Source organism: Cucumis melo, chromosome 8 (assembly GCF_025177605.1).
Source record: "Cucumis melo cultivar AY chromosome 8, USDA_Cmelo_AY_1.0, whole genome shotgun sequence".
Taxonomy (NCBI): domain Eukaryota; kingdom Viridiplantae; phylum Streptophyta; class Magnoliopsida; order Cucurbitales; family Cucurbitaceae; genus Cucumis; species Cucumis melo.
The window spans coordinates 31,297,905-31,359,134 of NC_066864.1; the positions used below are offsets into that span (position 1 = coordinate 31,297,905).

The 61,230-nt window shown below is 31.7% G+C and overlaps 4 protein-coding genes across 4 annotated transcripts; 1 reads left to right on the top strand and 3 right to left on the bottom strand.

Annotated features, from left to right (window-relative positions):
* Positions 1 to 11,429: 11,429 nt before the first annotated feature.
* On the bottom strand, positions 11,430 to 14,463 carry LOC103490432 (L-type lectin-domain containing receptor kinase IV.1-like). Its single transcript, XM_008449927.3, has 2 exons — positions 12,652 to 14,463; positions 11,430 to 12,086 (listed from the first exon to the last, which is right to left on the bottom strand). Exons 1-2 carry the CDS (start codon positions 14,181 to 14,183, stop codon positions 11,579 to 11,581), a joined length of 2,040 nt encoding a protein of 679 aa, XP_008448149.2. The 5' UTR covers positions 14,184 to 14,463; the 3' UTR covers positions 11,430 to 11,578.
* A 22,702-nt stretch (positions 14,464 to 37,165) lies between these two features.
* Positions 37,166 to 39,646, top strand: LOC103490441 (L-type lectin-domain containing receptor kinase S.4-like). Its single transcript, XM_008449938.3, has one exon. The coding sequence runs from the start codon at positions 37,436 to 37,438 to the stop codon at positions 39,416 to 39,418; it is 1,983 nt and encodes a 660-aa protein (XP_008448160.2). The 5' UTR covers positions 37,166 to 37,435; the 3' UTR covers positions 39,419 to 39,646.
* Positions 39,647 to 45,804: 6,158 nt separating this feature from the next.
* LOC103491711 (uncharacterized) lies at positions 45,805 to 47,752 on the bottom strand. Its single transcript, XM_008451775.2, has one exon. It carries the CDS (start codon positions 47,431 to 47,433, stop codon positions 45,931 to 45,933), a length of 1,503 nt encoding a protein of 500 aa, XP_008449997.2. The 5' UTR covers positions 47,434 to 47,752; the 3' UTR covers positions 45,805 to 45,930.
* Positions 47,753 to 56,154: 8,402 nt separating this feature from the next.
* Positions 56,155 to 57,725, bottom strand: LOC127150738 (uncharacterized). The gene is made up of 5 exons (XM_051089281.1): positions 57,594 to 57,725; positions 57,248 to 57,504; positions 56,942 to 57,157; positions 56,675 to 56,866; positions 56,155 to 56,593 (listed from the first exon to the last, which is right to left on the bottom strand). The coding sequence occupies exons 1-5, from the start codon at positions 57,718 to 57,720 to the stop codon at positions 56,516 to 56,518; spliced, it is 870 nt and encodes a 289-aa protein (XP_050945238.1). The 5' UTR covers positions 57,721 to 57,725; the 3' UTR covers positions 56,155 to 56,515.
* Between the last annotated feature and the right edge of the window lie 3,505 nt (positions 57,726 to 61,230).

A 61,230-nucleotide genomic window follows, 5' to 3' on the forward strand; every position in this document is an offset into this window, starting at 1 on the left:
TCTTCATGGAGATGACATAGTCATCCTTACAAATAGACTTTTTGATGCTTGATTGAATAGCAATTAGCAGCTTCACCTGGAGTGCACTCTGATTTCGGTCGATCGAAAAAGGGAAATTGGAGCGAACAAACGGTCTTCTTATCCTTTCCCACCACTACTTCTACTTCTATTCTTATATCACAATCTCTCTCCCTTCTTGCTAGCTTATTCATCTATCTCACTTATTTTCTCACGAGCTAGGATGGAATAAAAGAAAGCTAGCCCGACTAAGACTGAGAGGAGTAGCTTTTAAAGGATCGAATAGAGAGAAGATACTTGGGTACTAAAGGGATTGAATTGAACCTTTAGCTTTAGCAGAGCCCACATAACGGGATCCCCAATAAGCAGATAGTGGAGTTCGAAGGGAAAGAAACGAAAGTAATTTCTTAATTTTGACTCCATAGTTAGGGGCAAAGAATATGCGAGCCAAAGGACCTCTTCAATTTCAATCTACCATATTGACTTGTTCACATTGAATTATCCCGGGATTTGAGGATGGAAAGAGGCTGAAAATGAGAGGTTTACTCGTCGGAGAAAACTCATACATCAGTCCAGTTTCATGAAATAGTTCTTGGGGATAAGTGGAAGAGGGTCGGTCAGAAGGAGGAATAGAAACCCAGTTTCTGAAGCAAGCAAAAAAAAAAAAAGCAAATCTGATGCCTAATCGGCTTTATCCCTAGATCCCCATATAAATCTCAGATCTTGCCCTCGGGGAAGGACAGGGGATGTGGACAGGTTAAAGACAGGGATCGAAGAGCCTAAGCCATCTGCATGAGGTTCAAACGAGCCTTGTAGTGGCCTAGCTGCACGAAGGATGGGTGGAGGATAAGGCTTCAAGCTTAGACGTTAGCTCTGACTTATGTAGTTGAATCATACAAGATAGAAAATTTTGTTGGGTCGACTCACTCCGCGGTAGGGTATGAAATATGCAAGAGCTAATCGAATACACTAGCTTTCGAGTAAAGTGACGAATGAAAGAAAATCAACCACAGATGAAGAATGAAATTAGGCTCCATAGAAGTTGAGCGTCCAAAGGGAAGAACTCAACTCCCACAGGGCGGTTTGAAGAAACTCGACTAAGAAGGAGAGAAGAGGGGCGAAGCGACTGAAAAGGTTCTTAAAAGGAGCCTTGTCTTTTTAGAAATAACTTGACTCAAAACAATAGGGTTTGAAGAAATTTGACTAAGAAGGAGAGGAGAGGGGCGAAGCGATTGAAAAGGTTCTTAGAATGAACCCTTAGATTAACCAAAACTCATTGATAAAGGCATAAAGAATTTGACACTCCAAAAACAAAGGTCCAAATGCGCGAAGCAAAGCGACTGTGAAAGAGCCCTTAAGATTAGAAATAACTCGACTCAAAACAAAAGGATCAAAGAATTTAAGAAGAATGTGAAAGCAAAAGTCATTATCCTTTAAAGGAGTGCAACGGAAAAAATTCCATATTAACCTAGGCAAAGGGCAAAGAATCTGCAAAGGACTCGTTTTCTCTTCTTAGATAAATGCGTTTCTCAAATTCTTCTCAACCGTTGTTCATTGATTCAGCTTGAATCTTGAACTTTTTTCAGTCGATCCTTCACCTTTAAACTCCTAAAGGAGGGGTTAGAATGACCTCTTTGATCATAACTACGAGAAAAAAAATTGGAGAAAAATAAGAGAAAAAACCGCTATGTGAGGACAATCTTGAACTCTTTTTAAGAACCTTTTCAGGCGCTTCTCCCCTCTCCTCTTCTTCTTGGTCGAGCTTCTTCGAACTACCCCGTAGGAGTTGAGTTATTTTAAAACCTCCTTTTGAGTCTTCTGGCTTCTTATTGAAGTTAGGAGCAAAGAATTTGTAAAGCAGATTTTCCACTCAAAAAAATCCTGAAAAGATGGAACTAGGACCTACTTCCCTGTTTGCCTATTCCTATTCCTCCTCTCCTTCCCCTCTTGGAATAGTTGCTCCTAATCATTAACTTGTCCATTAATCATTCCTACTCTTATGGAGATTGCAAAAGAGATAGAGAATTCCTCTTCTAAAGTCGTAATCTTGCTTTGAGTTCAAACTCTCGATCGGGTATCGATCCTGAGTTAATAGAGTCAAGTTCAAAGCCTTTTTCCTTGGGAAAGTGAAGGAACAAGGCCAATCAATCGAACTAAACTTCTGCAAGAACAAAAGCTACTTTCGAAGCAACTGAAGAAAGTGAACTTTCCCTTGAAACAGCAACTGAGAATGAAAGATCTCATTCAAGAGCATCTCGAGAAACTAGCCTATCTGACCCTACCACTTCTACTACTAAAGAAGGTTAATCGGGTTTATCAACTTCTCCAGAAAATCTTCCACAGAAAGATCCCATTCCCCTGTCGATTTCATAACTACAACAACTCGTTATTCCTTTGGGCAAGCTATTGCTTCCTCCCCAACTGAAAAGAGTTCTTGATCTTAAACTTCTGCTTCCACTAAAACGAGGACTGAGAGCTCGAAATTAAAGATGTTCGAACGATCAAAGAATTATCTCATGCAATTATAAGGGGTCCAGATGTTATGAAATAGCTCGACTGAATCAATGAACAAGGTCTCAACTGAAAGGAGAGAAAAAGAAAGTCACTAGACTTGAAGATGAGGACTAGCCTTATTAGATAAGGACACACTCATTTGGAGCTCGATTTTAGCCTTCCACTCATTCAATGCCTGAGGACGGACATAAGACCACTTAAACTTTTGTACGACTATCCACTAAAAGCCTAGAAAGAAGTTCGAGGTAGAAAACTCCAACGAGCAATATTCTGAAACCTACTATTTCTCATCATAAACATTTTTTTAAACTTGTTCATTGAGGTAGTTTTGACCTATAAAAGTTTGAACCACTCTGTGGGATCTAAAAGTCGTACCTCATCAAATACAAAAAAGAGGGGCTTTGTGCAACGGCGAGTCGCATGCCTTCTTGATTTTCCCTTAGGAGAGTTTGTCCTGAGCCGAAGAGATCAAGCTTAAACTACCTGAATGAATGATGAACAAGATTTCTAATAACTGAGATTGAGTTCCACTCTTCTTGGTTGGTTAGTGGAAAAACAAGGTCTAGGTGATGGGTTGAACCATAGCATCTTTCTTCATCAACACGAGATGGTCTCATCTCCCATCTAAGATTGGGACATGAGGATTTGAACCTCCTTCTAGTGGCCTTACCACTGCGCCTCTTGAGCCAATCCTTTGAGTATCCTTTAGTTATTCTGCTAATAAGAAGATCTAACTACTCTGGTATAGGAACTAAAATGGATGAAACTTCTCGGATCCGCTACCTCTAGATGTGAGATAGCCCTAAGATCCAATGAGCTTACACTAAAGAAAAAGCCTATCTATCATTGTTCGCGCTTTGATCGGGTCCTTTCGTGGAATGAAGGTCAAATGTATTAAAAGGAGTTGGGAATAGAGAGAAAAGAGTTTTTAGCCTCGTTATTTCATAACCTCTGATCGAACTACTAAGGCTACAACCTCTGCAAGAAGAACTAGGACAATGGATCCCTTTTCAACTTCAACAAAAAAGAGAAGAAGAAGAAAGAAAGAGAAGACAAAAGACGGTCAATCCACTAGTCGATACCCATAGATCTAACCTCTATCGAAAGACTAAGAGTGGGCTCCTTCCCTTAGCAAGAGAAATATTTGATGCTTACTCAACTGATCACGGGCTCAGACTCTTCCTAAACATCGAACCCTTAATAGAGATCCAGCCGAAGGCTGATTATTGTAGACTTTTGAGCATGATTTGGATATCTTATCAGGCCTTGATTCTTCTCTTCCCTAGCTTCTGAGTTCTAGCTTGACTCAGCTCCTTCCCTTCTCTCTTTTGCCCTTGTATTCGCCCCGCACCTTCTTATACATCAGCTTCCTTTTCCCTTATCCCTAGCTTCGGATCCTGAGACAATAAAGATGAAAGGGATGAGTAATAGCTCTAGTCCAACTGATCTAGCTTCAGTCTTTCTCCCTTCTCTCCTTTGCCTTATGGGCAACTTCTACAAAACATCACTCCTATACCTCGGTAACTCCTTTCCTAAGTGATTGAGCCTAGGCTTTCTTTCTCTTGATCTACTTTTTAGTTCTTTTTTAGTGATTTTTTCTATTTCCACTCTTGGTCTAGCTCCTAACCCATACGTGGGGTTGCTCGGGTCCTTTAAATCAGCCCACTACGTGGTGATTTTTATATCTCGACCTAGAATAGAAAGAGTAGTTGCCCACTATGTGGGAGAGGTTCCTTTTCGCTATATGGATTGTTCTAAAATTTTGACTCGTTTTCTATTTTTGGTAATTTGATGTGCGATGTCTTTTTATAATTCATTTTTAATTTAGATTTATTCTTTTAGTTTGCATTTTCTATTAGGGATAGATTGTTTCAAAATTTGGAGTTTATTTTGATATTTTTAGTTTACTTTTGGTATTCTCTGTTAAAATTTATTTTCTTTCTTTTATTTTTGTTAGATGGTGATATTTTTATAATGACATTTTGGGTATGTAGTTTCATCAAATTAATAGTGGTCATCCTCTTGGATTCAAACTCACTAGCTTTCGATCGTAGGTTTTTCTTTTTTTTTAATATTTTTGAAATTTCTCCGATTTAATTTCTAGAAATATTATAACTTTTTGCCTTTAGCATTTATTATGGAGAGTGTTTTTTTTTTTTTAATTTGAGGCGATTTAAGAAAAATTGATTGTTTGGAAATCAATTTTTCTATATTACCTCAACTTGTGATCATCGGTCGTTTGGAATCAGTCTTTTGACAAAATCGACCTTTTTTTTCTTTTTGCCCTTAGTAAGGGTTGGCTGGTTTTTGTCGATTAGACAGTCAATCATGTCGATTTACTTAATATCTTTTGGAAATTCTCGATTTGAAACTTTAATTTACAACTTATAAGTCTAGATTGGGAATCACTTCACAAATATAGATTGATAAATTTCATATATCTAACAACAATAGATTTTAGTTGAACAAAAAATTTATAGATCTAATGTAATTAAACCAATAAGCCAATAAATATGCCCATAAATCGTAGACCCCTAACAAAAAAGTTTAAAATGATACTACCAAGCCTGACTTAGATGCAAATCAAATGATGGCCTTTCTAGAGATGAATTCTCTTTCTCTTTGTTTGATAGACCTATTTTTCCTCTTACAACATCTATCCATATTCTTGTTGACACTAGCTTAACCTCTCTATACTTTTATCATTTGATCTCTTCATTCGTTGTTCTCTATCTTCTACCATCTTTACCAATTCTTCCTTTGTTGTGTTCAACTAAACAAAAAAAGGAAGTCCATTAATAGGATAACAAGTTATAACTTACATATGAAGTATCGGATATGCTTATGTGTTTTAGAATAACCCTCATTGCTGCATTATTTTCATCAATATTTAAAAGTCTGCCCTCACTTGGCATCTTCCCTTTAATTTATAAGTTGTTGGCAAACAAGAGTTTAACTGTACCATTTTCGAAATCGTGGACCCAGATTCATATTAAGTATATTATTACCTTGGTCATCTATGGTCTATCTTTAATTCTGTCAAATGCTGGTTGCACATTCTTCAACATTCTTAGAGTTGAATTCAATGAACATTGACTCGATGCATAATTTAGTATTTCTTAGGTATTAGTAAATAGTATTTTAAGAAAATATGTCATTCATATACAACTATTCACATCCTTATAAGGAATAGATAGTCAAACCACAAATCCAACGAGCGAAATTTCAAATACCCTATAGTTGTGATCCACACTTATAGCCATCAATTATGACAATCACGCACAATAACAAACAGACCCAATTGGTAAAGAACAAAAAAAAATACATGTCACAACTGACCACAGCAACCCATTTTGACTTAGCCAGAGTTATAAATACCCTACAATCGAGATATACACTTCTTAAAACTAATAGTCATTCCATATAATAAACATATGTCAATCATTCAGTCTCTAGAATTCAATTAGCAACTTCTCTGAAGTTACAAACCATTCATGATAACAAACAGACTCAATCTGTAAAGAACAAAAAAATACACTAACCATTTATGATAATAGCAACCTATCTCACGTAGCCAAAGTTCAAATACCCTGTAATTGTGATTCAAACTTCTTAAAAGTAATAGTCATCCATTCATTTAGTATTATACTAATCAGATCTCACGCATCAATTCATACAATATTGTACTAATCCATTCATTTAGTAATATTAATAATGATAAATGAATCACAGCAACACATCTCACGCAGCCAGTGTTTCAAATACTCTGTAATTGTGATCCAAACTTCTTGAAACTAATAATCATTCATTACAACAAGCATATGTCATTCATTTATAATTATTATACTCATCATTTATCATTATTATACTCATCATTTATCATTATTATACTCATTATGAGAATTCAAAACATACAGTGTAATTCACAAATGAGTTACATTCACAATATACAAATACAGAACATGAGTTACATTCACAATACCATACTCCACATTCAGAACATGAGTTACATTCACAATACACGAATACAGTGTAATTAAATGCATCATATACAAGAGAATTCAAACCATACAGTGTAATTCACAAATGAGTTACATTCACAATACACAATACACAAATACAAAACATGAGTTACAATCACAATACCATACTCCACATTCAGAACATGAGTTGCATTCAGAATACACAAGTACAGTTTAATTCGCAAATGAGTTATATTCACAATACACAAATATAGAATATTAGTTACATTCAAAACAGAACACGAGTTTCATTTAAAATAGAACATGAGCTACTTTCACAATATCATACTTCACATTCAGAACATTTAGAACATGAGTTACATTCAGAACATGAGTTGCATTGAGGAATACACAAATACAGTGTAATTCACAAATGAGTTACATTCACAATACACTAATACAGAACATGAGTTACATTTAAAACAAAACATGAGTTCCATTCAAAACAGAACATGAGTTACATTCATAATACCATACTCCACATTAAGAACATTCAGAACATGAGTTACATTTAAAATACACAAATACAATGTAATTAAATAAATCACATACAACATAAATCACAAATACTATGTAATTATCATACTTCACATAGACAGCAGTACCATACAACACATACTTCAAAATTTTTCGATTTCATTGGTGGTTTTCCCTTCCTTCTTTGATCTTCTCTTGCCTTTTGTTCCTTTTTAATAGCCTTCATCTATGTTATAAAAGGAAAATTTATAGCCAAATACAAAAAATAATCAACACTTTATCAAATTAACATATGCTTACTTTCTTTCCTTTTTCCATAGTATTTTTTCTCTTCTTATTATCCGTTAGTCTTTCATCTTGTTCACTCGTTCATGAACTTGAATCTTCATCTATTGTTGTCTCACCCTCTCCTTCTTCATCATTATCTTCTTCTACTTTTTTACCTTCTTCTTATTGTTCATATTCTTCTCCTTGTTCCTCTTCTTCACTTTCGCTTTCAGTATTTTCTTGCTTGTCAAAGTTATAATCCATTTATATAATACATAATTGAAGTATAACAAAGTGTAAAGCACATACATTTTCTTCAACCTCTTTTTGTTTTTTTTTTTCAAGTTTCCTTTTGTAAACTCGACTTTTTGAAACTTACACAGACCACAATAAGCTACTTTTTGAAACCTATACAGACCACAACTCATTAGAAAATAAATTTGTAGTTTACCAAGCTTTTTATCCTTTGTTTCTTTTGTATAGTGATGTCTTGTTTTGGTGGTTTAATCCTCCCCCTATTTTTCGAAGTTATTAGATTATCTGGCTTGCTTCCCGCCTCTCCACCATTAGATTGTCTGGCATAGAAAAAGCTATAAACATCTACAACTTCTGTGTAATTCTTAAAAACATGCATTAGTACCTCGTCCGAAGAACTCGATAGAGTTTGAATTCCCATTGGCAATCGTTTTTTCGAACCAGTGATCCCTGCCGCTCTTAACCGATCACTTGTTCTCGTTCTAACTTCTCCCTTCTCCTTTTTCATCTTTATATTGTCTACAATTTATAAAAACAATATACATTTATAGATAGACAACAAATCCCGCTAATTCTTCTTAAAATAAAGGACACATCGGTTCCTATATTGTTCATATAATCTAAAAAGATAATTAAATAAAAAAATAAAATATAAAATATTCGTTCAACTGTATCTATAAATAAAACATATAAGTTCAAAAAAATTGGTACTCTATTTTCAAAATACAAGAATGTCAGACATCACAACAATGGAAGAAATATAATGCAAAGAACAAATCCAAAAAAGAAAATACGTTGAAAATTTTGAATAACTCACCAATTTGAAGAACTCAATGAAGATTTTGCAGCAAACGAAAGTATGCAAACAAACTGAAAAAACTTGATGATTTCTAGAAAACTTGATGATTTTGAACTTAACAAATTGAAAAACTTGATGATTTTGCAGCAGACAAAGGCAAAGTGTGACGAACGGACTTTGAAAATTTAAAGATTTGAAGGGAAGATTTGAAGAAACGTTGAAGATTTGAAGATTTAAAGCGAATCCAAACGGGCAAACAGAAGAAACGAAGGAAAAAGTGAAGTGAATTCGAATGTGAAGTGAAGATTTGAAGAAACTTTGACAAACAAAAGAAACAGAGCAAAAAAGTGAAGCAAACAAACACCGAATACGAACAAACTTTGACATTGAATACGAACGAAGAAGTGAAGTGAACAGAATACGAACGGAGACCACAACTCACCGCATACGAATGAAGAAGTAAAGATTTAAAGCGAATGGAAACGCGAACGAAGAAGAGAGATGCCAAACGTGAACGGAGAAGGAGATACGTATCGAGATTTCATGGGATGAAGATGCGAACGGAGATGGAGATACTAATTTTTGGGAGGAGATGTGAAAGGAAGGAGATGCATATCTTTTTAAGGAGATGCCAAACATGAAGAAGGAGATTTAGGGTTTTCAAATGCAAAAAAAGGGAAGACCCTTTGTTTCCAAAATCAAAATAATAGACAATCTGAAATGGTAGCCTACACAAATTGAATCAGATGTGATCACTAACAGAGCTTTGAGTGTGATTTGATAGGTTTTTTTCTATTTTGGGGGGAAAGTAGAATATTCTATTGTGGGTGCAAAGTAATATTTAATTATAAAGTATTTGGGGATTAGTAAACAACTGTATTTATGAATCACATTTGTCACTTATGTAGGGGCATTTAAGGCATTGCTCCCCCAATTTTTTCTTTAAATTTTTCTATTTTGCTATTTTGTCAAGTTAAAAATAAATTTGCCATTTATCAAAAGCAAACCTCCTATTTTGTCATTCTTCTTGTCAGCTCTTAAATTTACCCAATAAGGAAATAAAGGAAGTTGGGCCCTTTCTTGCCTCGACCTTAGAGGCTGAGGCCTTCGTAACGTCCCACTTCCTGTGGTCTCAAGGTCGATCCAAATCAACATTCCTAAATCCCATTCATATTTGTTATAGGTCCATTTCTATAAAACAAGAGATCATTGGCATCACCCAAGGTAAGCAATTCTTCCTACTTTTTCTTGTGGAGCGAGGGTTTGATCATTGTTAGTGAAAAAGTTGTAGTGTTTAACATCCATTTTGGTTTACTTGAAGTTAACAATGTATTTTACTTTCATGTGATTATAGGTTTGGACTTGTTCGAAGATGACATCCGATGATGAGAAGATGATATATTTTTCTGTTTTATGTATTTGTTTCAAATGAACCTTGCAAGAATTTTTTTTTTTTATGAAATATGTTCTAATTTTGTAAATATTTTGTTTAAAATTTTTATTGAATTTAAATCGAATCGGAAATCAAAAAACATATTACACAAAAAATAAAGATTAATTGGGAAAAAATAAATAAAAACTACAACTCTCAATGCACATAGTCGTGGAGATACGGAACGCGTGTTTATAGCAGTATCGAGAAGTAAGGAATTCTTGATGTCGTACTGGACTAAACTCCTCTGATGCGCTTCATTTCCTACCTCGAGAAATCTTCTTTCGACGCATTTATCCGAGTCATTGCCCGACGGACCTTTATCCCGATAATTTGCTGCGTCGGAAGATTCTCGTTTCTGGTAGGTTACTTTAACCATTTACTAGATATTAACTTTAAGCGTGATTATATAAAAATCTACCATTGAAGGCATGTAAAGATCATATGTGTTAGATTTTTCCGTCAACATCAAAATGACATTCTTCATGGTCAGTATTGTTTATATAACAAAATTTCCTACTCTTATTGTCAATTTAAAAATAGAAAATCATGATCACATAAATTATCGATTAACCTCTTCCATAATTACTGAACCAAAAATACTAACCGATACCCATAAAAAATAACCCAAGTCTTAGAAGAAGCAAATTCGAGGATTTTTTATTTTAAATAATGTCTTTTTGAAAGTAATATCAAAAATAGGGTTATTCGACCAAAGTTGTGTTCGAGGTGTACGACTTTAATAAATTGACATGTGAACCCCACACCTTCTTCTTTTTTTCATTATTTAATATATATATATATATATATATATATATATTAAATATTTAAATATTTAAATATCTAAATTCCAATTTTCAAAAATATCTTTTCTTATTAAATATATTTTCAATCTTCAAAAATATCTTTCCAAATTCCAAAAGAATATTTTTTCAAATTCCAAATTCTAGTGTTCAATTATTTTAAAAGATATATATATTAACAAAATATGTTATTATAAAATATATTAAACAAATATTTGCAATCCACCGATATTAACAAAATATCTATTTTTTTTAGAATCAAAATGAAAAATGTATGACAAAAATAATTTTGTTGTATGGAAATTAGAATATCTAATTTTTTTAGAATATCAATCAAAATATGTATGACAAGAATATCTAATTTTATTTTAGAATCAAAATGAAGATAATTATGGTAACAAATTATTTTATTAATATCAGTAAATTGCAAATATTTGTTTAATATATTTTTTTAATAACATATTTTGTTAACATATATCTTCTTAAAAAAATTGGATATTGAAATTTAAAATTTGAGAAGATCCTTGTTAAGGAAATGTATTTTTGAAAATTAGAATTTGGAATCTAGAAAGATTAATAAAAGATATTTTTAAAAATTAAAATTTAGAGATTTGAATATTTAATACTTCTACCTTCGATAATTTTCCTTACCTATTTTTTATCTTAGTTTTTAAAAAAACACATTATTAAAAAAAAAATCAAATTCGGATAAAAAAAAGTTGAGCTACACGAAAACTTTGTAATTTGATTAAAAAATTCCCATAATTTTTAAATTGCAATAATACCCTCGAGATTTTAAAATATTTCCAAAACTTCTCTAAATGTAAACTGAGGCCTACAACTATGTCAACATATGGAACTTATTTTCAACAATTTAAAACAAAATCTTGAAATTGTTTAATATTTTCTTAAAAAATCATAGGTAAGAATTAAGATTCAATTAATAATTAATTATTCACAAAATTAGAGGTCGTCGTCATCATCTTCAAAATCAGCGGCCTTCGGACAGAATAGACTCCGCAACCGAAGAAGAACTCGTCACATTCCTTTCCGTAGATAACGGATAAGACACCGTAAAATCATCCAACCCATCGCCCTCGCCATCGCGAGGCCTCAAATTGAAAAACCCACTTCCGGAAAGGCGCCATCGGAGGGAGGCAAGGTCCGGCAGCGGCGCATCGGCCTGCAAATACTGCAGAACCTGGTACATGGTGGGACGAACGGCAGGGGAGGAGTGGGAACAGAGCAACCCGAGTTTGAGAACCAATTCGAGCTGTGAAGGTTCGAAATTGCCACCCAATTTGGGATCGACAGTCCGGAGAATGTTGCCGTTGGACCAAGAAGATAGAACCCAATCCATTAAAATGAAATCGTCGGAGTCTTCTTGAGGATGAATAGGCCTTCTTCCGCAGGCTACTTCAAGAAGAAAAGCCCCGAATGCGTAAACGTCTGTTCTTGTTGTGGCCCTCCCTGTTCTTATGTGCTCTGGCGCTAGATACCTGCGTTCCACAATCATCTCTCATTAACGGAAGGTTCAACATTTAGAAAAGTAATAAGCCAAACCACAATGGTGTAAATGATTGAGACGTCCAAAAATGATTTCAAAAGTTTGACAACAAAAATATTTACTTCTTTAAATGTCAAACTCCAAATCTTTTACCTTTTAAATATTCAAATATGAAATGAAGAAAATTTGAAAGTTTTATATCATTATTCATTTCATAATAAATTTACTTTGCAACTTTTCCTACAAGTTTCATAAAAAAAAAAAAACAGGACAAATTACAAAGTAATGAAACTTAAAAACTAAGTAAATACTCTCAAAACAATAGAAATCCGACAAATCAAACTAAAAATGAATTTTAGCATAGGATTGAAAAATGTACCATTTAAAACCAATACACTAGGTAAAAATTAAATTTAGAACTTAAAATTATTACATGTTGAAGTCCGATGACAAAATTTTATATTTTCTAAATTAATTTAATTGATACCTAAATGTCAATTTAAATGTCAACCTTGTAATAAAAAAGAAGAAAGTAAAATGGGAATTGAAGAACAAACCCAAGAGTTCCAACGACATGAGTGGTTCGAGGATCAGCACCACGATCATACATTTTAGCCAAACCAAAATCCCCCAATCTTCCATTGAACTCATCATCAAGCAACACATTACTCGCTTTCACATCTCTATGAATCACCACTTTCTCACACTGTTCATGAAGATAAAACAATCCCGACGCCACTCCTTTTATTATCTCAAACCTCTGTTCCCAATTTATCGTTATCTCCGGCCACTCATGTAAATACGCATCCAAGCTTCCATTTCTCATATAATCATACACCAAAAACAGCTCACCTTTCCTCCGGCAATACCCCAACAGCGCCACCAGGTTCCGGTGCCGGAGTCTCCCTACACTCACTATCTCCGCCACGAATTCCTTCATTCCCTGTCTTGATTCGTGAGAGATTCTCTTCACTGCTACTTCGATTTTCGAATTTGGTAATACCCCTTTGTATACTCTACCGAATCCACCGAATCCCAGAAATTCTTTTTCTCTGAATCCCTTTGTTGCTCTGTATAAATCCTTGTATTTGAATCTTTGTGGTCCGTATTCCAGCTCCCAATCCTCTAGAATCTCAGCGAATTTCCGTCTCCGGTATATGAAATAAATCACCCCCAAAACTGTCATTAAAGCTAATGAAACGCAAATCAACGGTAAACCGATTGTTAAGAATTTGGATCGCCTCTGTTTTTTTCTTGGACGTGGTGGAAGCTTGGGGAGTTGAGACAGAGTAATCCTCTGTGCTTCGCCATCGACGTTGAAACTCCAAGCTAAAACGTAATGCGACGTCGTAATGGACCCTGTTGAGGATGAGAATCCGATGTACATGATGTCGTTGATGACGGACGATAAGTCTCGCCGGTAAGATAAGAGAGGGATTTTGGGTTTATCCCTGATTTCAATTGGAGCCAAGGTAACGTTAATTTGCTTTTCGAGTCCATCGTATTCGACCCAAACTTGCATCCGTTCGCCACTGATTAACGTCAAATTTCTAAATTCGCCCCCGACCCAATACCCTGCTCGCTCCGCTTGTTCTGACATTAGTCCGTTTATATTGATTCCGATGTGGTTCTTGTTGATGTCTTTAAGATCGAGATTCTGAATCGTGTCGAGTTCAACGGCAAAGATGTGATTCGTTTCTTTCCCGTTGTTGGACTCGTTGAATAGACCGAGGCTTTCGCTTGGCCGAGCTCCGGGGAGACCTCTAGTCGGAGAAACGACGAAGGCGATTCCATGGCCGCCGAGATCGTCATATTCTGATATTATAGCAAAGACGAAAGTTGCAGAGAAGGAGGAAAGTGAGGAATTGTTTGATGAGGTTTTGAAGGAGATGGGATTGGGGTAAAAGGCGTGGCCGATTTGTTGGTCGTAGTCGTTGGTGAGTCTCAAAAGACGATCGGAGGTTACTTCGGCGACGCCATCGAGGATGAGATCACGGGGATTGAAGCCATTAAAGATGAAGCTTTGATCTGCAGAAGCTGGAGAAATGGAAATCAAAAGAATTAAGGTGAGGAAGACGGTGGCTTCCATTGTAATGGAGTTTGTTTCTCTGTGGTTTGTGCATTATTTGCATTGTCGGTAGATTTTCAAGCTCAGGCAACGACGTGAGTGAACGGGAACTTTCTAATTTCAAGTCAACGAATTTGACTTGGTATTAATCGTAGCCGTTCGATGATTCAGCTTCAACGGTCTAGATTCAAGCCATGGCTGCCTCTACGGCCCATTTTGGATCTTATGGCTAAATATTTGAAATTAAAATTTGTAATATTTTCAAACATGCAAAATAATTAAGATATTGCGGTTAGACTTTGGTTAATCGAACAAGCAGTAAAATACTTTTATAATTTTTAAATTTGTGCTTGAATATTATTAAGTCTTTTTATCATTGGTAACGAAATACACGACCGTGGTGTGATCTAAATTCCTATTATTTCTGTGTTATTTGTTCATTTATGAGGTAAAAAAGTTAGATATTATATAGAGAATGTTAAAAAATCCATATTAAATGAGTTTAAAATTTTCTACATAATAATATTTGGGTTTTACCGAGTAAAATCCAATATATAAGACATAAAATGGGGTTTGATTAAGTAAACAAAACAAGTTCAATTCCCATGGAATAATTTATTGCATATTATATCGTATATCGTTGGATTAGAATTCCACCAAATAACAAAACACAAAAATGTAAAAAATTAAAAAAAAAAAAAAAAAGATAAAAAATAAGTATAAAAAATTGAATTGTCCCAAAAGTAAACTTTTTAAGGTTAGAAATACAACTTTAGTTTCTTTGTCAAGTGTGTCTAATTTTAGTTCTATTTTCAAATATTTCATTTAATCTAATACCTTCTACAAATCTAGTAATGAAAAAAGAAAAATCAACGCTAAATTAAAAATCAAAAATAAAATTTATTGAGCTAATTCTAATAACCTATCTATTTATAGTATTTTATTTTAATTTATATCTAAAGTCAAGTACACAAATTCTGTACTAGAAGGTAGCGTTGGCCACGCAAGAAAAGTACATAAAACATATATGCCCAATGACTTCTCGTGTCACAATATTAAATTCTAACATTTTTTTTTCTTTATAAATAGCAATATTAAATTCTAATATTAATATATGCATGTTGAACATAAATGAATATAGATATATTATAAACTTTATAAAGTTCTCTTACATGAAGTGGGTCTACACGTGTCTACATCAAATAATGCATAGTAGCTAATTAAAGTAATACTTCAATTTATTTATATATATCCCTCGACTAAAAATTGGAGATTTATTTTCATTATTAATACACATACTTCTAAATGAAAATGTCGTATTCTTTAAATTTTAATCATATATATACTTATATTAATGTGACTATTTGAACTATTCCACTATTGTAAAACACTTGCTTAGGTGAGATTAATTATAGGATGTTTAATGGTATGGGGAAAAATTTTAAAATAAGAAAAGAAAATGGAAGGATATACTATAAAAATTAGAATGATGAAGAAAAATGCAAATGGATTACTTTATGTAATAGATTGATTGGATTGCTTATTATTGTTATTATTTGATTTGCTATTCTAGAAAGTGAGACTTAATTATAATATGGGGGAAAAATTGAAGCTTGAAAAATTCAATATATATGGAAAATTGTTCTCATTAATTAAAAATGGTCCTAACTTAAAATGTGCGTGTACATATGGTCAATCATATCTAACTTATAGATGTTCAATCATATCTAAATTACAAACAATAATATAGTCTACAAAAAAACTTACAAAAATATAAAATGAATAATTCAAATGTGGTACCAATAATTTTTGGGACATTGAAGTGAAGAAATTTGAATTTTTTCTACCTATCTTTTTCAATAGCGACACGTACTTTTTTGAATCAACCAAATTGACTTAGATTGGTTTGTTATAATGCGACATTAACTGTTCCAAATAATTTTAAGTTTGTAAAATTAGTTTATATATATATATACATACATACATGCAGATTTCTCTTACTTATCAAAGTCAATTCTCTTAAATTTATCAAAGTATAAATTATATTGTAAATAAAACAGTGAAACTGTAAAATCTAATTTCATTATTATTAATTGCAAATCTACTTTGATATAAAACACTCCATAAAACTCAAGGCTACTCTATGTTGTATTTTGTTTTATTGTCATTATATATATTATAATTAAAAGATGTACATCTTCTAAATTTTTAATTCTAAAATGGAAGATTTTACTATATTTTGTATATATTTTTATTCATTTGGTTGAAAATACATCTACTTATGAATTAACTACTATTATAAGAGGACAATTTGTGATTTATGATTTATAATGAATTTGATAAAGAGAAATATCAAGTTCCTTTTAAATCAACAAATGTAATTGGTGAAAACGAGCTTGATTAACACAACTTTCTTTCTTAGAGAGAAGAGATTTGAATCTCTCAACCATCCATAGTTGAACTAAAAAATAATAATAAATGGAACGAAAATTTTGAAATCCAAGTATATATCTAATATTGAAGAAAATTTTTCACATCTAATCACTATTTGATTATATATGTGTGTGGAATTTAGTTAGTTTAGAGTTTAGTATTTATTTAGAAAAGATGATATATATATGTGTGTGTAAACATTCATATGTGACAAAATCATAAATTTTAGAAGAATAATTAAGCTTAAAAGTGGCACACAGTTTGAAAATGGAACAAGTTGACTAAATATGTCTCATTTAATCAACGAAATTCCAAATTTCAAATACACCATTTTTCAAAAAGATTGACAAATAAAAGGATTAACTTTCTATTTATTTTAATCTTTCAACTCTCTATACTTTAATTAGATTAGACATAAACATGAGAAAAAAAAAATGCTACAGCATTTCTTCACATATAGTTGGATTATCTCTTACCTAAAAAAAACTTTTATTAATGAAAGTTTGACTCAACTCTAAAAAGTAGTTGAAAATAATTGAAAACAAATGATAAACTTAAATGTGCACAATTCGAAATTTTGAAAATGAGAAATTAAATAACGCTTTAATGAATAAATAAATTATTATTTTGTAAAGTTTAACCTATAATTATTAAATTTGTTTTTCTTTTCTATTTTAGTTTGAGAACTTTCCTTTTACAAAAATAGTTCACATGTGAGAATTTGAAACCAAATATATATATATATTATTTTTTAATAATAAAATTATTATTAATGTATCTTATGTTTTAAATGAATCGGTCAAAATAACATGTTGTCAAAGTAATGTCTGTTATCTAGATTAGTTTAATTCTAAAATATGAAATGTGCATATTCATTGATTTATGCGAATAATTATTAGTTAAAAAGAAAATAATTATTTGACCAAATTATGAGTATGTGTGTGGTAATGACTAGGTGATAGTTATAAAGATTGATCATCTGAGAAATGGTCGGTCCTGGAAAAAACAGTGAGATAATCTATTAGGACTCCAGTTAATACTAAAGCAAATAACAGTTGTAATAGCTAGAGAGGCAGCAGAGAAGAATAACACATGAAACTTTGTTAACCCAGTTCGACTAATATTGCCTATGTCTGGGGAGCTGAGTACAGCCATGATGAGTAATCTTTATTAATATTCACTTGAGTTAATATATAACGATACAACATATGGTACTCTGCTCAATAATATAACTTTATAACATGCGTCTTGACATCAGACTCCAGGCTCCCCCTGAGTTACTAATCTTCACGATGTCTGGCTTCAGGCTCCCCCTGAATACATGAGTGAATATCTTTGGCGACGTCTTTAGATCCCTCTAAAGGTCCTCGTGATCATACCAATCACTTGTTTTGTCTGTTACTCATCATTAATAGTTACTACGATCAACATGACGATCTTATTGACATAAGATCATCATACCTTTTTAACTTCGTCGCTTCTCAAACGACCTTGATGCAAAACGACCATCTTCAATCTATATTTTTCGCTTTTCCGTCACCCCCAATCTCCACTGTGTAACCTCACATATATAATATATGTATAGATCTTCTTATCTTAACAAGATTCCTAGAATAGTGGGAAATCATTTTATCTCTTAAATATCTCATCTTTTAATTCATTAACCAAAGATAATTAGTCAAAGATATTCCATAAAATCTTTTAGACAAAAACTACAACAGGTCCAAAGAAAAACTAATTTTTTAACACATATGTATATGTATATGTACATCTACATGTAAATGTATATGTACATGTACATGTATGTATGTATGTATGTATGTATGTATGTATGTATATGCGCGTGTGTGAAAGAAAGACCTATCATAATAATTACATATCTAATTTCTTTTCTTACAAAAGATTCCCAACATATTTAATTAGGATTTATCATAAACCCGACTAATAAGACATATTTAATAAACTAAGAAATGTCAAAACATTTATATCTGTTAAATTAAAAATAAATAAATTTAAACTTAGAATTAGAATCGTAGGTTGTGAAATAAAACACGTGCATGTTTGATTATACACTAGTATTCTTCTCTGTTAATTAACCAAGATTAGTTTTTTCTTTTTTATTTATATTTATAGTACTAGTTAATTTTATCAAGTATAATTTCATTAACTCATATAAATGAAGTGTCTTTGATTAAACCATTTCCCAAATAGTTTAATACAACATCCATGTATATTTAATTTGTGAGAAAAGGGGTACGATAAATTGACATAATCAACTTAAGTTGTTTTACAATACATACTTTATACCTAATTGATCAATATATTTTCACACATATTATATATATATATTGCAAAAGTGTTGTAATAAGTAATATGATATAACGAAAGATTCAATCGTAGTTACTCAAAAGAAAGTAGAAGACATTCCAAAAGAAAAAGAAGAAAGTAGAAGACAGGTTGACTATCACAACCGTGGTTCTCTCCAACTATGCAGCACCACAATTTACATTTTAATCATGGTCAACTTAAGAGAAACTCAAATTCCAATCTACTTTTTGCCCAACTCTTTGAAGCTTCATCAGACCTTAGATCCAACTCAATTTTTGTGGAACTAAACTTTATTTAACCATACATATCGTCGTACATATATATTCGATCATACAAAACTAGAGTCAACTTGTGCCTCTTCTCTAAGCCAAGTCCTAAGGTTTGACCTTGCGCTTATATATGACTAAGGTCATGGTCACAAAGAAACGTCATGTCTCTCTTTTATCATTTTGGTTCCCAATAACACGATCTTCCATTCTTACACATCGCTTCGAAACTACTTCACCTAGATGAGTTTAGACCCTTCATTGGCCGAAAAAGTCTTACAACACTCTATTGAGACTAATTACTAGAAGATTATTCAAACACTTATTAGAGCTTTTCGGGGCATAATAACATTTATCGGGCTCTATTTGCCTACTTTGGTGCCAAGCTATCGAGTTTTTTTTTTACCTAATGCAAAACTACCAGGCTTTTACAATGCTTAATTAATTACCAAGACAACTTATACAAGTATTGTGCCACAATTGAAAACTATTGAGCCCCACATACGCTTTTGCATGCCATCCAGATGGTCGAGATATGTGATCACTTTATCTCTCTCTTGCTCAAGCATGCTTATTGAGAACAGTTGTAATTCAAACCCATGGGCAACTCTCCAACTCGAGGCTTTCATTGACATCCATCCATTTGAACATATCGGGGCATGAACTCTCCCATGTTCATGCCAAATCAAGCAGAATATTAGGGCATGAGGTTATAGCTCTAATGAAACCTTCGACCCATATGGAAAGGGTTGCAATATCGCATCCTCCTCGTGTATTTAGATACTATCAAGCCATGAGATACACATATGCTATGTTATAGCTCATGCAAGCCCTGAGGCTTAGAGTTGTTGGAGGGTTGACGCCATGTCTCTCCCTATAGTACATTATGAACATTTTCCTCTTTGTCACCCATGTATATGGAATATGGCAAAATGTCACTCACCAACGTAAAGTGTCTTTTCGAACTCCAATTGACACAAAATTCAATGTGCATTATTTCATCGATTTGAAACTAACTCTAGAACCATTCTCCCAAACTTTTGATGAAAACCCAACTTCTCCAAGGTCATGGGCTAGCTCGGGGAGTTGGAATGATGTTCAATCTGATATGCTTGCCCACTTATCTTGGTGTGTTGGATGATGCACTGTCCTCCTTGGGTTGCATTATGAACACTTCGTTCTCTCAACCCTTTTCTTTGCCTTATGTGTCGACACTAGCATCTCGACCACTACATGGTTTGCACGTAGTGTGGGGTCAAATCTATACTTTTCCTTCAAATATAACGGTTACATTGTTCCCCTTTAAACTATTGTTGTTCTCAAGGACACACTTGGAATGCATCCACTTTGATTCATATGAGATTGTAGCACTAATAACCATTCAAACAAGGACTAAATTTACGAATGGAATTGAAATATTTAAATATTAATTAAATAATAACAGCTAATTTATTGTTAAGGGTCATCTAACAATTCTACGTAAATTTATTATCCCCCAATTCAAGATAACCTGACGTAGAAAAATTTATTAAGATATGATAAATATGACTGAACATCAAGTATATTTAATTTAACTCCATATATGAATTAACCAATTGACAATAATTATTAAATTTAGAAGGAAACAAAACATAAATGAATCACAAACTACGAAAACTAAATAATAATTCAACAAAATATAGGGCTCTCCTTGCTATGTTTCAGTGGTTCCTTCTGGCTATGGTTCTTCTGGCTATTCTATGACTTCTGATCTTAGATTTAACCGTGTTTGGTTATTCGTTGATTCTTCTGGCAAAGTTATACAAACACTTCCACTGGTTAAGAGCTTGAATTTGTTTAGAATGACTCTTCGAATATTTAAGAAAATGCTTCTGTAATATTAATTAAGTATTCTATTTTCTTTTTAATACTTTTCAGTATTTGAAAAAGTATTATTCCAAATAGGCCGTTACGTTAAGATCATTTGCGTGCATGATGTTTACTACATATACACTTCTAATAATTAATACATGTACTGCTAAGAAGATGTTTCAATTCAAATTGTGTTTTCAGGTGTTAATTAAGTACTCCATCTAAATTTTGAAGTCTTTCCATAAAACCACACCTTCCCATGTGCAGAAAAAAAGCCTTCTATATCATTATTGTGATTTAACTTCCACATATATTTGTTTTAATTTTGTTAAAGTAAAGTAGTGATCAAATGTGTGTGTGTATATATATATATATATATATTAATCTATATCTATAGTAAAATATAACGAGGCTTCTCTCATTAGATCAGTACATTTTCAAGTTCTTTTTCAAAAAAAGAAAAATTGCAATTGCAAAAACCGTATTACAATTACAAAAATCGTGGCCTTAATTTTTCTATCTTAAAACTTGATAATCCTAAAACTTCTACGAGAATCTCAAACTTACAATAATTATAGAACTCAATTTTTATAAATAAACATGTTTGAAAATATAATTGCAACCACTACTACTATAATCCTACATTAAAGAAAGGTAGTTTGTACAATTTGTTAAAAAGTTCGTAAGGAACTCAATCACTTCCTTGTCTCACCAATAAAAAGGAATTTATGCACACACATAATACATATAGTTTATGCTTTTAGTTAACTTCTTCCTCAAGCGTTTAATTTGTTGAAAATTTGTTACCTGTCTACCAAGTTTTTGTCTTTATCTTGGATTTATTCTTTCTAAAATCTATATATAAACATATAAATTAAATTATCCTACATTTAGATCTGCCTTGTTGTATGTCTCACATATTTCTTAAATATATAGCATCTCTTTAATTCCCATAGAAAAAAGAACACAAATTTATATCAAAATTGCTTGAACCACGCAAGTTTGTTGTTTTAGAATATTATTTATTGATGGTAGACGTTAAAATATAATATATGAGGCATATTGTCAAAGTCATATTATTAATAAGTTGTGTTATGATAACGATTTTATTATTTTATTATTTTCTATAATTAAGATTTATGCTCTTTTTCTATTATTTTCTTATTATAATTTTCGAAAGACTTGAAAATTTAGTTAAATTCTGATATTTTTTTTTTTAGCTTTCAAAATTTATTTCGTTTTTTAAAACATAAATTAAAAAACGATAACAAAATGTTATCTAAAATGAAAAGAGGTGTTTCTAAGTTCAATTTTTAATACCAACTATTAGTTATTAATTAAAAGAAGTATAAACTATAAACTATTTAAATATTAACATTTCCAAAAACTAATTTATGATTAAGTGAGATAATGATGTCCATTATATTACTGCTAAGCTGTGGTCTAATTATAATAGGATTATTTTATATTATGTTTTTTTTTTTTTTCATATCTATACCGAAGAGATTTTCTTATAAATATTTGAGTTATTAGAACCATGCACAATTAACTTTTTTTTTTCTTTATAAATTAATAATCTTGTCATTTAACTTTTTTTTTTTAATATTAAGAGAGCCAAATAAAAAGAATAGGTCTCTGTCCAAATAGTTGAACTTTTCCAAAGTCTTTCATCAAGTATAATAAGCAATATATGGATGAATATTTAAAGAAATTTCTTGGCTTTGTTTCGGTCTTTGGGCTAAACATGTTTCTTTATATATATATATATATATATTAGGATTCCTTCTCCTAGTTTTTTTAAACCTAATCTTGTAATTTCATATGTGTTATGACTAAGTTAGATTAGTGTATTTTTCTGTTCATTATATTGAGATGAATATTTTTTACTTGAGACGATTTTTTAGTAACCTTGTTATGAAATCGACAAGCAAAGAAAGCGAGAAAAAAGCGAAACACAAAGATTTACGTAGTTCATTAACATAATGTATTAGCTATATCTACAAGAAAGAATGAAACAATAATTTTATTATTAGAGATCTGGTATATCAAACGTAATAGATAGCATAGAGACCCATAATCGTAGATAAAATGTATTTACAAATTATCCTTGCAATTGACACTGCCTTTGAGTCTCCACCAGACTTCTCATTGCTTGTTCATTATATTTGAAGTATCATATGACAGATGAAGGTAATCTGACACCCCCTTTGTTTAGATTTGTTTACTTAATGTATTCCACATAATATTATTGACAATTGTAATGTACAAACTTTGGAAAATGAAAAACAATAAATAATTAAATGGTCAATATTATTACACGAGCCTTTAAATTATTTCAAAACATACAACCTAACAAATTATGATCTAAATTTATAACAATAATATAAAACTTGACCGTTTGTATGTTTTTGAACCCAAGTGTAACATCTCGAGTTAAGGAATGAGGAAAATCAATGGATCGAGATCACATCTGAACGAAAGTGATATCGATCAAAAATATGAAAAATAAGTTAAAGAAAACATAAAAGAATTGGAGGTTATTATCTATATTAACATGATGCACTTTCCTTTTCATTGACTGATTAATTATAGAAACTTCAAAATTAAGTGTATTTTAGCTTGGAGCAGTCTTGAAAATTTTCTTAAAAAGCATGTCATACTGAAAGGTACTCATATGGACTTATATATGGAGATAATCTTCACTATTGAAAGCAACTTAAGACAAACAATGTTGATATTGCTAGGTCGCAATGAATGTGTAAGGAAATGTTGGGACCATTACTTATCAATAATAACCATTTCAAATCTTGAGGTTAGAGTGTCAAAAAAAAATTCAACGCTAATTACATCCAAAAACTAACTTGGGAAATATGAATCTTTAAGTCCTCTCTAAGTCTTTTGAATTAGATGAGACAAAATAACTAGTATGAGACTTAAACCCAACAAAGTAACAAGCTATAGATAGTGAGTAACTTGATTGCTGTTCACACGAGATTTCCGGAGAAATTTGGTTCGTGGAGTTGAACTTGTGTTGATGTTGTATTTATGTTGATTCGATGCGATGTGGTTCGATCTCTAGAGTTTGATCCTCTAATTCTCTATCGGCTGGATGCTTACGCTTGATTTGAGGAAGCGAAGCACGAGATGTTCTTGAAGTTGGAGTCTTGGAAGAAAGCTTGGATCTTCAAAGGAGCTTCAATCTTCGAAGGTGTTCTTGAAATTGGAGTCTTGGAAGAAAGTTTGTATCTTCAAAGAAGCTTCAATCTTTGAGGGTGTTCTTGAAGTTGGAGTCTTGGAAGAAAGTTTGTATCTTCAAAGAAGCTTCAATCTTTGAGGGTGTTCTTGAGGTTGGAGTCTTGGAAAAAAGTTTGTATCTTCAAAGGAGCTTCAATCTTTGAGCGTGTTCTTGAAGTTGGAGTCTTGGAAGAAAGTTTGTATCTTCAAAGAAGCTTCAGTCTTCGAAGGTGTTCTTGAAGTTGGAGTCTTGGAAGAAAGTTTGTATCTTCAAACAAGCTTCAATCTTCGAGGTTGGTTGACTTCAGGAGTTGAGGAGGCTTCTAACTCTATAAACAACTCTATTTATAGAGTTCCCTGGTGGACTTTTATGGACTTGAGCCTGTTCTGGTCTATGGACCATACCCACGGGCTCAATCACATGAATTTAAGTCATATTTTATTTTAGGCTAAATTAAGCTTATTTTTGGGCTCAATTGAATTTTGGCCCAACTAAATAATATTTAATTGAACCAAAATAATTAATTTGACCCAATTGTCATAATAAAGACACGTGACATCATTAGAATTGTCCAATTTGTTTTTAAATTTAATTTGGGACACATGTCAATTTTTAGTTAATCCTAAATATAATTATTTTAGTAAATAATGTGGCAATTTGTGATTGGTTCCAAATTTTCTTATTCAACAAATCCCCATTTCGAGATTTATGCACGTGTATGAGTGGGTCAATCTCGAAAAGATAAATTTAATGTCCAAATATGAGCATTTTTTTTTTTTTTTTTTGCTCAATTTGACATATTCAATTGATCAAACTATGAATTTAGTACATGAGTTTGATTTAAATTTGAAATAATATTTGGGATATGACCAATCCTTAATTGAAAATTTGAAGGTTTTATCCAGAATTTACTTTAATTTGAGGATAAAAATTTAAGTTTGATGATGGTTTGATTTGATTTTAAGAATTTGGAATGACCAATTTTAACATAAGATAATTGAATTTTAATTTCATTTTAAAAATTAAAATATTAAAATATGTTTGAATATTTTAAAAGTGGAATCCGAGATTTTATTCCAAAATAAAATATCATAAGATAATTGGATTTTAATTTTATTTATTATTAAAAAGAAAATTAAAATCTTTCCAAATCCTATTAGGAATTGGACTTGCTAGTCTTATAAATAGACTCATACCATAATTATTCTTTTCTCATCAAGGAGAACAAAGGTATGAAAGAAAAAAGAAAAAAAATTCTCTTCTCCTTTTTGTTTTTTTTTTTCCTTTTTTTTAATAATAATAATAATTTTTTTAACTCTCCATTTTTTTTTAGGAATTTGAGTTATTGTCAAAAGTTAAGGATTTATTTTTTTCTATTGTTGTTTTTTTTTTTTTAAATTATTTGTAGAAGTAACTCCGCCGTCAGTGATCCAACTTCTACTGGGAGACGATCAGGCTTTTGCCATCAGATCCACCGCCTTGGTAGGAGCGATCGGGCACCATCGTCATTTGGAGAGGTGACACTGCCGTCAGCGATCCAACTTCTATCGGGGGACGATCAAGCTTTTGCCGTTAGATCCACCCTTTGGTAGGAGCGATCGGACACCTTCGTCGTTTGGAGAGGTGGTACTGCCGTCAGCGATCCAACTTCTATCGGGGGACGATCGGGCTTTTGCAGTCAGATCCACCCCTGGTAAGAGCGATCGAGCACCTTCATCGTTTGGAGAGGTGGAACTGCTGTCAGCGATCCAACTTCTATCGGGGGACGATCGGGCTTTTGCCGTCAGATCCACCCCCTGGTAAAAGCGATCAGGCACCTTCGTCGTTTAGAGAGGTGATACTGCCGTCAGCGATCCAACTTCTATTGGGGGACGATCGGGCTTTTGTCGTCAGATCCACCCCCTGGTAGGAGCGATCGGGTACCTTCGTCGTTTGGAGAGGTGGTACTGTCGTCAGCAATCCAACTTCTATCGGGGGACGATCGGGCTTTTGCCGTCAGATCCACCCCCTGGTAGGAGCGATCGGACACCTTCGTCCGTTAGAGAGGTGATATTGCCGTCAGCGATCCAACTTCTATTGGGGGACGATCAGGCTTTTGCCGTCAGATCCACCGCCTTGGTAGGAGCGATCGGGCACCATCGTCATTTGGAGAGGTGATATTGCCGTCAACGATCCAAATTCTATCGGGGGACGATCGGGTTTTTGTCGTCAGATCCATCCCCTGGTAAGAGCGATCAGGCATCATCGTCATTTGGAGAGGTGGTACTGCCGTCAGCGATCCAACTTCTATCGGGGGACGATCGGGCTTTTGTCGTCAGATCCACCCCCTGGTAGGAGCGATCGGGCACCTTCGTCATTTGGAGAGGTAGTACTGTCGTCAGTGATCCAACTTCTATCGGGGGATGATCGGGTTTTTACAGTCAGATCAACCGCTCTGGTAGGAGCAATCGGGCACCATCGTCGTTTAGAGAGGTGGAGATAAAATTGTACCATCGACGTCTTCTTGGAGAAGCAAAGGTAGAGTTGCACCGTTGTCATCCTCTCAAGGCTACAACATATTAGAAATGAGGTAGAGTTTTATTTATTTATTTATTTTTTTTTTTTTTTTGTGCTGACATTTCTTTTAGAGGAGGCAAAGCCACCTCTACACCAATGAAGTCTAAGGTTTTCAAACTTGCTTGAAAAGGCAATGATGAAGTCTTTTTTTTTTTTTTTTTTTTGTGCTTGAAGAAGACAATACTTTTAAATTTAAATTGAAGAAGAATCCTTTGAGCTTGAATATGAGGATACATCGATGAAACCTTTCGATCTTGTACATGGAAAAAGAATAACAGTGCAATCCTTAAAGTCGGTGGAGCACTAGTGAAGTCTTCAGTCTTGCATTTGAATGATTCTTTATGAAATTTTTTGAACTTGAATTTAAAGAAACATCAACAAAGCCTCAAATTTTGATTTTGACGAACTTCTAATCTTCTATGAACTTAAATTTTAAGAAACATTAACAAATCCCTCAAATTTGATTTTAAGGAACTTCTAAACTTGGCGATGGAGTGTAGAACTTCAAAAGAATGATGTCACCTTATAAGTATCAACATCTTGCTCATAGTGTCACACACTTTTTTTTATTTAAAATTTTGTTATATTGCCCCCAGTAAGGCATCTTCAACTTTAAGTTGATATTCTTTGATGAGAACGAAAACTATCAATTGCTAATGTCATGCTTTATGTGATCATGACACTACTCTTGCTTTCCATTCTTCTCAACTAAGTCCTTTTTTTTTACTAGACTGAACTTAAAGTTTCCCTTAAGCTGCCTACGTACCCTTTATAATACAGGGATCAAGTCATAAGGTAGTTCAATTTTTTTTTTTTTATTAGACTGAACTTAAAGCTCCCCTTAAGCTGCCTACATACCTTTTAAAATATAGGGATCAAGTCATAAGCGTAGTTCAATTTTTTTTTCTACCATTCACCTTTTAAGCTCTTGTGGGCCAGGAGCACCATGCAGTTTAGGCTCTTGCGATAAGGAGATTTGCATGTTTAGCAACTTTTATTTTCATCAAGAATTTTCTCATCTCCTTCGTTTATGGGATTGGTGAAGATAATGAATCTTGGTTTCACGGTCAAGGAACCTTCTGTATTTATGTCAACAGACAATTTCCTCTTCATGCGTGATGGGGCACGACTGTGAATCTTATCGTCATCTTTTTTTTCATGAAATGGTTTTGCCTTCAAAGATTTCATCTCTCTTTGTTGTTGATCATTTGTCATCTTTAGACGATCAAAAGCAGATGTTGAAGGTCGATGTTTCTTCGATGTGGAGATGCTTAGCCTTTTGAAAGCTGAAGTTCGAGCGTAAGTAGACGTTGGACATTGGTTTTCTTCTTCTTTTGTGGCCATACTCAATCTTTCAAAGACTGAAGATCGAGTAGTTAAAGGCTTGATACGATCAAAGACAAAAGTCCTTTGCTTGATTTTATTTGAATTGTCTACTTCTTCATAAGAATCATAATTGTTGTCGACTTCTACTATGCTGGTAGTATGACATGCAGTGACTTCTAGTATTTCTTTTAGATGATCCTCAAGGAAACTTCTTGGGAAGAATTCTGCCAAAGTTATCGACTGTCGAGGTTGGAGGAAGTCCTCGTTTTTTCCTTTGATGGGCTTAGGCTTCCACATCTTCTTGTTTGAACTTCTTTTTATGGGAGATGTTTCCTTTTGAATGCTTTTGATGGAAGTGTGACTTCGTTTGAACAGAACTTGTTCGTCTCTCTTTTTTATGAGCCACGACTATCTATTCTTCGCCCTCATCCTCAATTGGCTCTTCTTTGTTTTGAGAGTTCGACGTCATGATATTTTGTTGGAATTGAACAAGTATAGGTTCGAAAGTCCCAAATTGAATCAAACTTTCCCTTTGATCATAAAGCAGTATTGATGGCGGAACATTTGAAGTCATATTAACTGCAACATGATTTGTTTGAGCTACTTCATCAATATCCAACTCAATCTTATTTTCATGAGCCAACTTTAGAATTAACTCCTTCAACACGAAGCACTTTTCAACAGGGTGATTAATGACCCGATGATACTTGCAGTAGTTAGGATCATCTACTTTTCCTGCTTGCTCCGATCGTTTACATTCTGGCAACTGAATAAGTTGCTTCTCTATTAATTGCTCCAACATGTCTGCAACATCAGAGTCAGGAAAGGGATAAACTTTTTTCTGTCTTTCTCTAAGAGTTGGGCGTTGCTTTTCATTGTCATCATGATTTCTTTCATGTTTTGTTTCTTTTCTTTTAGAGAAAGATTTTAATGGAGTCTCTTGAACAAGCATAGACTCGTTTAGGACATTATTTGCAATCCTTTTAGTGTCATTGATTTCATTCTTGTCACTCCTTGTTCTTTGAACCAAAAAATCTTTTGCTCCTCTATTGTCTATACTCAACTCCATATCGTGGGCGTGAGTTGCCAATTCTTCAAATGTGCGAGGTTTTATTCCCTGTAAAATATAAAGAAGTTTCCAGTGCATACCTTGGGTGCACATTTCTACTGCAGACAGTTCTGTGAGCTTGTCTTTGCAATCCAGGCTTAGAGCTCTCCATCGGTTTATATAGTCGATGACTGGCTCTCCCTTCCGCTGTTTTGTATTTATTAACTCCATCATGCTGACAACACGTCTAGTGCTATAAAAGCGGTTGAGAAACTCTATTTCCAGATGCTTCCAGCTATCAATTACTTCTGGCTCTAGATCAGTATACCACTCGAAAGCATTTCCTTTTAAGCTTCGAACGAATTGCCTGACTAGTTGGTCTCCTCTTGATCCTGCATTTTCGCATGTTTCGACAAAGTGGGCGATATGCTATTTTGGGTTGCCCTTTCCATCAAATTGCTGGAATTTTGGAGGTTGGTACCCAAGTGCCATTCTCAAGTTGTCGATTCTCTTGGTGTACGGCTTAGAGTACATGAAAGAAGTTTGCGGCGGTCCTCCATACTGAGCTCTAATGGAATTCGCGATCATATCTTGTAGCTGCTGAACTGAGAGAGAAGCAACAGAGACCGATTGTTGTTGTGGTTGGTTTTCCTGCATCACATTCTTTCCTTTATCAATAGCTTTGACAACAGGAGTTTGACTTGACTCAGCAGTTTCACAAGCCTTCATTTGATCTTTCAAGGCGGTGATTTCATGATCTCGCTCCTCAACAACTTTCCTTAGGAAATTTATTTTTCTCTCCATCTCTGCCATGGTTGCCTCAGCTATCACATCTACCATCATGACAGACACTACTTCAAGGTGTGGTTCTTTGTCTGATAGATTAGAAGCAGGCGTAGAGTTGTTGAACAAAGGATTATCTCTGATGATGATCTCGCCTTTAGGAGATTCTATCAGTTGTTCCAAACTTTTATTCTTGAGGAAAAAACCTTGTTCTTTTTCTTGCATGCTTCTCTTTAAGTAACTTTGGGTGACAAGTCCAATGTAAGAGTCACTTGCAGCAGAAGATTTGGATGCAGCCTTATTTGTTGCCATTGATTTTCTTGTAGTTGGATGACAAGAGAGAGATGAGAGGTAGAGAGGTCCCACTGAGCGTGCCAATTTGTTCACACGAGATTTTTGGAGAAATTTGGTTCGTGGAGTTGAACTTGTGTTGATGTTGTATTTATGTTGATTCGATGCGATGTGGTTCGATCTCTAGAGTTTGATCCTCTGATTCTCTCTCGGTTGGATGCTTACGCTTGATTTGAGGAAGCGAAGCACGTGATGTTCTTGAAGTTAGAGTCTTGGAAGAAAGCTTGTATCTTCGAAGAAGCTTCAATCTTTGAAGGTGTTCTTGAAGTTGAAGACTGGGCAGAAAGCTTGGATCTTCAAAGGAGCTTCAATCTTCGAGATGTTCTTGAAATTGGAGTCTTGGAAGAAAGTTTGTATCTTCAAAGAAGCTTTAATCTTTGAGGGTGTTCTTGAAGTTGGAGTCTTGGAAGAAAGTTTGTATCTTCAAAGAAGCTTCATTCTTATCTTCAAAGAAGCTTCATTCTTCGAGGGTGTTCTTGAAGTTGGAGTCTTGGAAGAAAGTTTGTATATTCAAACAAGCTTCAATCTTCGAGGTTGGTTAACTTCAGGAGTTGAGGAGGCTTCTATCTCTTGGGAGAATTATCTCTAGACCTTGAGTCAAAAATTTCCAACCCCCACAAATGAAGAGAACTCCTCTATTTATAGAGTTCTCTGGTGGACTTTTATGGACTTGAGCCTGTTCTAGTCCATGGATCATACCCATGGGTTCAATCACATGGATTTGGGTCATATTTTATTTTAGACTAAATTAAGCTTATTTTTGGGCTCAATTGAATTTTAGTCTAACTAAATAATATTTAATTGAACCAAAATAATTAATTTGACTCAATTATCATAATAAAAACACGTGACATCATTAGAATTGTTCAATTTGTCTTTAAATTTAATTTGGGACATATGCCAATTTTTAGTTAATGCCAAATATAATTATTTTAGTAAATGATGTGGCAATTTGTTATTGGTTCTAAAATTTCTTATTTAACAATTGCCAATGCAGAGAAAAAGACATTTTATGAAATCAGATATATGAGCAGTTGTTAATCAAATTTATACCTTCCATGAATCAAATTCAAGTTTGAACATAAACGAAACTTTTTGTTAAGAGATTCAAAATTCATAGTTTTGTTAGCAGATTCAAAACTTATAGTAAAAAAAAAAGTTTGAACGTAAACGAAACGATTTAGTGTAGATTTCAGTTATTAAAAGGAAGTACGAATGTCGATAAATATAGAAAATACTAAAACATTAAATGAAAGTGTATACTTTGATTAGAAATAAAGGTTTGTTCCTGTATGTTTTTATTAAATGGTCAATTGCTTTTGTAGATTTTTATGTATAAAAAATAAATATGTACAGCTCAGAAAGTTTGTTCTAAATATATTTTCATTATTAGATCAAAAAAATTTAAAGTTTAGCATAATAGATTTAACTTATTCTAAACATGTAAAGACCAAAATTAAGGATCGATTTGGATTGACTTAAGAAAAAAATGTTTTAGAAGAAATTCATTTTTGTTTAAATTTAACTTTCTGTTGTTAGATGATGTTATAATATTAAATTTAATTTTATCTAAATATTTAAATTTATAAGTTAATCGGTGATTTAAACATGATAAGAGCAAGTCGTTCAGAGTAAGTTTTCTGGAGAAGGTTTTCAAATCTAAATATTCAAATCTCTTTATAATGTTATTTTATTCTTAACTACCGTCATACTCTTTAAAATTATATATTAACTTTTTGAAGGAAAATAGTTTGGATATCTTAGGTCTTTTTTCTTTATCTCCATAAGTGTCCGATCTAGCTTACGTGTGCTTCGACTAATCTCATAAGACAACCTACCCGATCCTAAAACATTTGGGTGTCAAGAAAACTTCCAGAAAATTAAATTTGGTAATTAACCATCATTTGTTTTTTTTTTTTTTTATTTTAGATTTTATCAAAATTAGGTCTATTGTCTTCCATTTTCTTTTTGGGTTTTTATCAATCTTTAGGTAGACTAATTGCAATTTTAATCGAAATTCCAAATTCCAAAAACAAATCTTTTAAGTTATCTTTTTGGTTTTCATTTTTGTAAACACGGGTATGTACGTAAAAGATAGATATAAAAAAAGATTTTGAAGTGGAAGAGAATTTGTAGACTTAATCAATTTTGAAAAAGAAAGAAAAATAAAAGAAACCACATGATTACTCATTGCGTCTTAATATTAGATTTGATCTTAAAATTTGTTTATTGTGGTGCTGGAAAATATGTTAATTGGCAAAAAAAAGATTGCAAATTTTATCAGTAATATGTATGTATACATATAACAGGATTATTGGATAATTGGAATTCAATGCAATTATCTGGACCGAAAGAACTAAAGGTAGGAGCTTCAATGGTGGGTTTAACCGTGGAAGAGGCAACAAAGAAGATAAAAGAAGAAATGGGTGAGGGAATTAGTGTTGAGGTTTTTCAGTCTCTCGTTGTTGTTTGGCTAGTAATTTTATGAAAATATTTTTAAAAAAAATTTATAATATGGTAGAAAATAATGACAATTAATTTATAATATTATAGACTTTAATTATGGAAGGAGATATGGGAGATTTTGATTAATTTCCTAATATTTGTTACGAGTAAATTGGGTCTAACGGAACATAACTAATAATAAACAACATCAAAGATTTTGAGGGAAAGCAATGTCAAATGGAATTAAACTAGAGGTCAATTGAAGATTCGCCCAACATTTCATATCAAGCCCTAGATGCAAAATGGGTCCAAGTCCAAAATGCATGGTCGACTTGAGGCTAAAACCAAGCTTCCTTGAGGTCGAACTAATTGACTCCTAATGGCCAATTACGTAGGAAAGTCGTCCCAAACGATTCAGTCTCATTCCTTTCGACGTAAATGTAAGATATTTTCTCATTTTTAAGTTAGAGTTTTAAATCTCCACTTTTAAATTTGAGAAAAAAAGTTACGATTATAATATATATAATCTCTACAATTCATTCGAAAACACATAATATGGATTCAAACATGGAAAATATTTTCTAACCCGAGGTCAAAATGCATTCATTACAACATTGATCTTGTATAATGAAAGGACATAAATAAAAAAAATAAAAATCATAGTGTTAAATGAGAGAAAGAAGCAGACAACACTCTCCTCATTTTGCACATTTTAATTGCCCCCATATAGTGTTTGATGCATTGTTCCTTTTCTATTGTGTTGGAAAGGTGCGTCTTCACTTTGATGTTTGTCACCTTTGCTACTTTCACAAATTTCTCAATAAATTTGGTGAGTGTCTCCTCTATTTCTCCATCCAAACTTCTAATTCCTTATCTAAACTGTAGCAGGACAAATTTTTCAATTTTGTCAGTTGTTACTTTTGTTTTATACAACATAGACGACATAGAGTTTTGGAATCATAACTTAGAAAACATATAAACATAACTTAACACATCTACTAATTTAGTCCCACTATAATTTTCCCATTGATCATATTCAAACAATAACTTAACACATCCATATGTAAAACCTAACACACTATTATTAGTTCTTGCTGTTAGTGTGGTTTTGAGTATTATTATAGGGAAATTTTGCGATTTTTTCCATAGTTTTTCTTCTTTTCATCTTCCTTTTTTTACATTATTTAGATTTGGTATAAAATCTGATTTCTTTCTATCGTCTTTCTTCCTTTTTTTTTATTCATTTTTTACGTTGTTTATAAAGAATCTTAAAAAAAAAATCGTTTAGATTGAAGTAGTCAAATCTAAATGATCGTGTAAAAAAAATAAATGATCGTATAGCAAAAGAATTAAAAAAAAATCATTTAGCCAAATCTAAACCATCGTGTAAACAAATCTACATCGTGTACAAAAGAATCTTGAAAAAATTCATTTAGACAAACCTAAACGATTATGTAACAAATTTTGAAAAAAAAAATCATTTAGATTTGAGGTAGTCAAATCTAAATGATCGTGTAGTCAAATCTAAACGATAGAATTGAAAAAATAAATTGTTTAGAATTTGATTTAAGATTATAGTATTCAATTTAAAACGTTAGTTTTAGGACATAAATTTCAACAGATATAGTGACTTTTTTTATTATAAATAATTTTGTGGATATTTATAAGGAATGATTTTATCAAACCCGAGAATTGATATTGTATTCTTTGATATATCGATAATAATTCAAGTAAATAAGGAAAAAGGTTTTTGAAAAGTTTCCCAATCCTACTAAACTTCATAGGAAATTTCAATTCTTGTAGCCATTTTTTTCAAATTACCCCTTGCAGCTTAGTATTTATATCTTATTTAATTATTATCTCAAGATATATTTTGAGTACACTTGCAAAAATAACAAAAACAATTATAATAATAGATTTCATGTCATTACATTTTTTAAGTTGCAAAAGTAACAAATATAACCTTTTAATAACATTTCAATAGTCGTTTGATATCATTGTATACAAGATACATTTATGTACTGTTTAGGCTAAAATATATACGGCAAATTTTATAGGAAATATGAAAATTTATAGATAATAGTACCATTTAGAAAATAAACTAAAAATATAGCACAAATATATAATGTTTATAAAAATAGTTGTTGAATCCGAAAATTTTGGAAAGAATTCATTTGTAATAGTAGCAAATAGAAAGACAATCAAATTCTACTACCAACTGATCACAACTATCATGCATGAATGATACTTGCTACCATATGATAGTTGTTATCAGCGATAACTTTTAGTTTGAGAGATTCGAAAGAAACGCCCAGAATGATGGTCGCTCGTGAGTGCTTTTAGTCTTTTACTTATGTTTATGTTATATATGCAATTATGTATTATTGTGCTATAAATTATATTCTTTTTTACTTAAACGTCATTATGCAATATTTTGAGAAACTTTTTGCTAGAAATATTTTTAGGAAGTATTTTGAGAAGAAAATTGACAATTTTTAAAAATTAAATTTACTTGTAATACAAAATTTATGTCATTTTTTCTCATAAAGACATTGCTTTGAAAAATTTTATATAGAAAAAAATTGAAACTATTTACAAAATATAGCAAAAACATTTGTGAATATATGAGAATTTAGTAGACCTTGCTATATTTTGTAAATAATTTCACTTTTTTGATATATATGAAATGGTTGTCATTTTTTAATCAAATTTATCATATTCAATCTTTTTTTTCTTTTTGTCCATGTGGGTCTTATCAATTTCTTATGAGAAAAAATAATAAAGTGTAACAGCCCAACTTTTCATATCTAAGTTGGTGTCATTACTTAAAATAAACAACATTTTCAAACTTTAAAAACAAAGCAAAACATACTTATTTTAATAAATAAAACGTAAAACAAACCATCAAAAAAACAAGAATTTGGCAAACCAAGAAAAAAAAACTATTAAAAAAATATAAACCTAATTCAAGCCCTATCTAATAAAGTGTTCACAAGATTCTTTTTTTTTTTTTTTTTACAATCATGAATATAGAAGAAGCATGAACATAGAGCCCCCATACGGCAAGTCACGGGTTCTTCTTATTGCTCGCCTACTTGTCTTTTCCTTTATACATTTGCCTATAAAGTTAAAGGTAGAAAAATGGTGAATATAAAAATACTCAATAAAATACTTACTACTGGTTTCACTGAGTGAACTATTAACTTTGTATCCTAGGATATACATTAAATCATATCAGTCTTTGATCTCATAGAAACATACATCAATCATAAATTGAACCTAAATGTACACTTAACAGTCAATCAGTCATCAATATCAGTCTAAAGGTGGTGATCCTGAAGAACACAATAAACACTAACATAGTTAATAGCTAATCTATTAGGCTAGGACTACCATCAGTTCAAATAATCCTATTGCAGTCAAACTTAGTCTAATATTAGACATAAACATAACATGCAAACATCATTCAACAACCTCCATAGTTACATATTCATAGTTACATATTCAGTCAAATAAAATAAATAAACACAATTTCAGTTAAACTCTCATATAAGTCTATCAATGCATTTTAATTATGTGCATATCCATTCATCAATTCATACAGTTAAACCTTAATCTTAAATTGAAAATTCGGTACTAGAAATCACTTATCTCAAAATAGAATTAAACTCCTTATGTTGACGGGAGTATTTTTTGTATTTCTTATTATGGACGTGTGAACTTTTTTTCAAAATTGTTTGAGTATAAATATTTTATTGGTTTATTATATTTTTTAAAAACCGCTTAATTAAATATACACACTCATATATATATAAAAATTAATTTCAATTTCACCAATAAATTTCAAATAAAATAACACTGGTAGCAACTAAACTAAGAAAATTAAATTAGAAAATACCTTGGATGTTTGAAGTTTGATTTTAAAAAAATTCTCAAGCTTTTTATAAAGAAATTTTCCGAACTAAAAAACATTAAACCTCATTTATTTAAAAGAAATTGTCAACTAAAGTCAAATTCTTACTAGATTCTAAATGAATTAATAGACCTTCATTCAGCTTGAAATCCACACGAAAATCTTTTATCATATACTCTCTTCAAAACGATATTTTATTTTATTTTTTTTCAGTCTTGTCAGAAATCGCACGATAAATCCTCAAATAAAAGTTGAAAAGAGAACATAGAGAAGAAATGTCAAAGAAAAACAAAGGTTTTTCTTTTGAATCTTTCGATTCGATGTCTAAACTTCAACTATTAAAATTTAAAACCACTAATTTGTAAATACTATTTTGGAGATTGTGCCCCCAAATACCCATAAAGTTAGAAACTTCATTTGTTTATTTAGTAGAATAATTATCCAACATCTCAATTCCAATATGAAATGTGAAATGTGATACCAATGATCACTACGGTGAGTTTACTTTGAAAACGAAAATTAGGAAGACTTGATATGATACATGGACTTCCATAGTCGTAGGAAGTTTCCTTTAACCTTATTGCTCCGACTATCAACCCATAAAAGGTTACATTCTTTCTATTCGTGAATCTTCTTGAATGAGAGCCAAGCCAAGCATTTATGGATTATAATTCTCCTATTCACTTTTTTGATCTACCAATAAACAAAGCTTAGCTACATTCCTAACTTTGCTCAATCATGGCATCTTCTTCTTTTCTTTTCATCAATTTTTTCTTATCTCTAATTTTTCTCTCCACACAAACCTTATCTTCTCACTACACCCAACTCTTCTACCCTGGTTTCAATGGATCCATCGACATAACTTTGAAAGAATCTGCAGAAATTGAAGGCAATGGAGTTTTGAGGCTAACCAGTCGTAATTACCGAAACATCATCGGCCAGGCCTTTTACTCCTCTCCAATCCTGTTCAAGAACTCCTCCAGCGACGGTGACGGTCGAGCCTTTTCTTTCTCCACTTGTTTTGTCTTCTGCATCATCCCCGAGTACGAAGGCGGCCATGGATTTACTTTCGCCATTGTCCCTTCTAAAGATCTCAAAGGTATTTCTCAGAGGTTTCTTGGACTCTTCAACGAATCCAATTTCTATGGGAAATTTTCAAATCATATCTTCGCTGTGGAATTCGATACAATCTTCGATGTTGGGATCAAAGATATTGATAACGATCATGTAGGGACTGATTTAAACAGCTTGATTTCGAATGTCTCTGTTCACGCTGCTTATTTTGACGAATTGGGTAAAGTTCATAATCTCTCACTTCAAAGTGGGAAGCCGATTAAAGTTTGGATTGATTATGATTCTGATGAAATCACTCTCCATGTTACGATTTCCCCTTTTAATTCAAAACCCAGAAAGCCAATTCTGTCTTACAGAGTGAATCTTTCATCGGTTTTTTATGAAGAAATGTACATTGGATTTACTGCATCAACAGGCATACTTTCTAGAAGCTCGCATTACATTTTAGGTTGGAGTTTCGCCATTAATGGCGAAGCTCGAGATCTTGATATCTCTTCACTTCCTTCACCCAAAAAGAAGAAAACAGGGGAGAAAATCAGTCTCCCTGTTTATGTATCTATAACAACTGCGAGTGTTTTTGTGATCTCTGTTTTCGCTTTGGGTTTTTATCTCTTACGAAGGTACAAAAAATCCGAAGAAATCGAACAGTGGGAGCTTCAATTAGGACCTCACCGATATTCCTACAGAGAATTAAAAAAAGCTACAAGAAATTTCAGCGAGAAGGAGCTTCTTGGGTATGGCGGATCTGGGAAAGTATACAGAGGAATCCTTCCCATTTCGAAAACCCAAATCGCCGTTAAGCGAATATGTCACGATTCAAAACAGGGTCTCCGGGAATTCATGACGGAGATCGCCACAATTGGAATGCTCCGTCACCGGAATCTGGTTCAGTTGTTAGGATGGTGTCGGCGGGAACGAGATCTGCTTCTTGTTTACGAGTTTATGGAGAATGGGAGCTTAGATAATTACTTATTCGACGATCCAAGAACGATTTTGAATTGGGAACAGAGATTCAAAGTGATTAAGGGAGTTGCCTCTGCTCTGCTTTATCTTCACGAGGGGTATAAACAGGTGGTGATTCATAGAGACGTGAAGGCAAGCAATGTGTTACTAGACGGCGAATTAAATGGAAAATTAGGGGATTTCGGGCTGGCAAAGGTGTACGAACACGGATCGGCACCGGATACGACTCGGGTGGTCGGAACTTTGGGGTATTTAGCACCGGAGCTGCCAAGAACAGGGAAATCAACGACGAGCTCCGATGTGTACGCGTTTGGGGCTTTAATGCTGGAAGTGGCATGTGGGCGGCGGCCGGTGGAGATGAAGGCGTTGCCAGAGGAGATGACGTTGGTGGATTGGGTTTGGGATAAATACAGAGAAGGGCAGGTTTTGTCGGTCGTGGATTCAAAGATTCAGGGAGTTTACGACGAGGTTGAGGTGACGATGGTGTTGAAGTTAGGGGTTATGTGTTCGAATAATGAGCCGGAGCAGAGGCCGAGTATGAGGCAGGTAGTGCGGTGTTTGGACGGAGAAATTGGCGTGGCCGATGAGTGGAAAGCGCCCGGTGGCGGAAGTAATGGCGGCGCGGTGGGGGAATTTCTTGGGTCATTTACGTCTACGTCCATTAGTGGAGAAAGCTCCTGTTAATTATGCTAATTAGTAATTAGTGACGACTAAAAAATCATTAGCAATTTTGGTTTTGTATTTTGTTTATTCTTTTTGGAATTTTTTTTTTTTTTTTTTTTTTTACCTTGTAAATGACTGACAGTTAGTGAGACTTTGAAGTTTTAACTCAAAGAAGTAATAATAAAATTACGGTTAAGATTTTTTTCTAATAAATGTAAAAAAGAAAAAGAAATTGATATATTTTGTAAATGGTTTGATTTTTCCTATTTATTTTTTATATCTTTTTAAAAGAAAAAAAATGGATGTAAATTTAAAATTCCAACTTAAAATATATATATATATATATATATATATATATATATATATATATATATATATATATATATTTCAATTGACTTAATTTATTTATTAATTAAAAGCAAGGTAAATTAAAATGAGGGGTATGTTTGAAAGTATTAGAATTTTAAGGACAAAGAAAGAAAAAATAATAGATTTTAGGTAGGATTGTTTCTTTTAATAGAAAAGTAACCATTAAATTTTAGTGAAAAATAACCTAAACAAATTTCCAAGATTGAAAGGAGAATGAGACTGAAATGGGAAAGAGGAATTGATATTGGAATGTTTGATAGAGATAAGCACTAATTAGAGCAACAATGATTTTCTAACTGTCACAATTGACACTCTTCATCTTTTCATTCACTTAAAATTTTGTGGATGAGAAATTCAATTATCAAAAGATAAATTGAATCATTCTTAAAATGGTGTTGAAATTGCAATTATACTTTCAAACATTTAATTATAAAAATTGAGTATTTAAACTTATACAAATATAAGAAATGGACTCTCAATAAGATAATTGAAGAATTGTAATAATGGTAAAGTTTATGGTATCTTTTTTTCTTTTTCATTTTGAGCAATTATTAAGATTATAACAAGTTTGAAAGTCCAATTTTGGAGTTTGTAAATTTAATTTTTTAAAATATAAATATATAACCGAAATAGATGTTACAAGTAGAATTGTCAAATTTTTTTTTTTATGGACATAGCTAAATTAGTAAAAATATATATTTTTTTTCATTGACTAAAGAATTTAGAGGTTGAAATAATGCTCCTTTTTACTTTATTTTCTAATGAATCGTCAATGGGTTCTTTTTTTAATTACTTTTTCTTTTCTTTTTGGGAAATTGTGCTAAATGTTAATTTAACATTAATTTTCATGTTTTCATTGAGGTAGGCAGGGAACCACTTTTATCTCTCTAATGTCAATATCTTGTATAAGCTTAGTTATTTGAATTTGACAAATAAAAATTGATTTTTTTCAAAATAAATTTATATCCCATATTAAACGCTTTGTTGAATAAAATTTTTTGGACCAATCACAAATTGTCATATTGTTTACCAAGTTGATGACGAGACTTGAAGCGAATTAAAAGTCACATGTGTTCCAAATTGAAATAAAAAAACATAAAACACTCATTACATTGATGCCCAAGTATTTTTCATCATCATCATTGGATCAAACTAATTATTTTTTTTCAATTAAAATTATTATTTGGTCTAAAGTCAAATTGAACCCAAAAATATATTTAATTTATGTCAAAAACGCTAAACAATGTTGAAATCCAACAGAAAAATTCTCTTCATTAGTGGGGTTAAAGAAATTTTATACTTTAAATGCATGGAGAGGTTCCTCCCATCATTAAAAATTCTCCTAATTCATGAAGCTAATCATATTTGAAGACTTAGTTCTTTGAAGATACAAGCATTCTTCTAAGATATTTCAACTTCAAGAACATCAACCGTTTTGCTTTCTCAAATCTAAGTATACGCATTCAACCAAGAAAATCAGAGGATCAAGCACTAAAAATCGAATCACATCACATCAAAATCAAGGTCAACACAAATTTAACTCTACAAAATAACGTTATCCAAATACCTCGCGTGGACACACTTGAACTTTCTTACTTCAAAATTTGTTTGTAATGTACCTGAAATAAACTTTTGAACTTGTTCATCTACATTCACATAGTAGGTTAAGTATGATGAATAGAGTTAAAATTGAATCTAATTCAATGCTTGAAACACTACTAATTTATTATTTCAAAATAGATAGTTTGAGCTTAGACTTCTTTTAAGGGTTAAACTAATTAAAAATCAAAAGGAATACCATTTCTTTCCTTTGATGTGTTGTCAACTCCTCAATGTCTTTAATTAAAACATATTATGTTACATGCACGTGAACTTGGACCTAATCTTTTTTTATTTTGTTTTGATTAACGAATAAAGTTTTTGTATAGATTTGAAACACATCAGAATAATTACTCTCAACATCGTTTTTAAGCTTTTAAAATTAATTTTGATTATATAAAAATTACATTTAAGAGTGGGTTTGTCTTGTATATCATATTCAACAAGGTTATGATTTATGCTAGTGTTCATGCAGATCATACAATATCATGTCAACTGTGTGCATTTTTTTTTTAGCTAGTTAAGTATCATTTGTACTAACTAAGAAATTTAATGCATTTAGAAGAGATCTAACTTTTAAACCACAAATATGCTTGATTTCCATTAAATTATTTTTAGAAAAAGTTTTGAATGAATAATTAATACTAAATTAATATTATTTATTAAGAAATATAATGGCCATGATTTTTTTAATTACTTGTTAAGTGATGTTGTTATATATGATTTATTTCCTCATAAGAGTGTATTTCTTCTTCTTATCACGAGTGGTTTACTATGTTATTATCTTATAATTTAATTTCATTTATAAGAAGAAAATAAATAAAATAAAAATATGTTGTCTTTTTTTTTCTTTTGCTATTTTAAAAAAGAAAAATTATAAGATTAGTTGGTATTGTTGGGTTTATTTTTAGCTCTGGTCTTTAATCTTAATTTCTATTTGCATTATAAAAACAAAGTAGGAAAAAAGGATAAAGTTTATTTGTTGGTAAAACTATAACAATTGAAAATTGTGTATTGATTGAATAATAATTTCATTGAATTTACATTAATTATTGAAGTTGGAAATGCCATCCTTTTGCCAAATTTTCCTTTTTATTTAACACCTCTTCTATATTTTTGCCCTTCTTCTTCTTCCTTTATATACATTCCTAAAATATATATTTCCCTTCTCCATCGAATAATTTTCAATTACTCCTACTTTAGACTCATATTTGAAAGATCCAACAACTAAAAGTAATGATTAAAATTTTAAATATTTTTCATCAATGCAAAAGATATTCGCTAAACAATGTGTATAGTTTTGTGGAAGTTTTTTTAGTATCATCGTCTTTGTTTTATTAAATAAAAAAAAAAAGTTGTTTTTATGCTAAAATGTTATAATGAAAGGCAATTCAAAGCAAAAACAACATACAAATAAAAATATCTTTTCTTTTAAGAATTTCTTAAACCATGAATGGGACATAATTAACACTACTACAAATTTGGGTTTAACGACGCAAAATTTGCATCATAAAAACTTTCAACAACACAATTTTTACGTCATTGAAGCTACCGTCAAGAAAGGCAATTTAACGATACTTTGAAAAACGTGTCATTAATATGCTTAGATAATACCAAAATTGTGTCATTAATACCTTTACTTTGACGCAATAAATATCTCACCATTATTTATAATTCAACTCCAATATATTGTCATTAATACTCTTACATTGATTCTTTAAATGTGTCATTAATATATTGTCATTAATAACATTATATTGACGCTTTAAATGAGTCACCGTTATTTATACTTTGACACAAATATATTGTTATTAATACTCTTACACTGACACTTTAAATGTGTCACCGTTATCTATCACTCGACATGAATATATTGTCATTAATACTGTTACGTTGACAATTTAAATGTGTCATTGTTGTCTATTACTGGATAAGAATCTTTTGTCATTAAAGGGAAGAGAAATGACATAATGGAGAGGGAAGAAGAGTAAAGAAGACTGCGAGTTTTTTAGAGAAAAATGGCAGAATAGATAGGGAAAAATTCGGTCAAAATGAAATTTAAAGAGAATTTTGATGAAAATTGGGGTTGGATTGATGAATTAACGAGAAATTAGGGAGAAAATATGTATTTATAGAAATAAATCAAAATAACCGTCTGAGAAGTTCGAAACCGTGATATAGAGCTCGCTCACGTGAAATTGAAGAAAAAATTAGTATATTTATTTTCATCAATACAATATAATTTACCTTATCCCACTCCTTTTTTTTATTTTTAACGACACAATGTCTTGATTAGTAGTGTCATTAAAATTTATTTTTATAGTATTTATAAGTTTTACCATTATAATAATAAATAATTGTATTAGATGGTGTTTAAATATAAATAATTACTTGAGCATATCTTCATTCATATAAAACCTTTTGATCCAGAAGTTAGAAGTTGAAAATCTCTCATATACATTTGAATATAGAAATTCTTTTTGAGTGATAAATATGTGTACAAGCATCTACTTTCTACTTTTTTAGCCCCACACAAAAATTAGGAAAAATATTATTTTCTTTAAAACAAAACAAACAAACAAAATAATCCCTTTGTAATTTCACAAGCAACATCTTATAATGGGAGAATATTATCCCTTCCAAACAAATTTTATACACTAAAAAAGAGTACTCTTACATCCCAACAAAGTCTTAGTTCTTTTTATAAGGTTTTTTAAAAATAGAAAAAATGGGTAAACTACTTGCATTTCAATAAAATTATTAAAAGATAATTTATTACACTTGATTCTTTTATAATGTAAAAATATTTTGTAAAATGTTTATCGTTGATAATTTCTCTTTTTTATATATACGATAAGAAAAACTTTGGTAGAAAATGCAATAGATTAGATAAGAGATGGATATTTAATTGCTATTAATAGTAATAGAAAAAATTGATTCAATATGTTGCCAAGTGTGAAATTTGGCCACAAACAAACCTAAAAAGGTCAAATATAAGAGTAAATGTAGGCTCAAGTAAATTGAGTATCAACGAATCGTTGATCGAACCAAATCTAATATTAAGTATTGTAAGATAAAGAAAAAGATTTTACTAAACGTTATGTAATTTTTTGTTGTGAACAAATTATCTTAATTAAAGCATATTTAGAAAAGAATTTGAACTGATTAAAAATAACTTTTGATAGGTTCAAATCATTCTAAACATAATTTTAATTATTTTAAATCTCTTTTTACCGTAGAAAAATTGTGGAAATATTTCAAATATATATCCAGTAGGTTAATAACATCAAAAAAAAAAAAAAAAGAAGAGAATAAAAAAAGGAAAAAATTACTTTTGTTTCTTGGTTTTAAGGCCCATGGTAGTGGACTTATTAGGCCCAAGTCACACTTAACATGCAATCTACTTGATTAAAAAAAAAAATGTTATGAGAAAAGTGATCATATAGTCTAAATAGCATATGTAAGTGTTAGTAATCGAGTGGTGTGTTTGTCTATAGTTCTAAACCTTTTTAAACAAGCTTATACTTTCTTGTCTCAAAACCAATTAGTATTATAACGAATTTACCAATAACAAAGAGAGAATTCAAGAGGTGGGATTCTATTTGAAAATGTGATTGCACACAAATGGAACTTGGTTAGACTAAATATAAGTTGGTTGGCCGATCAAACTATTGTATTTTGATTTAGTTCGAAATGCAAGGAAGAATTGAAACAAACTAAACATTATTAGTTTGATTCAATTTCATACACTATTAATTCTGCCATACGATATCATTTACCTTATAGCTTAATTGGTATAGATTTGCCTCTAGGTTTACTAAAAAACTTCTTAGTAAAAAAAATGTTGTTATACTAATTGTCTAGCCATAATCAATGGACTATGGTCATATTCTAACCATTATGGCTCAAATAAATGTTTCTAACACCAAGTTGCCTCCTCAAATAGTTGTCTTTTTGTCCGATCTCTTCAATCAACCAACTTTTTTTTGTCTAAAGCTTATTAGTTATCAATAAAGTTCTGACTATGGATCATATTTTGAGACAACAAACATCAAACAATCATTATCTTTTAGAAACCGTTGTCTCAAACAAACAAAAAATGATGGAGTCTCTCTTCAACAATCTTTCTATTTAAACATGTCATATTGTTTGATAGAGTCCAACCATAATCTACTGTGATGTTGTCAAGAGCAATACCCCTTTTGTCCAACCTGAAAGAATATTTATCCATGACTTCACACTATAGATATAGTTAAGTAATGAACACCAACTTTGTACCATCCACTTCAACACACATAATTCTGAATTCTTTTTTGATTTCACTCATTGTGCTTCCTTTATATACTATCAAATGCTCAACCAACATAATCAATCATCAACTCAAAAGATGTTAAGACGAGATTATGTCAAAAAAAAAAAAAAAAAAAGGTGAATATTCCTTGGGAGTAATCCAATCAATCAACGTACTCTGGAAATTAATTACCCTACAATCATGACAAAGAAGAAGGAAAAAATACAGATCCCCAATGAAAACTACCAAACTAACCCAATTCAATCTCTCTTTTTTACATGTGATCAGAACTCCGACGACATTGAGGCCGGGGATTCTCATACCTATATATACAACTCAACCCCACCAAAACCTCCACAATGGCGGCCTCCGTCTTCTCCAAGTCCGAATAATGCAGCGTCTGCATTAACAACGCCGTCGGATTCGTGTCAAACCTCTGTTTTTCCATATTCCTCTCCGATTGCCACCGCACCGTGTCGTGAGCCAACGGCCCTAACCACCCCAACATCTCCTCCACCGCTTCCCTCCACCCCGCTGCCAGTGAATGCCCATTGCCGCCACTCCCCATTTCCTCTGCTCCTTCTCCTCTTTTCACCCAATTGTTTCTTCTCAATTTTGCTCTCACTTTCTCCTTTATTCCTGCCGGCAACATCTCGTACAGCTCCCCACGTGCCTCCTCCCCTATCGTCGCCGGCGCGTGTAGACACCGCTCTGCGAATAGTATTACATTCGCGTAGTTTATAGACAATCCTGATCCCCCCACCGTCGTCGGTGGTGCCGATGTATATACTCTGTTATTTGCCGGTGTCGATGAATTGAATTCACCGCACCCAATTCCGATATCATCTTTAGCTCTAATCCCACTTGGAAATCGGACCAATTCCTTTTTTCCCTTTTTTGGAATTGGGCCGGATTGTGTTACGAGTCTATATTCATTGTCGCTGCTGCATTTTCGATTTCCGCCGTAGAAATTCCACCTCCATACTCTGTCTCTAAGGATTCGAATCTGTGGGTTGTGATACAGAGAACAAGCTTGATCGGGAACCAATGGACCAAAGATTGTAACAATTCTAGCGTAAATAAAGCAGACTAATCGCGTCATCATTCCAACGGCATAATCAAAACTCTGATTCCATAGCGAAATTTCCTTGAAATGCTTCACATCTTTCCTCTGACTCGAGAGTTTTTTATCAAACAATTCAAAATTCACCGGCGGGAATTGCTTTGGACCCAACTGTTTCCATTTCTGTAGTTTCTTCTCAGACGCCTCCATTTCAGTCAGAGCTTCCATAGCAGAGTGAAGCTCCGCCGTTAAAAGCACCAGCTTCTCCATCCTCGAAATAAGCTTAGCAACATTCTTGAAACCGGGATCAGATTTAACGGAATGAAAAATACCAAGTTTCATATCAGAGAAAAGAAGGTCGAATCGAGTGAGACCCAAATCAGCACATTTCCGGCTGAGACGAGAAACAGAGGAAGCAGCATTGTTCAATTCCTCAAGACGCTCGGAACAAGCGAGATTGAGAAGAAACTCTTCATCTCGTGAATTCAGATAAGAAACACCCTTAGAACGAAGGGTGTCATTTTGAAGCCTGGAAATCTCGTCGTCGGAGAGAGAACGGTAAAGAGAAATAAGAGCTGCCATGGTTTTAGCAGTGTCAAAACAGAGAATACGGAGAGTGGGAGGAGTGGATTTATCCTGGAAAAAGAATTGAAGGGTTTGATTGGTGGTGCCTTTGATTGAGCTAGAAAGCCACGGCATGGTGGCCACAACCATGGCCTTGAATGGAAAAGGATTGAAGTAGTTTTTGTTGGGTGAAACAGAAGAAGAAGAAGAAGAAGAAGAAGAAAGGAAGAGGGATGGAGGTTTAAGGAAGAACAATTGAATTGAAATGGGTATATGAAGGAAAGAAGAGATATTAATGGAGATTTCGGAGCTGGTTCTTGAAGACGCGGTTGGACAGTTGGGATTTGCAAGGTTAGACAGAAATTTGAGGAAGACTTGCAACTATAAAAGATGAAGAAAGAGAAAATAAATAAAAAAAGACAGACTTTACATTCCAATTCCAGTTTCTTTCTTTCTTTCTTTCTTTCTTTCTTTCTTTCTTTCTCTCTTTCTTCAACAACGAAATCCAATCAATTTTTGGTCTTTCCTTCACATTATTTTATTAAATGGGAAATTCTTACTCTATTTTAATAAATAAAATAAAACCCTCTAGTAAATCAAATAACTAAAATAATTTCATGTTTTTTTGTATTTAAAATTTGATCTATTTTTTAGAATATTAGTAAACACTAGACAATAATAATTAGATATTTTAGAAGGTATGAGATGTTTGTAGCTTATTTTTAGAAAATTAAGAATCAAAACTAAACTCAGATAAAGGAATATTTTATTGTCCTTATTACACTAAATTTTGAGGTTTGAACTTGGGGATTAATCATTTTAAGATTCAACATTAGGAAAAAGAAGATGTTATTTAATATTCTTACAAGATGAGATGATTATGGAGGAGAAAGACAAGGGTTGACGTTGAGTGAGGGGAAACTTAAATAAAAATGTAAAAGCATGATTATAATAATAATAATAATGTTCACATGAAGGGATACCTTTGAAGTCTAAATTATATTAATTAATTATTTATAGTTTTATGTTAACTAAGATTCTAAATTTTAATATAAACACAACTCTAATACAATCGATCGTTATTTTATATCTTTAGTGTAATTTAAATTAAATTTTTTATTAAGTCAATTAGACTAATGAAAAACGAGACTATCTACTTTCTAATTAAATTATGCTTAAATTTATAATATGAGAAATATTTAAATGTCACGTCATTGCATTAGTAAAGTAGTAAATTGTGAGATAGCGTTATTTTTTAGTTGAATTATATAGATGAAGAGTTGGTGGTTTAGAGTATATTAATAGATAATTATCAAGAGTAGTTGTATTTTAAAAGGAGTATAGATTGAATTGAAGATAAGAATTGAAGGAAGAGTTGGGAGAAATAGAAAAGGAATATTAGTGTTATGTTGATTCATTTAAGGATAGGATAGGGAAGAAGAGGAAATAATAATAAAAAAAAAGAATGTTTGTGAAACTGAAAATGTGGAGACTCCGTATTTGTCGGAAAACTATGGTTTTTTCGGTAATTTTAGTTCTTTGGTCAAACTTCAAACTTCAAACCGTCCAGCTTGTGTCCACCACAACTCCCTCCTTTCCCCTCAACTTTTTTCCTAAAATATCAAACTCCTATTTTTTTTTTCTTTTTTCTTTTTAATTTGGTAATTAGCAAAAAAAAAAAAAAGTTAGAATTTAATCACCCTAATTTCTAATAATAATTTATCCTGGGTTTTGGAGTACATTTTTATGTGTTTAATTTAAAAAATAAGTTACTTTCAAAGAATTAGAATATTTGGAAGTTATTTAAAACTATTTTTTTATGTGTATTTTAACCAATTTTCACAAAAAATGAGTTTAGACAAATGTGAGTTTTTTGAAAAACATTTTTTCTTAAAAATATTATAAACTAAGGGTCAACCAAACGGACCCTTAGATTAGATAGTCTTTTAACATAGTGAGAAAATATTAATGAAGATTTTATAAGAACGTAAAAGAGTAGAATAGGTTTAACGAACCAAAAAAAATAAATTCTAGTATTTTCTTTTTTATTATAGAGAATTAAATTTGTAATTTAATCATTTCACAATGTATTTTAACATTTTAGACAAATTAAGCGATAATTTTTATATATTTTTATATTACGATAACACGTTTTTACCCATAATTATTTGATACATCATATTCTATAACACTTATAATTAATAATATGATTATATCTCTTTAAAAACCCTAACTTTTTTAAATAAATCAACTTGAAACTCTTTAATAGAGTTGGAGATTTTATTTTGGCAAAAATTTGGTGCATTGACTCTAATTTTGTGCACTTTTTTGTATAACTAAGAAAAAAACTACACATGTGTAATAATCCAGGTATGTACGAATGATTTTGAAAGAAAATGAAAAAAAATAATTATTAGGTCAAGTTTATGAACAAAAAGAGGGTATATGTACTTCAATAATTGAGTAGATTACTATTTGCCATTTTGAAACATGATTAAATTATATATTGCTTTATTTTATAAATTTCATATCATTATTAAATATTTGTAATGTGATTTATTTTAGAAGATTTTTAATATGCTTTTCAATTGGAATATTAGAGAAGTAATTTTTTAACCTATTGGAATAAATATTTTCTCATACTACCTTAGGATAAGAAATTTTCAAAACGGATTAAAATCATGTCGCATCTCTAAATATCTTCCATTTATATTAATAAAGCAATAATTTAACCTTTTATTGAAAATGAAAAATCAAACAATTTTCTCAACCTTTTTATTAAAAAAATTTGACTATCTTTCACAAAAAAAAAAAAAAAAAAAAAAAAGACATGTACGTGTTAAGAAAAAAGTTCTTAGTATTACGAATGAAGTTGGGTCGATTTATATTCAAAATTAATTAAAGTAAAAATTAATTTTTTTACCTATGTTAATATTATTAAAAAAATTGAAATAATAGTAATGATTTAGTAATTAATGATTTTTATGAAACTATATTAAATTTTACTATCTTCGAAATACATGAACATAACTCTAACAATCAAATACATTTAGGATTCGAATTCTGAGTGTCATACTAAAAATCTCATACAATCTCTTTTCTTGATTTAGTTTGATCGAAGGGGGGAAAAATAATTAAGAATTGAATGAAATCATGAAACAAATGGAGGAACATAAGCATTACCGACATTGGTGTGACGAATATTTTAATATGGTTTAAAGCCAATCGTTCTTGACCAAGTTTCATTTAATTATATATATATATATATATATATATATATTATATATGTACACACCCTAATCATAATTAATAAGTATATTAATTTTGTTGTTACCCTAATTAACTATTTTGAATGTGTGACTAGAAAGCCGGTGGTTCCAATTCTCAATTTCGAAAAAGTTCAAGTTATATTTAGAAATTAACCTATACTATATATATATATATATATATATATATATATATATATATATATATATATATATTTTAATTAAAATTAGTGAGTTGCTTGTTTTATTATCTATTTTTAATAATATTTTCAAAGTTTGTGTTATTTTAAATAATTTTAGAAAATATTTGATAAGCATTTTTGGGAAATTAATTAGATGATTAGCATGGTAAGTGCATTAGGAAAAGATGATCATAACCCAATCTAATTCCTACTAATTTAAATTTGGTTCAAATAAATAAAAGTTACTTTATGGATTGAATCTTGGATGTACCCAAATGACCTAAGCTAAATCATTTCCAACTTATTATTTATTTATTAGAAAATATGTTTCTCTATATACAATACAATTTTCAACTTTTTTTTTTAATTATTTATTTAAAAATATTTTTAAATATAGTAAAATAAACTAAAATATTTATAACATAAAACAAAATGAGTGTCTATAAATTAGGGAGATTTTATATCAATGTATCAGTTAAATACAATATGAGTGTCTATCAAAATGACACAATTAGATGTCTATCAAAATGACACAATTAGATGTCTGTCTATTAGACATTGATAGAATTTGAAACTTTTTTATATTTGGTCAAATTTACTATTTTTAACTATTCTCTTATTTATTATCCAACAATTAAAACAATCTTTTCACATGTAAGACGTGATAAGTTGAAATTGAGTTGCGAAAAATAATAAAGTATAAATATAATTTACTTTTTTTAAAAAAAATAAAATAAATGACACGATTAATCGAAAACCAATTGACACAAATGTTTCGTATTTTTAGTTAGATTGGATTCATTATGTGATAAAGAATTATAATTTGAATGGAAGAAAGATGATCAATCCAACATGATCAAGTTAGATTGGATTCATTATGTGATAAAGAGTTATAATTTGAATGGAAGAAAGATGATGAATCCAACATGATCAAAATAATAAATAAGAATGGCAACAAAAATTACAAGTGTATTTGGTGTTATTTTTAAATTTTCGTAAGTTACATCAATCATTTTAAAAGTTAGAAAAATCACAACCTATCTAACTTGTAATTATTATTTTCTTTTATGTTTGATTGACTAATTAAAAGTAACTCAAAACTAATCGGAAATGAGAGCCTATTTATTTCTTTGTTTCTTAAATAAATATGCATTGATACTTGAGAAAGAAGTGGGAAAAGAAGAAAAAAGAATGAAATATCATTTGCAGTCATTGAGTTATTCCTTAGTTTTGAACAGAATAATTATTTTAAATAGTAAAACTTCTATATAACAAAAGAAAATTTTCACTTTTTACGATTTTATTTGTGTTCTCCAGTATTATTCGAACATTATATTGTAATACTTTTAAAATTTTCAATGATATCTCGAATACGGTCGGAAATAAGAAAAGGGTCGTTCATTGTGATTGTGAAGAATTGGTCTTGATAGATAGCGCGTTGGGTTTATAAAGTCACTATTTTGGTAACATAATTAATAAAATGATGGGACTTGAAATTGTCCTTTTTTGTCAAGCATGAAAATGACTTTCAAAACAAATTTGCTCTCATAATCAGAATCTACTTGGAAATTACCTGTTTATGATCTTTTCAAACTCAATGTTTTCTGGTCATGAAGGTCAAGAATTTTGCAAGACTTTGGATATAAAGATGCAACTTTTTTCAATGCCTTCTCCTACTTTTCCCTTCTTTCTTCCTTTTGGCACCTCATCTCATTTTCTACCAACACTATACCCTATGCATAAACACATCTTTTATACGTTACTTTTGTTTACTTTCTTATATTCTTCCATTTTAAAGATGTTGGTATTTAAACTTCCTTACGGTAAAGAATCTAAACAATGTGAGTGTGTTTTATGTTTTGATATATGTACGTGTTTAGTAGCATATTTAGAATTTGAATTCTACTTTATAGAATTGTTTAAAATTATTTTACATTATATTTGTAAAGCATGAGTATTTGTGGTTACTCACTAAACTGGCATATCCATTAATTTGGTTGATGACAGATTTATATTTTAGTAAAAGTAATCTAAAGAAAAATGGAGATTGGAAGACAATTTTACTATATTAGGCTAGCTACCGATATTGATATTATTTAAATTTATGTAATATATAATGTATAAATAACATAAAATTGAAGGAGGAGGGTCAAGCCCCCTAGTTCTTTACTTAATTTGTCGGTGTCACTAAATAATAGTTGACAACATTTTATCCATAAATAAGTTTATGATATAAAAATTTGATTAATTTTTTATTTTATAATTGTTCACACGAGATTTCCGTAGAATTTTAATTCGTGAAGTTGAACTTTGTGTTGACATTGTATTTATGTTAATTTGATGTGATGTGATTGAATGTCTACACTTAATTTAAGGAAATGGAGCACATGATGTTCTTGAAGTTGGAGTTTTTGAAGAAAATTTGTATCCTTAAGAGTTAGGGAGTCTTCTGGCTCTTTGGAAAATTACCTCGACCTTTCATAGTTAATATTTTATATTCCATAACTCTTATATTTATAAAGGTGTCTGGTCGGTTTTATAGGTTTGAGCTTGATTGGTCTATGAACCAAACAAATGCTCTCAACAACATGAATTGGGTCATTTTTAGCATCGGGCTAAATTAAGCTTTAGCATCTTGCTAAATTAAGTTTTTTTAACAGAAGCCAATGGTCATAATGAACCTGACATTATCAGTCGATTTCTTCAAATTCAATTTGGACACATGTTAATTTTTAATTAGTCTGAAATTCAATTATTTTTATTTTTCTGTTGTTAATTTAGTAAAAGACATGACAATTTGTGATTGGTCCAAAATTTCTTATTCAATAGTAATATTATATTTTTTATAATAAATTACGCAACACAAATTTTAATCTTAAAAAATAAATTAAGTTTATTACATGACATAAAAGATGTCTAAAAGTTTCATCTATATTCGATATAAATTGCGTCATTTGCAAAACAATTTTCAGATAAAAAAATCAAAATAAAATCATTTTGCATATTATTTTCTTCCTTTATTTACTTCTAAAAAATGTTATCTAAAATTTGAAAAAAGGAATGAGTGTTATTATGAAGTTTTCAGATAATCGTGTTTCGTGGAGTTGAACTTGTGTTGCCATAGATTTATTGTGAGTGTAGTTTGATCTCTAATACATGTTCCTCGTCACACATACATTTGATGTATGGAAGCAAATTAAGCACGTGGATGTTCCTTCTTAAAGTTGAAGTCTTGGAAGAATGTCTGTATTTCAAAGAGTTTAAATCTTCAAAAGTAATTAGCTTCCGGAGTGAGACTCTTCTAAAAGGTGAGAGAATATTATGAAAGTCTAATTTTTTTTAACCCATCAAATACGCAGAACTTTCTATTTATAAATTTTTCCTTTTTGCGTGTGTGAGTTTTATAGGCTTGGACTTTGTTGATATATGTACTAGCTAGCCCTTGGGCCCAACTAATTGAATTTGGTTCTTAATTGGCCTTTGAACTAAGTAGCTTAATCTAACTTTAGCCCAAATCTTAATATTTTATTAGACCTAAAATAAGTAATTTGATCAGACCGTCAACATGAAAACAATATGACATCATCGGCGTTTACCAATTTATGAATTCAATTATAATTTGAAAAATATGTCAACTTTTACTTAGTCTCAAGTTCAATTATTTGTAACTTTATCATTAATTGATAAATAGCGTGACAATTTATGATTGATCTAACATTTCTTATATATTCAACCACTAGCTTTAGAAACTACTTATGTCATTAAGAAAAATGTATTTTTCAAATAAGATGAATAACTTAGACAACAAGTTTAATTGAAAAAATAGGTATGATTTTTTCAAACGATTAGAAAATAAAAAAAAATGTCTCCAGAATTAAAATGATAGTAAAATAAAAGTGTTGAGATGTTGAGAGTTCCACGTTGAAAAAATTAAAGAGACAGTCCTTATAAGATAGCGGGCTACTTCTCTTATTTTCAATTAATTTTGAGATGGAACATCGTAAACAAAAACTTAAATTATTAGGAAAATTTTGAGGAAAAAACTATTATTCATTTGAATCTTTTATTTGATCAATCTCTTTTAAAGCTAAGAGCGATAAAGATTATATTTACGAAACAGCACAAACCACCTATAGCATGCAGCTAGATAGCTTAATTGGGAATGTGTCAAAGACTCAAATATGAAGGCCAAGTATTTTTTTTTAAATAATTTTTTAAGAGTGTGTAAAAAGACCAAAACTATTCTAACCTGACCTAACCTAGCCTATGAACACTTCATTTTAGATTTTAGTGTAAAAGCATTCTCTAACAAGGCTATTAGAGATTACATTCAACTTATTATTTTATTAAATTAGGAATTACTCAATCATCAAAAGATCATCATATGAGAGTTATCTTATTTTTTTCCCTCATTCCTTTTCAATAAGCGGGGATAGCTCAGTTGGGAGAGCGTCAGACTGAAGATCTGAAGGTCGCATGTTCGATCCACGCTCACCGCATTTTTTTAAATTCTTTTTTCTTTTTTAATTTTTTTAATTCTTCATAAAAATATATATATTTTAAAAAAATGTTTGCAATTAAACACTTAACTAGTATTACTATTTTAATCATCAAGCGGAGATCGTCGGACTGAAGATCGCTCACCGCATTTTTTTAAACTCTTTTAGACAAATTAAATAGTTTATTGTCATATATAGTTACTATGCTCTTAATAACGTAGTTATTATTTCCCTTTTTCGTTAAAAAATTGATTCTATTCCTTAATTGTAGTAACACATCCGATTAATGGGAATGAAAATCGTCTCTAATAAATAAAACATAAGTTTAATACTTGTCTTTTTCAAGATTGTGTATAAAAGTTATTATTATTTTACGTATAGGTCCTAACTTTAAAGTACATTTAGTAGGTTTTTAGGCTTTTGTAGTTTCATGTGTTTGAAAAAAAACACTACGGTAAAGAAGATCACTACAAGAAACGGGGGTACTCCCGACGCACAAATACGTCGGCGAAAATGCAAAGAACGTCGGAAAAGGATATCCCGACGTACAAAACGGCGTCGGGAAGCACGTCGGGAGAAATGCGTCGCGAGAGGCTTTCCCGACGCCGTACCAAAGCAGCGTCGGGAAAGCCTTTCCCGACGCCGGGATATGCGTCGGCATGACGGCGTCGGGAAAACCTTATTCCCGACGCCGTCTATGCCGACGCATCTCCCGGCGTCGGGAAAACCTGTTTTCTGACTTTTTTTTCCCGACGTTCATTACGTCGGGAAATATTTTTTTATATATTTTTTAAAATATTTTATTTTTACTTTTTTCCTTATAATATTTTGCTCAAACATTCACAATGATGTTCGGATTGCTCAAAAAAATTTCGCGACGTTTTGGATTAAATTAAAATAAATTAATAAATATACAAACACAAATTAAAAAAATAGAATTAAAATTAATAATACGAATAAGTTGACTACAACAAAATATAGTTCTCAATATAGAAAAAACATAAACATAATGAAGCTAGGGATCATGTGGTGGTCCCTGTTGTGCACGAGTTAGGTCTTCAATCATCTTTTTCATAGCTTCCACTTGTGAAGCTAATGCTTGGTGATTTCTATCTTGTACTTCAATCCGTTCCAAAACTTCATGAAGTTTAGCTTGTAATTCAATCTCTTTTTGTGTGGACTGCGAACAAGATGTCGACGAACTGCTTGCACTTGCCGTTCTGAGAGCCTTCGGCTTGGGTCCCCAACCAAGGCCTTTTGAGTAGCCTGGTCGTCTACCCAACACCTAATCGCATATCTCATCCTCAGAGAGTGGCTGACTACCCTCTGGGATAGGCTGGGATTGGAGTTCCAGCATTTGATTCTGCAACAAATTTAAAAATTATGTTAGGTAACGCGCAAAAATATATAATAAAAGTGGATAATTAATAAGGGTATAACTTACATGCGCATCCTCGGCGGCTTGCGACACGAATGTCCCAGCTCGAACGTGTGTTTCCCGGAACAATTCCACACGATCGACCGGCTGCCCTCTTCTTTCAGCGAGCTCATACTGTCGTTGTAGAAACGACTTGGACCCGCTACTATGATTGTAAGGCTGCTTCTGTCTAGCAGCCTTGTTTGTCCGTGATTGCTCCTGCATTAAAACAATTATATTGTTTATATCTTATACATATAAAAACTTGTTATCATAATTAATCATGACAAATACCTGGAATGCACGGCTGATATAATGGTCGCAGAGGAAGTGCCAATCCTCATCACGTCCAACCAATGCGTTTGGTGGGTTGGCACGAGCCTCCTCCGGGTCGCTGTACTTTTTGAAATGTTTATGACAGTCGGCCCGGAACTCTTTAAAGGTCGTGAGCATCTGATGCTCAACAAACCTGTTCATTGCTTGATCATTGAAATCAAGCACAAAGAATCGCTGCACATTACAAACATAACACATTAGATTGGCTAAAGTTAGATATGTTTCAAATGAAATCATATATAAATGTGTAGTGCATTTAATTACCTGGAGGTCGCCCTTGACGACCTCAATGTATTCTCTCCCAACGTCCGTCCACTTAAGACAGCGGACGGGAAATGTCTTTCGCACGCACACGCCTATCGCCTGGCTGAAGCGAACGGCGTGTGGAGAAATAGGCTTCTCCGCTCCAGGGGCGATCGTCATCGGAATGCGCCCATTTATTGCAACGTGGCGCTCTAACTCCAAGAGTCGAGACTGCGCACGTCTCCTAGGAGTCGGAGTCGTTTGTTGAGAAGAAGACCCTGCTCAATAAATAGACAATAACATATAAAGTTAGAAAAAAGAACATGAAATATTTGTAAGTTAAAATGAAGAAAATTCTTAGACTCACCCGTATTGTCGCCCACAGATGATGACCCTCCTGCGATGTTATTATCTAAATCGTCCTCAAACTGGAGGAACATATCGTCCGTCTCCATAAAATTTGGTCGTCGATATGACATAATGACTATGGACATAGAAAACAAACATTTTCAATTTAACTTAAACCTCCCTCTCCCCAGATAAGTAGTAATTCCATTTCATAATAATTACACGACCCCTGTACACAAGATAATCTTCCCCATAGAATTTCTATCAGATCAAGACATCTCGGTATAGACTTAATTAGAGATCCTAAATCACAATCTCAAATTCAATAAACACCCCCCCCAATTCAATATAACCTCAAAAATCTCTACACATTCAAATTTTTTATCAATCTCAAATTCAATTTCAACTTCAATCTCTACACATTCAAATTTTTTATCAATCTCAAATTCAATTTCAACTTCAATCTCAACGTCAATCTTAAATCCTAAAACCACTTCAAATTCAAATTCAACACTAAAACCTAAAACTAATTCAAAATCTATATCCTAAAACTATTTCAAAATCTAAATTCTAAAACTAATCCTAAAACTAATTAACTAAAGCAAAACTAAAACAAAAACAAAAAAAAACTTTAAACAATTTCAATAATACATACATTTTTTTAACTTTGAAACAAAAAAAAAACAAAAAAACAAACAAACCCTAAACTAATTTTTATCAAAAAAAACTCTAAAAAAACTAAATAAATTTACATATTTCACTTACCTAAAGTGGCAGACGACGACGAGGAACAACGGCGAGGGCGGTCGGCGACGGACGGCGGCGGAACAAAAGGATGGCGGCGACTTCTTCTTCTTCTCCTTTCTTTTTCTCCTCCTCTCGGTTTCGGTTCTGTGAATACAGAACTGAAACGAATTTAAAGGGGATTTCCCGACGCAGTGACGTGGCGTCGGGAATTCCCTCAAAATGAGTCGGGAAAAGGGGAATTCCCGACGCTCATTAAACCCCTTTTCCCGACGTTTAAGGCGGCGTCGGGAAAAACCCCTATTCCCGACGCCGCTCCCGACGCGCTGTTCACGGCGTCGGGAAAAACCCCTTTTCCCCGATGTACTTTTTGCCGACGCCTTCATGGTGCGTCGGGAAAAATGGTTTTCCCGACGCCGCTCCCAACGCACTGTTCACGGCGTCGGGAAAAAACCCCTTTTCCCGATGTATTTTTGCCGACGCCTCCATGGTGCGTCGGGAAAGATGGTTTTCCCGACGCATCTTCCGACGCGTTGCTGAGGGCGTCGGGAAAGCCCTTATTCCCGACGTGCTTTATGCCGATGTGCTTTTCGGCGTCGGGAATGCTCCATTTTCTTGTAGTGGATGATAAAGTAATACTAAGACTTAAAAAATAATCTTTAATAGTAAAGTTTGATCGATGAATTTTTTTGTCTCCCTAACATTTTAGAGAAAGTAATCAAGAAGGGACAATCACCATAACATCATATGTGTGAAAAAGATTATATTTAGTAAACCAAAGAATAGTCACACACCCATGACCCAACCTAATGAGTCTTTCCAAATGCTATATTTAAAGCTAGGTCCTACACTAATTATTATTAATAGTCCTTCTATTCTCAACTTATCCTATATGAAATAGGATCTTCAAATTAAGGGCCTTAACATGTATGTTATGTAGTATCCATTGCAAGTGTATGTTCTATTTTTGTATGTGAATGAGAAAGCGTATGCTTATAATAATTGTTTCCTAATTAGTTTTATCTCTTGTGACTCCCAACTTTTAATATTTTAATTTTCTTTGTGCAAACTGGAAAAATTTCTACCTCCTAAATAGAAATATATCGTGAGATAGAAATAAGGATGCAAAGAACACAAATAATGTTGTTTGCAATTTTCTAATAAGAAGGTGAAGACCATAGATTAGACAGGACTGAGTTAGTGTAAAACCTAGTTGAAATTTTTATATTCTTTGACTTTTGACTTTTCTTTTCCAATAATCATTTTAAAAAACACAATTTTAAAGTAGAAAAAGAGACAAAATATATATATATATATATATATATATATATATATATATATATATATATATATATATATATGATCTTGGAATTAAATAACTTGAAGTTTGATACATTAGGATTCTAGATGAGTATAAACTTGATAATAGTGAAACTAGCTAAAGGAGGAAGATTAACTAAAATTTGGAATCTCTTCGATCTTTTATTTGACAATATCCTAAAGGAAAGTTCTTCCCCTTCGAAATATAAATTTTAATTATATTTTAAGTTATTTATGATTTTGTCCATAATCTATACAAATTCTCTATTATGTTATTTTCTATTGTTCTTTCTCTACATCAGTGAGTGATTTATTGTTGATCGTTATGGTTTATAAACTCTATCATAAGGATTTTTATAGGAATTAATGTGATCAACCAACTAAATACCCTTTTCATTTTATTCCCTTAATTACATTGAAAAGCGTGCATGTTTTGCACAATGAACTCAATACACATTGACACTCTCCTTCTTGAAATCAATGAATGAGAAATAAAGAGAGAGATATTGTTTCAGAAAGGCCATGATAAGAAAATGGGAAATTTCCAATGCAAAAGAAAAGTAAAGAAAAAAAAAAAAAGAAAAACAGATCACCCTTTTCCAAGATGAAAAATATATATAAAAAAAATGGAATTCACTTTTTGGAGATAATAATAATAAATTAATTAAGAATTTCCCAATCTCCCAACCCAACAACTATTCTCTGTGAGTGATGAAGAAATAATAATGAGAGGTACATTTCCAATATCCCCATATATTCTCATGATATATTAAATAGTGAATCATGATCTCACAAATTATTCCCTTAAACCTAAATAATAATTCCCTTATAATTAATTAATTAAAAATTATATTGATAGAACAAAAAACAACATCTGATATGTCCCATGTGCCCCATTTTTTAACTCTTCCCTTCTTCATTAATCTCTCTCTCTCTCTTCTGTATTTCTGAAACTTATCCAACTCATTCACTCTTCCTCTCCATGAACAAAGACAATTTATTAAAACCCACATTTGCCTTTTTAACACTCATCTTCCTTTCATGGACTTTTGTTCTTAAAACAATCTCACTTTCCATAAAAACTAATAAAATTTTCTCTCTCTCTCTCTCTCTCTCTCTCTCTCTCTCTCTCTCCCATTTTCACATGCATTGTAGCAAACAAAAACCCCCATTCACTCATCAAAACATTCTTCAATTATTTTAACCTTTGCACCAAAATATTTGGTGGGTATTACTTTTAAATTCTTCTTCTTTTATGTTCTCTATTTCCCCAAAAACAATGTTTTAGGTCTAATCCCAAGCTTTATTAATTTATTTCTCTAAACATGTCTTAAGCACCCTATTCAAGATTCGAACTAAGATTTAGAATTAAATTCCACACTTATTCCTCTGTTAGCTACCTAACCATGTCATTGGTCATTTGATTATGTTTTTTTCATCATTCACATTCTTAGAAAATTTTCCTAAGAGCACCTTAACAGTTACTATCTACTCCTCTTGTTTGATAGGCAGTAACAAACTACATAATCATTTTTAATAAGGTTTTATAAGACAACATTTGATCTTGATCCACGATATTATTAGGCAACTAA

Coding starts and splice junctions, on each gene's coding strand:
- LOC103491711 (XM_008451775.2), bottom strand. CDS start 47,433: ATGGTTGTGGCCACCATGCCGTGGCTTTCTAGCTCAATCAAAGGCACC.
- LOC103490441 (XM_008449938.3), top strand. CDS start 37,436: ATGGCATCTTCTTCTTTTCTTTTCATCAATTTTTTCTTATCTCTAATT.
- LOC127150738 (XM_051089281.1), bottom strand. CDS start 57,720: ATGTCCATAGTCATTATGTCATATCGACGACCAAATTTTATGGAGACG. Junction 57,158..57,247: donor TCGTCAAGGGCGACCTCCAG/GTAATTAAATGC, acceptor TGTAATGTGCAG/CGATTCTTTGTGCTTGATTT. Junction 56,867..56,941: donor ATATCAGCCGTGCATTCCAG/GTATTTGTCATG, acceptor GTTTTAATGCAG/GAGCAATCACGGACAAACAA.
- LOC103490432 (XM_008449927.3), bottom strand. CDS start 14,183: ATGGAAGCCACCGTCTTCCTCACCTTAATTCTTTTGATTTCCATTTCT. Junction 12,087..12,651: donor CATGTCGTTGGAACTCTTGG/GTTTGTTCTTCA, acceptor TGTGGAACGCAG/GTATCTAGCGCCAGAGCACA.